This window comes from Camellia sinensis, chromosome 2 (genome assembly GCF_055761805.1).
Source record: "Camellia sinensis isolate YWXY chromosome 2, ASM5576180v1, whole genome shotgun sequence".
Taxonomy (NCBI): Eukaryota; Viridiplantae; Streptophyta; class Magnoliopsida; order Ericales; family Theaceae; genus Camellia; species Camellia sinensis.
Genome location: NC_138962.1, coordinates 174,581,409 through 174,653,497, shown reverse-complemented (window position 1 = coordinate 174,653,497; position 72,089 = coordinate 174,581,409). Strand labels below are relative to the sequence as shown.

Sequence of the window (72,089 nt, the reverse complement as noted above, 5' to 3'; positions counted from 1 at the left end):
ACCTGTTTCCCAAAACAATTTGCCAGATTTGGACTCTTTGGTTCAGATTAAGAACCGCGACGATTCGAGAGTCCGAGCTGTAGTAACCCCAAATGAACAGAACGGGACTAACCCTCCCGGGGCGTTCGGGGGATGTCTACAGTGTTGTTTTGGAAAAATCTTTTCAAAAATGGAACAAAAACCTTGTTTTGTTAAAAACCCTGTAACTTGGGAATTTTGGGAAAAATTTGTGATATTATGAAATTGATACTTGATAATTTTCCATATGAGTAAATAATAAAGGAAATTCAATAGTTGTATCAAATGAAGAGATTTCATGAGAAAATGAGAAGTTGTAGAATTGTAAAGCTTGAGCAATAGTTTATTGGTTTTATTGTGGAAAGACCAAATGCTGAAAATGATGTTAACCATTTGGAGATTCCATGAATGTTGATATTTTTATATTGTCTCTTGGAATAATATACTATGATGTTATATTGATAAGAGATGTGGAATTTGATCTCAATAGAGGATTGTGTGGACAAATTGAGAAATTGAGAAATTTCAAGGTATTGATATAGAAATATATTGCATCGGCACTTGATTTTATTATCATCACCTTTTGAATTGGCATTGTTGAGATATCAAAATGGAATCTTATTATTGTATTGGACATTTGCATTGTCATACCATTTTGTCATTGATGGAATTGTTTTGAATATTGCTTTGGAAAAATGTATTGTTTTGAGAAAGAAAATTGCTTTGTGAAACAAAATCATATTGATTTGTTTAGGAATAAATATGTTGGTAAGTCCGGATAGAGGGGTGTAGATGGCATTGTTAAGTTGGCCTAAGTGTCCAGGGTGAAAACTAAAAACATGCGCGGAGGAGGTACTACGTGCCTTCTGGTTAGCTACCGGTAAAGTAGAGATTGGTAGTGCTTGTTGTGCCTATTTGCAGACACCAACCTAGGGATTACCTAAGTCGTAGTTACCGTCCCTTTGAGCTACATTGAAATTGTTGAATTGTTAAATTCTCAAGATTGTATTGTGCACAAAGGTTTCAAAAGATAAAGATATATGTTTTTGAACATAGCATGGCATATGCATTCATCCCATGAGATTGTATAAATGTATATACTTTGTTTAGATTTTCCTACTGGGTTTTGTGCTCACCCTATGGGATTTTGGTGCAGGAAAGGATGTGATGATTCAGCTAAGTTAGAGGCATGGAATATGTTTTGAGAGCACAAGCTCTTTTTTTTGTTGTAATTATTTTTGACAAGCCAAGGGCTATATATATTTGGGTTCGAAACCATTTTTGTGTAATAGGGCTTAAGTCCTGGAATTTGTAGCCCTTAAGGGCATTTCTTTGCATTGGACTTATTATGCCACATGCTATAGATTCATATACTAGGGATGTTGAATGCATAATTGCATGTGGAATATTCTTTTGTAAATCTCTTGATGGTTATGAATACAAATGTTGGAGATTTGAGGTTAATGTCAATATTGAGACTTACTTGTGTTTACATTAAATAATAGATGTTGGAGAATCTTTATTGTGTTAATTTTCGGTGGTATTAGAGCTACCGGATTTGAATACTTGGGGCTCATGGGAAGTGGTTGTTTATCCACAATGGGTTCACTCAATTAGGAGATGTTCCATATTTTAAGTGTTATGTGATAACATGTTTATATGACTAGATGGGTATGGGATTGAACTTTTAGGATGAGGTTTGCGCCTATTAAATTCCTTGAGGTCTTATTAGAAGGGTACTTGATCAATACTCGTTCTAATAAGAATTCTTGGTATTTCATAGGACAAATTTCATCATAAAGAAATAATCTATATGTGTTTATGTGAATACGTGCTTATGTGGAATGAAACTAAGTGTTTTGTGATATGGAAATGCAAGGAATTGTTGTAATAAGGCGTGTGAGATAAGTTGCATGCACAAATGAGTTTGTGTACTAAATTGTTTACTTTTATCCTTAATTAGGATGTCAGAGAGAGGTCAAGTCCATGGTGGTAGAGGCGGGAGGCACGGTAGGACTTGCCGAGGTGTGCATGAAATACTGGTTCATGAGGTTCCAGTACAAGAGGAAGGGTTTGGCCAAGCTAATGCAGCCGAGCAAGCAGGCCAAGCTGATGTGGCTGAGCAAATGGGACAAGCGGGAGTCTTGGAACAAATGGGCCAAGCCACAATAGGTATCCTAGCCCAAGAAATTGTGGGGGCTTTGAGAGAGTCTATGAACATTTTAAGGGCGGAGAACCCAGCCCGAGAGAATGTCGTAGAGCCAAGGGCGAGTTTTCTTACTATGGAGTTTTTGCAAGCAAAGCCGGACAAGTTTCATAGTAGCCCTGAGCCCAAGAAGGCGGATGAGTGGCTCAAGCAAATAGTGAAGACATTTGAGATGCTTCACATTGAAGATAATGAGCTAAGGGTGACTCTAGTGAGTTACTACCTCAAAAGGGATGCATGCCAATGGTGAAAGTACGCCAAAGGTAGAGTGGAACAGACATGGGAGGCTTTTGTCATTGCTTTCCAAGACAAGTAGCTACCTCCCACTGCTAGGGAGAGATTGAGGCAAGAATTTCAAAACCTCAAGTAACTTAGCTTGTCCATGGCCAAGTTTGAAGCGACCTTCACTAGCTTGTCCCGATTTGCACTAGAGTTGGTGGCAACGGAGGAGTGCCATTGCATAGAATTTGTGAAGAGATTGAGAATGAAGATTTTGTTCAAGGTTGTCAGGAATATGATTCGAAACTATGACCGTCTCGTGGAGGCGGCGGCACGTGTAGAGATTACTGTGCAAGCCGAGGAGGAAAGATTTCGATGTTCGAGGTCTAGAGGCCAAGAATCGCATGGGGACTTTAGACCTAGCAAAAAGAATAGGGGCACTTCTTTATCCCAACCCCAATCATAGCAGTCTAGATCTAGTTTTCCTTTGCCAAGTGCTGGCTCGGGGAGGAATGCTTAGGGGAGCTTTACTTGTTTCAAGTGTGGCCAACCGGGTTACAAGGCTAATTCCTACCCACAGAAGGGAGGAGGGCAGCAGATGTTACCACCACCACCTCCTAACCAATCTCAGAGTTAGTCCCAGAGTAGGGGACAAAGACCTACTTTCTTTTAGTGCGGTCCGTCGGGGAACGTGAGGAGAGCTTGCCCACAGGTGGAAGGCACATCTGGCGCATTAGGGTCAAGGCAGACTCAAAGCAATTAGCAGGCTTATTCAGTCCAGGCCTTACGAGCAAATCAAGGAGCCGCTTCGGCTCTGTCAGTTCAGTAGGCCTATGCTTCGAGAGATGAGCAGGTTAATCTGAGGCCACAAGGGCATGTGTATGTTATTACAACGCTAGAGCAATTGCTAGGATCCTCTGTTATGAGAGGTATTTTTATTGTGTGCAATTCTTTGGCTAATGTGTTGATAGATACGGGTGCACTGCATTCATTAATATCTTTTGTTTTTGCTTCTGCATTAAGGTTAGAGGTGGCTCAGTTAGCGTCTCCACTCAAGGTAGAATCACCAGTTAGGGGTAAGGTTAACCTGGACGGGGGATGTCATGGTTATACGATAAAGGTTGTTGGGCACCGACTTTCTTTTACATTTGTGTTGCTAGATATGTCGAGTTTTGATGTCATTTTGAGCATGAACTGGTTGTCTTCTTATCGTGCTATTATTGACTGTTACCGTTAGAGGGTTATGGTGTGCACCTCGAGTGGTGACTATTTTTATTTTCTGGGAGACCGAGCTGATAGAGTCTTATCGGAAATTTATGACCCTCGTGGTAGTGGCGAGCTTAGTTGTCTTTTTACAACTCTCTTGGATAGTTAGAGTGATAGGGTCCGAGTAGAATTGTCGAGGGTAGTTTGTGAATACCCAAATATTTTTCCCAACGATCTTACTAGTTTGCCACCCCACTGGGAGATTAAGTTCTCCATTGATTTAGTGCATGGCACGACACTGATTTCCATGGCACCGTATAAATTTGCACCCTTAGAACTGCATAAGTTGAAGATTCAACTCCAAGAACTTTTAGACCAGGGCTTCATTCGCCCTAGTACTTCACTAGTGGTGTACTAGCTCTCTTTGCGAAGAAGAAGGCTGGGTCGTTACAGTTATGTATTGATTATCGCAAGTTGAATCGAGTTACCGTTAAAAACAAGTATCCTCTACCCAGAATAGATGATTTATTTGACCAACTTAGAGGGTCTCGTTGCTTTTCGAGGATAGACTTGAGCTTGGGGTACCATCAATTGAGAGTTTGGGAGGAGGATATCCAAAAAACGGCCTTTCACATGTGTTATGGCCCTATGAATTCCTTGTAATGCCTTTTGGTTTAACCAATGCTCCTCCTTTCTTTATGGACTTGATGAACCGAGTCTTTTGAGAATTCTTAGACCGCTTCATGATCATCTTTGTGGACGACATCTTGATTTATTCAACCTCAGAGGAGGAACACGAGGAACACTTATGGATAGTACTTGACTTGCTTAGGGTGCACCAATCGTATGCTAAATGTGAGAAATGCGAGTTTTAGTTTACTAAAGTGAACTTTTTGGGGCATGTTGTGTCGAGAGAAGGAGTAACTGTAAACTCCTTTAAGACAGATGCCATGCAAGATTGGGAACAACCTAAAAATGTTTTTGAAATCCAGAGTTTCCTGGGATTAGACGGGTATTATCATCGTTTTGTAAAGGACTTCTCTAGACTAGCTGCACCGCTGACTAGGTTGACAAGAAAAGGTGTCAAATTTGTATGGAACGGGACATGTGAGAAGTCATTTCAAAAACACAAGACTAGATTGACCACCGCACCAGTTTTGATAATTCTAGAAAGTGGCTTGGGTTACACCGTTTATTGTAATGCGTTCCGGGATGGACTTGGTTATGTATTGATGCAATCAGGGAAGGTTGTGGCCTATGGTTCACGATAATTAAAAACTCACGAGAAGAACTTTCCCACCCATGATTTAGAATTAGCGGCGGTAATTTTTGCTTTGAAGATTTGGAGGCATTACTTGTATGGTAAAAAGTTTGATGTTTTCTCCAATCATAAGAGTCTAAAATACTTGTTTTCCCAAAAAGACTTGAATTTATGCCAACAAATATGGATGGAATTTATGGAAGATTATGACTTTGAGTTACACTATCATCCAAGGAAGGCCAATGTAGTGGCCGATGCCTTGAGTTAGAAATCTGTGAGTAGTTTGGCAAGTGTGGCCATTCAGAAATCGGATATGCTAGGCAATGTCAGTGAGTTTGATTTGCATTTGGGTAAGTCCAGCGAGGGTGCTACCTTGCTCACTTTGATTGTTCAACCTATCTTGATTAGCAGAGTTATAGAGGCATAACAAGGTGATTGTGAGGTGGAGACAATCTGTGATAGGATCTCCGACGGGAAGGAAAAGAAGGGTTTAAACATACACTCGGATTTGAGGGTGAGGTATCTAGACCGTTTGTTTGTGCCAGAATCTTGTAGAGATGAGGTTCTCCAAGAATTTCATCACTCACACTTTATGGTACATCCGGGAGGCACCAAAATGTATCATGATCTTAGTCGCTAGTTTTGGTGGAGGGGTATGAATCACTTTATTTGTTTCGAAATGCCTTACTTGTCAACAAGTGAAGGTCGAGCACCAAAAGCCAGCAGATTTTCTATAACCCTTACAAATAGCCAAGTGAAAATGGGAGCATGTTACCATAGATGTTGTAGTTGGGATTTCTTAAAAATAACGGGGCAATGATGTCATTTGGGTGATTGTTGGTAGGTTGACTAAGTCTACGCACTTCATTCTGATGCGCACCGGCGACTCGGTTGAGCATTTAGTAGAGTTGTACATTAGAGAGATAATTCGATTTCATGGGGTCCCTGTGACCATTATCTCGGATAAAGTTCCTCGTTTTACAAGCGTTGGGAATTAAGTTGACCTTTAGCACCGCTTGTCATCCTTAAACCGATTGGCTATCAGAGCGCACCATTCAGACTTTGGAGGACATGCTTAGAGCTTGTGTCCTTGATTTCAAGGGGACTTGGAAGATGCACCTACCATTGATTGAGTTTGCCTATAACAATAGTTATCAGGCTAGTATCGAGATGGCACTGTTTGAGGCCTTGTATGGCTAACCTTGTAGATCACTAACTTGTTGGGCCAAGGTGGGTGATGCACCGTTGTTGGGCCCGAAGTCTGTTAGAGAGATGAACGAGAAAATTGCTCTCATTCGAAAGAGGTTTGCTACGGCTCAAAGCTGACAAAAGAGTTATGCTGATAAGGGAAGACAACCTCTATCTTTCGAGGTTGGTGACCATGTGTTTCTTAAGATCTCGCCAAGACGAGATTTGATGAGATTTGGTAAGAGTGGTAAGTTGTCTCCAAGGTTTATTAGGCCTTTTGAGATTTCAGATCGGATTGGAGAAGTGGCATACCGTTTGGCCTTACCGCCGCGGCTTTCTGGGGTTCACAACATGTTCCATGCATCTATGCTTAAGAAGTATGAACCAGACCCTTCACATGTACTTAATTGGGTTGATTTGGAGGTATACAAAGAGCGACTGGTTCAAATTTTAGATGCCCGAGAACAAGTGTTGAACGGTAAGACCAAACCATTAGTGAAGGTGTTGTAGAGGCATCATGGGGTTGAGGAAACAACATAGGAACGGGAGGCGGAAGTCCGCTCCAAGTATCCAGATTTGTTTGAGAATGCTTAGTTTGTTCTCGATTGTAATTTTCTCTCGTGTTTGAGAATAAATCGTTGAAATTGTAAACCACTTGTTGTTATGTTGTTGTTGTCCTTTGAGCATGAGAACTATTGTAGGATTGTTACAATTGTCGTTGAACTTGTGCTTATGACTATCATATTAGTGGTTGTTGGATTGTGGCCTTGGCCCATGGAAAGATTTAGATAATGACAGTAAAATGTCGTTGAGATTGGGATCTCCTTGTTATAATTGATTTGCTGCTATTGTGGAATTATTTCGTCATTAGTGTGGTTATTACCACTTAGAGCCTTGTTGTTGTTTCGTTCTTGTTCTTGGAGGTATTAGTGAGAGATGTAACCAAATTTCGAGGAGGGGAGGGGGAATTTCCTAAGAATGGGAGGTTTTGATGTCTCGAGGGTTTGGGCTTGAATTGTATGCATTTCTTTCGGTGTTTTGTTTACCGTATCTGGTCATTGAGACTCATTTTCTACTCTTACTTAACTTCTCTTAACTTTTCCGGGTTGCAAATTTCGAGTTTTTGGCTTTGGAACTTGTTCGAAATACAAAATCAAACTCTAGTTTCTAGGCAAAACCAATCATGCAGAATTGAGAGCCGCCCGAGCTGATCATTACAGAGTCTCATTCAATGTGTTCGGTTTCATTTTTCTGAATTCAATTTTTTTAAAATTGAGTTTTTTTTTTTTGTTTTTCATGTTTTTTTTTAGTGAATATTTTTTAGATTTTAAAACTTTTTTAAACGTACCTTACTTAGATGTATCTAAATAGTAAATTATTTGTCAAAAAATATTTTAAAAAATTAATAAATACACAATATTATGAAAAATGTATTGAATTTTCATTTTTTTTTTTTTTGTATTTTTGGTATTCAGTGAATTTTTTTAAAGATTTTGTCCACAAATATTATACTTTCGAAGTGTATTTATGTTAGGTGTGTCTAAAAAATAAAATAAAATATTTGCTTAAAATATTTAAAAAATCAGTAAAAACAAAAAATACGGAAAACGAATAAGTAAAATTCTCTGAAAAGTGAATTTTAAAAACTGGAAACAAATAGAATGATTGGTTTTCTGGGTAGAAAACCACTTGAGCGGATTTTGGGTCCCACTCGAGCGAATTTTAGGAGGTTTTTCTGCGCATCTTTCTGGAGTAATCCGCCTGTGAAGGGAAAATTTCACTTGTCCAGATTAGGAATTCCGCTCATGCGGAATGGAAACCGCTCGGCTGAATTTTGACGCCTCTGTCCCAAAATTCGTGCTCTTTTCCTCAAAACTGATGCCAAAAATATTTTTTTGCATAGATTTTCTTCTCTCTCTATATATATTCATCTATTCTCTTCATTCTCTCTAAAAACACACCCAAATCCAACTTCTCTCTAGCATATAGCTCTAATCTTTAAGAGTTTGAGGGGGCTTCTTATACCAAATTGAAGAGGGCAGCAAGGGCTACGTTTATAACCGATTGGATCTTGTTTTCACCAACGTTGATTTCTAGGGTTTTCTTGCTCTTCATCTCCCAAGCTTGAAGTATGGATAATCTTTGAGTTATATATATATATATATTTGCAAGTTTATACATGTTTGAGTATTTCATTATGTTTTGAGTTATGATTTTGGGTTGTTAAATCCTAGATGAAGTTAGAAGTTGATTTTACCTATTTGTCCCAAAATTTTTGAGAATACGGGCATGTTCTAAAGCGTGGATGTTGTTTTGGAAAAATCTTTTCAAAAATGGAACAAAAACCTTGTTTTGGTGGAAAAAAACTAGGGGATTTTAGGAAAAAGTTGTGATATTATGAAATTGATACTTGATAATTTGCCTTCTGAGTAATTGATGAAGGAAATTCAATAGTTGTATCAAATGAAGAGATTTCATGAGAAAATGAGAAATTGTAGAATTGGAAAGCTTGAGCAAGAGTTTGTTGTTGTTATTGTGGAAAAAACAAATGCTAAAATTGATGTTTACCATGTGGAGAATTCATGAATGTTGATATTGTTGTATTGTCTCTTAGAATAATATACTACAATGTTATATTGATAAGAGATGTGGAATTTGATCACAATCAATTGAGAAATTTCAAGACATTGATATAGAAATATATTGTATCGGCACTTGATTTATTATCATCACCTTTCGAATTGGCATTGTTGAGATATCTAAATGGAACCTTATTATTGTATTGGACATTTGCATTGTCATACAATTTTTTCATTTATGCAATTGTTTTGAAATTGCTTTGGAAAAAAGTATTGTTTTGAGAAAGGAAATTGTTTTGTAAAATAAAATCATATTGATTTGTTTTGCGATAAATATGTTGATAAGTCTGAATAAGGGAGTGTAGATGGTATTGTTAAGTTGGCCTGAGTGTCCAGAGTAAAAGACCGAAAACACACGCGGATGAGGTACCATGTGCCTTCCGGTTAGCTACCAGTAAAGTGGGGATTGGTAGTGCTTGTTATGCCTACTTGCAGACACCAACCTAGGGATTACTTGAGTCGTATTTACAGCCCCTTTGAACTACATTGAAATTATTGAATTGTTAAATTCTCAAGATTGCATTGTGCACAAAGGTTTCAAAAGATAAAGATATATTTTTTGAACATTGCATGACATATGCATTCATCTCATAAGATTGTATAAAATGTATATACTTTGATAAGATTTTCCTACTGGGCTTTGTGCTCACCCTATGAGATTTTGGTGCAGGAAAGGATGTGGTGATTCCGTCGAGTTAGAGGCATGGAATATGTTTTGAGAGCACAATGATCTTTTCTTTGTTGTAATTATGTTTGACAAACTAAGGGCTTTATTTGTTTGGTTTGAAACCATTTTTGTGTAACCGGACTTAAACCCTGGAATTTATAGCCCTTGAGGGCATTCATTGGCAGTTGACTTATTATGTCACATGCTATAGATTCATATACTAGGGATATTGAATGTATAATCGCACGTGAAACATTCTTTTGTAAATCTCTTGATGGTTATGAACACAAATGTTGGAGATTTGAGGATGATGCCAATATTGAGACTTCCTTGTGTTTATATTAAAACAATAGATGTTGGTGAATCTTTATGGTGTTAACTTTCAGGGCGTGGCATTGGTAATTACATGAATTGTGAATATGGAATTGTGTCATATGTCACATGTATATGGAGGTTGGTTATTATTTGAGAAATTGAAGAATTTTGAATGTGATATTTCATATTGAAAAATGTTGAGAATTGTGGAAAAATATACAATGAGGTTATATAATTACATTTACATTTTAATCATTTGCATAACTTTTGAATATTGAATATTGATTATTAAGGCTATGTTTTGGAAATTAAGTAATTGTTTTGAGAAAACAATTGAGATCTTGAAATATTTTGGGGTAAATACATTTGGTAAGTCTAGATAGGAGATGTAATTTGGTATTGATTAAGTTGGTCTGTGTGGTCATGGTGAAAGATCGAAAACATACGTGAAGCAGGTACCACGTACTTTCCGGTTAGGAGCCAGTAAAGTTGCGATTGGTAGTGCTTGATATGTCTACTTACAGATATCAGCCTAAGGATTACTCAAGTTGTATTTACCACCCTGTATTTGTATTTCAAATTCATTAAGATAATATGTTTTTGAAAAAAGCATTGCATGTGATTTTCAAAAGGATAAAACTTACGTTTTTTATTATTATTTTTTTTAGCATGACATGGCATTACATCCATATCTAAGATTGCTTAAAACATATATACTTTGTTAAAATCTTCTTGTTGGGCATCATGCTCACCCCTCATGGGTTTGTAAAAGAAAAGATTTGGTGATTCCACCTCAATGAAGGTGAATGGATGTTTTGAGAGCACAAGGCTCTTTAATTTATTTGTTATATTTTTAGCAAGCCAAGGGCTTATGTATACGGGTTTGTAAACCACTTGTAACCGTGCTTAAGCCTTGGAACTTGTGGCCTGAGGGGCTAGATTTTGTATTTTGTTCTTTAGGCTTATTTGTTTCACATGCTATAGATTCATACCTTAGAAAAGATTGAATATGTATTGCATATGGACAGCTTTTGAACATCTCTGGTATATCAAGAAACATAAGTATGGGGAATTATTTAGTATAACAATGTTAGAAGTTTCATGATTATCTAACGGAAAAAATGATAAAACCCCGGATCCTTGTATGTTAATTATTTGGGGGCATTACAAATGCAAAGTTTTAAATGGTCGATTCGACAACGATTATATCCAACCAAAAGCATGGTGAATTGCTAGGTAAATATCTATCAGTAGTCTAAAAAAGAACTACCAAAACCAACCCCATTTTACCGGTTGCTAGCTGCAAGAAAATTGGTACCTATTCCGTGCGGGTTTTTGATTTTTCACCAAAGACCAGACAACTTAATCACATTTTAAAAATATACATCCATTGGATTCACTAATATTTATCCCATGATTTCCAAAAAACAATTCATTTCAAATGCATGTTGGCCATAATGAAATATGAATGCTCAATGCACAATGCCAAAATAGTTTCAATTTTTCCTAAGTCGTCAATTCATCTCTACAAGGATTGCAATCGTCCACCAATTGCCACCGACATAAATTTCTAAGCATTTCAAGCCATGTTTTTAGATAAAATAATTTCCTCAATTCTATTCCAAGGCACAAGGCCCTTATCAACAAAATCCAAAGATTTTCATATTGACAAAGTTAGTTCTATGCAACAGAAGAAAGTTAGGGCTTTCTATGTTTTCATAAAGCACTTCAAACATCATTCAAGAATTGTCTTTAGTAAGAAAATATTGATAGAAAACTAATATTTACACAAGCACTAGTTTCATATGACATATACTGAGCACTATACATTGCCCATAAATTCAAATTGCTTCCCAACAAAACGATCGATCGGTGGTCAAATTGAACTTCCGCTTTCTTTTCCTTGTCGCCTCTTCTACCTATGGTGTCTCCACAACACTTTAACAAGTGAAATTGTCTTTTCCCCTTCCCGAGTGTCTAAGATTTGCATAGGTTATTCCTCGTATGTGACATCCTCATCTACTTCTAGGTTGGTTCAGTCAAGTACATGCAAGGGGTTTGGCTCATATTTGCACAACATAGAATTGCAAAACACGTCATAAACCTTAGAAAGTTGTGGCGGTAAGGCAAGACGATATACTGCTTCTCCAACTCATTCTATAATATCAAAAGGACCAATAAACCGTGGTGCCAGTTTATCACTATGCCCAAATCACATCAAACCCCGGCCTGTTAAAATTTTCAAAAAAACAAGGTCCCTTACCACAAAAGGCAATTCTCATCTCTTTCTATGGGCATAGCTTTTCTTCCAGTTATGTGCGGTAACCAATCATTGTCGAATAAGTGAAATCTTTTTTGTGGTTTCCCTCACTAATTTTAGTCACAACATAGGAGTATCCCCAACCTCGATCCAACATAGAGGTGATCTACAAGGTCTACCATAGAATGCCTTAAATGATGCCATCCCAATGCTAGCTTGAAAGTTATTATTGTAGGCAAACTCTACACATGTGCGTAACACGTCCTTCAAAGTTTGGATAGTACCCTCGTATTGCCTGTTGACTTGAGGGTCATAGGCAGTGCTAAAATTTAATTGCATTCCTAAAGAAGTTTGAAGGCCATAGTCAAACTGTGAAACAAGATTTTTGAAACAATGGTCACAAGAACTTCATGGAGTCCAACAATATCCATATTTAATATACAACTCAACAAGGTCATCTACTGAATCACCAACACTCTAATTATGTTCTTTGAATTTTTATTGTATTGAAAATTTTGTAAAAATGCATTAGTTTGTTAGCAATTTAAACAAAAGTATTTTAGAATTATATTTTCATTGCTTTTGGATGTTCTTGAAAACTTATGATTGATTTAAGACTTCAGGGGTCTTAGCCCTACAAAATTTTTCAATTTCCATCATATAATTCTATTCCTTTCATACCTTCCCTCCCCGATTATCCTATCTATCTTTCTTTTTAGTCAAGTACAACATTGCATACAATAAAATAAGAAGGGCGTTCTTAGTTAGAATTGCCCGTCAATGATACCGCGAGTGCCCTACGTGAATTGGTCACTGTATTGAGGTCTGCTAATAAACAACTATGTTTTGTATATTTCCCTTGAAGATATTTGTAAAAATGTATAATAGAAGCAAACCAATGGTTCAATGAACTTTTGTATTTCCCTAGCATTGAAGCTATGGCTTAATGAAATAATTCATGCATTTTCTATATTTTATGGGTTAATGATTTTTTTTTTTTTTCTTAGCTAATTGTTTAATTTCTAGGTTTATATATGTATATTATTTACATTTTGTAGAGTGTAGCTTGTAAATGTTATATTTTGTTCGGTCAAGTAGCTTAGTTATTTCAATTGGATTGTTTATATTATAAACTATTTTTTGAATTCAGTGATACAGATGACATATTTGCAACAATATCCTGTACAGATGGAAATGTATATGAAAAATGCTTTTGTTATGCTTGTAAGATGTTTGGTTAGTAATTTTTCCATCGCATAAGAATTTGTAGTTACTAAGTTTTTCTTGAACTTTTATTAGCGTTATAGGTTGATGAGCTTTGAAAATTTTTTTGATTAGTAATTGTGTTGCTTGTGTTTGTCGGTAATTGCTTAAATTTTCATTGCCAACACAATTGAATCTATTTTAGTATGATTTAGAAACATGAATGGCTTGGAGTTATACACAATTTTTGTATAATGTTACGAACTTATGATTCTTTATGGTAAAGGTTATGAACCAAAGGTTATCTTTTGTTAACCTTATTTCCTTTCTTGATTCTTGTTTTCCCTTCTTCAAAACTTGCCCTTTCACCGCTGTGAACTTCACTTGGGGTGGGTTAGTTTCTGAAATTAGGAAAACATGATGTGAATAGGTTTTGCTTTTCAAGTTTATTTGATTTGGTGGTTGTTTTGATTCCATATATATATATATATACTTGAAATTGGTTGTTTTTGCAATATCTGATGTATGGATAATTGAATTTTATACTCATATGTAACTGATATGAGATTGCAATATATATATTATATTGAAATCTATTTGTTTCTAATTTATTTTATTTTTTGATTTCATCTGTGGAAATTTTTCCTTCATACCATGTTCCTAGTGATCATCTTCTTGTGCTCCATTGGTTGTGCAAGGTAAAGAGAATTTAACAGGTAGTTGATTTGTCTAGCAAATAAGTCATTTTTCCCCTTTGATTACATTCTGGACTGTCAAAGGGATTGACAATTACAAATTAAAATTACATGGATTACAAACCACGATTGGGTGGTTGTGGATAAGTTAGAAAGGTGGGTTTGGAGAGAGATGTGTTGATTAAAACCACGATGATTTGGGGGTTTATTTTTTGCATTGATTTTGGTTTTTCCCTGATTTTGGGTTTGAGCGTCACACCCAACCCCTCACCCCTTATTTTCTGATTGCAACTGTGTCTTCATTTGGTTAACCACAATCTAGATGTTTTTGATGATCTACCTAATAGGAATCTAGACAGTATAATATATTTGTTGGAAAATTCTATTTCCACGCACATATTTATCTCAGTATACACACTTAGGATTTTTTATCATAATTTAAAAAAGTCAAAAATTCAAAAATTTACTATCTTATTTAAGTAACATCATCTTATTTAAATCAAATCACCTCTCTACCATATCACTTCAAACCCAACTCATATTTTATAAAAAATCAAAAAATACACTTACTTAAAACATTTCAAACAATCTGTTAATGAATTTTTATTTTAATGACAATCCCATCATAAAATAAAATGACTATAATAAACATCAAAAGGTTAGCTACCCCCCTCTCTACCACCACCAACAACAAACGATCACCACATTACTGTGCTATTATTACTTATTTATTTATTTATATTATTTATATAAAGTATAAACAGTGTCCGTATCTCTCAATTTTGCTCTGTTTTGTCTGCATCTCAAAATCAGATATATATATGTAACTCTCTCTCTCTCTCTCTCTCTCTCTCTCTCTCTCTACAACGGAAGCTGAGGAGAGTTCAATTGAAATTTCTTTGATAGGCACAGACGTGTCTCAATTGTCAGAGGACGCTCAACTGGACAAGTACCTACAAAAATTGGAGTTATTTTTTCAATTCTTCAGCTTCTGTCACTACTCTCCACTCAGCTTCACTCTTTCTTGGCTTTCATTTCTTAAATCAAGTTTGATTTTCCGGAAGCTTTGCTTTCCAAGAAAACCCTCTTCGGCAAACTAGCGCTGAAATTTTTTATTTTTGACAGAAATCAACTGTGGAAATTATTATTTCTGTTTGAAAAACAATTTTTGAATCAAAAAAATAGTTACATTTGGAAATCAAGTTTCAAAAGTTTAGGAAATTTTCGGAAGACAACAACCGGAAAAACTAATTCTATTTGGAAAACCAGTACCGGTAAGCTTTGCTTTGCTTTGTTTTTGATGGTCTCTTCTTGTCGTTGTCTTTGTCGTCGGTGGTGGTGAGCAAATAAGCTTGGTCCTTACGCTTCTGGTCTTCTCCTGAGAGGTTCTCTTCCTTCTCTCCAGCAACTCCTCAATGGCTATGGAGCGTCAAATTCAGTGAGCTGAGAGACTCCCTCTACATGTTCAATGTGTGTGTATATGAGAGAGAGAGAGAGAGAGACAGAGACAGAGATCCACGGCTTGGTTCACCGGAAGCTAACTGCCGTTTTCGGTGGGTGTGTTTGGGTGAGAAGTGTGTTTTGGGGGTTATAATTAAAATTGTGGTATGTGGAGCGGGACAAATAATATCTAATCAAATTTACAAGTGTGTGTATTAAAAAATAATGTACATTAAATTAATTAAGTGTGTGAAAATAAAATTTTTCATATTTTGTTGGATTTTTATTCCCCTTTATTGGACAAACTACCAATAGATCTTAATAATTAAATTTAATTATCATCAAATCCTATTTAAAATAAAGTCTTAGTAAAATCGTCATTAAAAATAATTTTTTGTGACAATTTTTCGTATATGTTGCTAAAAATTAATAATTAGTGACTTTTTGTCATGATTTTTATAAATTGTTGCTAAAATTTATAATTAATGACATTTTTCTATGATAAATTTTTTAAATTATAACTAAAAGTTGAAAATTAGTAACTTTTTTTGTGATTTTTTTAAATTGTCGTTAAAACTTATAATTAGTGACATTTTTTGTGACACAATTTTTAAACTATCGTTGAAAATTAACAATTAGTAACATTTTTTAATAAATTTGATAAAAAATATCATTAATTATCATAAGATCTATTGAACAATAAGTCAATCTATTGAACAATAAATTTATCTATTAAGATATATACATAAACCTCCCTTTATTTTATTAGGACCTCAATATTTATAATGCATGTGATCTTATTTTCGCAATTTAGAAACCTTGAATTACATTTTTTTTATGGCTCAATCTTGAGTTATATTGACCAAGTTAATTTATTGAGTTGTCAATATACTTTTTTTTTTTTTTTTTTTTTTTTTTTTTTTTTTTTTTTTTTTTAATGCCTGGGTTTTGATTCTCGTTAAAGGACCTATCATTGTGGATTGACTCTTACTTGATTGGATATGTAAAGAGTTGTATTGACAATGGCAAGTATATATGATTTTAATATCAAGGATTTAGGTCTTGATGAGCTAAGTTACTTTTGTTGGTGTTACAAAAATGTAACTTTTTTTATTGAAAAATTTAGCTAAAATCCTTCTATTAAATTTTTATTTGGTAAAAAGAACAACTTAATTTATTTTACTTCATAAATTCTCTAAGGAAAAAATATATAATTGAATAAGGACAAAGTAAAATGTCTTTTTTTTTTTCCCCCTTAGATAATATTGTTGGAGTAACATGTTACTGTGAACCGGAGTAATATGTTACTGTCAAACAGAACAACTGTCAAACAAATTAATATATTACTGTCAAACTGAGTAATATGTTATTGTTACGATTTATATCACTTTCAATGGTAATAAATTTTTTTTTTTTAAGAATTTCATAGGCAATATGAATCTTATTTGATAAATCTTGATGAGAGGATTCTAAAAATACTAATTTTCTTAAAAACCGACATTTATATCAAAAGTTATATTATTTTAAAGTTTAATATTTTGATAATAGCGATATGTGTTGAAATTTTCAAGAAAAACTTTTTGTACTTATCGTTAATGCATTAAAGTTTTATTATAAGGAAGTTTTAATCAAATCTCCCATTTTTATTCTCATAACCATGCATAATTTTTTGCAAACTTTTGGGAAACATTTGGGTGTGCAAGGTGCATACCATATATATTTACATAAATTATCAAAAATATACATAAATTACCTCACAAAATTATGTAAGTTTTCACAAATATACGTAAATTGTGATTTTTAAAATTTTTATAAATTAACTTGCGTATTTTTATAAAAATTTATATGATTTTGTGAAATAACTTATGTATATTTTTATATACTTATACGCAGTCTACCCATATGTTTGTCATTTGTTGAGATGGGTAAATGATGGAAGTATTCTGCCCTTCATTTTTCTTATCATCATTAAATCTTTATAGTAGAGGTTGATGCTCAATTTGATGTTCAAAAATTGACCCTTTGATTGTATTTTCTAGAAATTGATAATATTTGCTGAATTAAATATTCCCAAGTGTTGTATTTGGTGTTTAGAGGCTAGCAAAGTGTCTTATTTCTGAAATTGAACTTTATAAACTCAAAATCATGTTTAAGAGTTGGAATATGATTAGTTACATATTGCAATCACTGCACTATTGCTGAAACACCGTGTTTAAGTGGAATCTTAGATATTATGATTAGGTGTTATAATCATTTTTAACATGTTGGAATTTTTATTTAGATTAGTTAATATGTTGGAATTTGAATTCAAGTACTCCACGTTAGTACTTGTAGACACCTCATTTTTGACTGCCCGCAAGGCTCGAGCGCTTTGCCCGATACACTCGATGATGAAAGTGGTATTGTACGTAGTTCGAGGTCTCAACGAAAGGGCAATGTTTCAGCTCCGAAACATACCCCAGAAATCCATTTTTACACATTGTACCACCCTGTGTTGAGTCTGAAGCAGGGAAACAGGGGATCCCTTTGAGGCCCGGCCGTGCCTCATTGAGGACCGGCCATGGCTATTGATGGCCGACCGTGCCTTAGTAGCGAGAAACACCGTTCTGGGCGGGAGCCTGCCAGCTATCCATTTTTGAAGGTATTTATGACCCCTCTTACTCAAATTCTATAAAACACAAAGTTGTATCTCTGTTTTGAGGGTTGAAGAATTTCTAAAAAGCCTATACATTTTCTTGAAAGCTCCTTCTTCTTGTGCAAACAACCCTTTGAGCAAGCTTACCACCTTGAACCTATATCCATACACCATATACACCTTCACACCTTAGCCTAAGAACCTTGGTTGAGCCTTGAGCATCACAATTCAAGCTTGAGAGTGTATGTGGACTTAGTTTGATTCACAACAAAAAGCTTACTTTTCTTGAGAGGTATAAGCTTACTATCTCTTCTCTTGCTCTCATTTCTATCATTTACTATCAAGTTCTTGTATTTTTGTATTGTTTTGATCTTCCTTTAAGTGTTTAAGTTTGGGTTTAGAGAGCTACCAAAGGGTAGAGAGAATTAACACTCTTTCTTACACCTTCACCTATAGCTCAAACCCTTGCTTTTACACTCTTTTTCTTTGTTTTCCAAATTGATTTTCAGAGTTTAAAATAGGCTAAAAATCATGCTTTGAGGTTTCAAAAGTGAAGCCCCTCCTTGTTCTTGCTCATTAGCCTTATTTTCCTTCTTTGTTGTTTAGCTTTTTAGGCTCTTTTCATGCATTTTGAGCCACTATTTTTCACCAATTGGAGGCTATTTTAGGGCTGTCCTAGGTTGTTTAATTAATTCATGCTTTGATTAGTTTGCTTGTTGCCTCACAAGTCCTTATACATAACTTGTTACATATTGTTCTTGGCCTTTCTTTGTCTAGTTTCCTTGTTTATGAGCCTCATTTTTATAATCAACTTATCATTCATTTCTTTCATTTGAGAGTTGTTTCAATCGGTTGACGGTTATTCAAAATATGAACTAGAGATCTATGCTTAATGGCTTAATTTCTACAGAAGTTCATTGTCAACGGCATAGTCACTTTTTCATGTTAAGAATCACTTCACGTTTGACATGTTTCTCATTTAGTGGACGTAATCTTTAGTGGACGTAACAATCATCTTGGATAAATGGGTTAAAGAATGGAAAAGACAAATGAATTTGGCTTAAAATGAACCAACCCACATAAAAAAAATGAGTTATACTGCTTGAGCTCGGCCAGACGTTATGCCGAGTCTATTGTGTCAAGAGTCGTCACACGTCAATTCATAGTGTTTTGACAGCCCTTGAAGCCAGACGTTATACCGAGTCTATTGTGTCAAGAGTCGTCACACGTCAATTCATAGTGTTTTGACAACCCTTGAAGCGTCTTTAATTGCCCCCTCCTCCCTTTTGAGCTCATCCTATAATAAAGGGAGGATGGTTATTATTCATTGCATTCATTGAAGTTTGTCCAAATTGTGGCCGAAATCATCAAGCAAACAAATTGCTCATTGATGGTTTTGGAAACGATTCCAACCTTCTCTTGAGGCTTTCCTATGACAGAGAAGTGTGAGAGGGACAAACAGGGTTCAGAATAACTCTGTGTGCACTATTTTTACTTCAGAGCACAAAACAGGATTTGGCATAAAATTAAGACACAATCGACCTTATTTAGGCCCGGTTGGGCTTCATTGGGGGCTGGCCGACCATCAATGTTTGGTTAGCACTGTGTTTTGCAGAAAACAAAGGACAGTGGCTGAAGGTGAAACAGAGCAAACCTAGGCAAACAGAGCAATTCTTAGACATTGTGCATGCAACCCTTGTGTGTCCTCACTTGCATCAATGTTGTAAATTAATGCTCCAAGTATTGTTGTAATTAATTATTATTATAGTTACAATTAGTCTTGTTGTAATTAGTATTGTTTATTTGTAATTGTTATAGTTAGTTAACTTAGATAGCTAGTTTATTTCTCATTATTATCCTTATTGTAATAGAGTAGCTAGCTAGTTAATTCTTTACTTATTTATTCATTCGATTTTGTAATAATTAGTTTAATTCAGACTTTCGGACTTTGATTCGCACCCTCTTGCACGAGGGCCAACATGTAATAAGTTATATGTCTTCCAACCCCACGTCTTTTTCCCCTTTACTTACTTGCTTATGATAGTTAGTATAGAACATCATTTTTCAACTTAGCATTCTTATGCTTTGCATCCATTGTCCTGCATGCATCCAAGGTTCGACTCATCATACTAACCCAATATCAATATTCAAATTCATTGCTTGAATACATGCTTTATCGCGTGTCTTGAATGGAATCATATGCCATGCTCATAGCCGAGCCTATAAATTATATAATGTGTGCGTTGCATTTAGTCATATTGCATTAATTAGGAGCACGCATATTTTTCTAATTATTTTGTTTTGTTTTGACTCGGAGTACTAGGTGAGCAATTTTGAGTTTTAATATCTTGCATCAAATGTTTGTGTTGCCATGCCAAGCATACTTCCATGAGGCTAATTGCTTTTAAATGATATAACTGTTTGAATGCATGTGAATGAAGGCTAGTTACTTGAATTGGGATAGTTTGATTAATGTACATTTTAAGCCTACTTTTTCAAGTGGCATATTCACAAACTCTTTTCAAAAACAAACATGAAATCAAATGTTTCAATTTTTAGCAAAATAGTCTATACTTGTGTGTGCATCACATAGTAAGTTAGCCTAATAAAATCAGAACAAAAGCATATAACATAAGTAAAAATTACATCATGATTAGTAGAGGTCAATCTTTGATCGGGCAAATGGGGTGCTCAATTTATGACATTCCTCTCTCGTACCTAAGTTCCTGAGCCGAGACACTTTGGTGATAACGAATAAGTGGCTTTTGGCACAAGTCTCCGTTAATCGAGACCTGAAATAATTTAGCAACAAGCTATCTTATTTTAATAATTTGAATCGTTTATTTTGTAAATCGCAATGTAAGATCCATGGTACAAAGTTAAAAAGTTCCAAGTCACAACTAAATTTCCCTTGTGGAGATAGATTCAACAATTATGGATTTACTAGGCAATTTGTCAAACACTCGATTGCCAATTCAACCAATTGACAAATCCATTAACCAAATGATCAAAAGCCACAGCTAGCCTGAGCATGTAATCAACTAATTCAAAAACAACTAGAGTGGCGTGTGATTTTAACATGGTAAATTTGAGATGAAAAACTACAAACTCAAAGCCTGAAAATCAATTCACTAATTCAAAATGAGCAATTACAAGATTTTCTTACAATCCTTGGTGAATCCACACATGGAGATAAGTCGCTCTTGTCAAATCCACATTCATTGCTATCCCTGAATCGATCTTCAAGGTGCCAAATCCACGACATGATCACTGCCTTAAGAATCTACCAGGGAACTTCACAAATGCCTTTTGGAATCCACCGGACTTCTCCATAGATGAGAAATGATGAAATGAAATATTGAAGATGATCAATCGATGCTCAAGGACTCATAGATCTCAAAATTCTGCATCAAGAAATGTGTAATTCTCTCACTAGAGTTCTGAAGCAGTTTCACACTCCTAGAGAGAGCAACAATTTGGAAATGATGAAGATTCAGACTTTTTTTAACTAACTTTGCCAACCTAGACTGCTAGAGCTATCACTTCACTGCTCGAGCGGAGAATGGACATTCTCTATACTCAGTAGGGTCCGAAACCTAGAAACAGTGATTTCACCACTAGACCACTGCTCGAGTGGTGAACTCTGGATTTTTGTCTATTTAAACTAAGTGGGCCTGTCAACTATAGTTCGGATGCTCTGACTTACTTTCAACTTATAAGCATGAGAAGGATTCACACAAATATACAATTACATGAACTGTGCCAAAAACACTTCAAACTAAAATAGGATTACAACTGAAAAAATGGGTCAAACGAGATTGCCAAATGACTTTTAATGAACTCTATGACCTAAGAAGAAGCAATAACCTCGAAAAATAAGAAAGAAAGAAAAACCTACAAGTAGAACAATAGAAGTTAAAAGAATGGAAGACCATAGCATTACAATTTTATTTATTTATTTATTTTAAACGCTTCAAAGTATACCTCTGGTGATTAAGAAGGCTATGTTGAGTCAGATCTGAATCTCTGATTTATAACATCAACTCAGAGCCATCAAAGAACCAACCACAAAGAATTGGAGCTACCTTCCAAGCAACATTGACGCATAATGGTGGTTCTAAGCACTGATGATTGCAGAACCCAACAATTCCAGCTTCTAAACCTGTAGGAAGGGGAAAAAATACAGCTTTGTTTCACTTGCAGGATAATGTAAGACAGACTTATGCTGTGTTTAGTTAGGGAATTTGGGAAAGGTTTGGAAAAGGAAAGGGAAAAAGTGTGTGAAATTAGGTGAAATGTAGATATATTTTACTTACATTTCACTTTTCCCTTTCCAAATCCCCTAACCAAACACAATGTTAAGATTTCTTACCACATTTATATAACTTCAAGGGATAGGTGATTACCTGGGCAGATTGTGGATTAACTTGCAAACATCCAAAGCTCTTCCAAATGTGCAAACAAACATCCCACATTCTGAGCCCAATCAACCCCATGTGTATGGTGGTCAATGGTGTCTTCATTTTTACTGCTATCTCCTCCAACCAAAGCATAAACAAGTTATTTCTTTTCACCTATTGATATTTTTTAACGTTGTTTTTTTTTTTTCCCCAAGGGGTTAACTGTAGACAAGATTCATGAAAGTTTCATAAATGAATCACGAATCTGCACAACTTTACACTCACCATGTGACATCTTTAGGTTGTGTTTGGTTGGAGAATTTGGAAAGGAATTTGTATGCATAAAGATGGAACCTTGAGATTTGGAGAGAGGTTGTGTGTGCCTAATGATTTAGAGCTCAAGAGAGAAATCCTGAGAGAAGTTCACAGTTCAGGGTATACTGTACATCCAGGGAGCACTAAAATGTATAAAGATTTGAAGAAGAACTTTTGGTGGAATAATATGAAGAGGGAAATTGCTCAGTATGTTGCTCAATGTATGGTATGTCAACAAGTGAAAGTTGAACATCAGAGACCTACAGGTAAGTTACAACCTTTTTCTATTTCCAAGTGGAAGTGGGAACATATTACTATGGATTTTGTGACAGGGTTACCTAGGACCCAAGATGGTAACAATGCTATTTGGTTTATTATTGATCGATTGACTAAATCTGCTCACTTAAATGAGTGTGCGGCATTAGGGTTCTCCTTAGAGAGGTTTGCAAAATTGTATATCAAGGAGATTGTGAAGTTGCATGGTATTGCGATGACCATAGTGTCTGATAGAGATAGCAAATTTGTATCTATGTTTTGGAGGAGTTTGCATACAGCTTTGGGCACTAGTTTGAATTTTAGCACGGCCTTTCATCCTCAAACTGATGGATAGTCAAAGAGAACTATTCAGACTGTTGAAGACATGTTGAAGGCCTGTATTATTGATCTTGGAGGTTCTTGGGATGAGCATTTGGCCGTAGTGGAATTCTCTTATAATAATAGTTATCATGCGAGCACTCAGATGGCACCATATGAGGCTTTATATGGACGAAAGTGTAGATCACCTGTTTGTTGGGATGATGTGGGTGAAAGAAAGTTATTAGGGCCTGAGATTGTGCAACAAATAGTGGACAAGATCAATCTTATTAGAGAGCGACTTTGCACGAGACAGAGTAGAAAGAAAAGTTATGCAGATAACAAGAGACACAATTTGGTGTTTGGGTTTGGAGACCATGTGTTCCTTAAGGTGTCTCCTATGAAAGGAGTAATAAGGTTTGGTGTTCGTGGTAAATTGAGTCGTAGATTTGTTGGGTCATTTGAGGTTTCAGATCGAATTGGTGAAGTAGCTTACAGACTTGCCCTACCACCTTCACTAGTTGTAGTTCATAATGTCTTCCATGTTTCGATGTTGAGGAAGTATATACCGAATCCTAATCATGTGATTGATCATGCACCGTTACAGTTTAAGGAGGATTTGACCTATGAGGAACACCCTGTAAGAATTGTTGATAAGGAGCAGATTTTGAGGCGTCGAGTCATCCACTACGTTAAGGTTCAATGGAGCAACCACTCGGAGAAAGAAGCTACTTGGGAACTTGAGGATGAAATGAGACAAAAGTATCCACAACTTTTTGAGACTACAGGTATGTCAAATTTCGAGGACGAAATTTCTTTTAAAAGGGGAAGAATGTAAAACCCAAGTTGTGTGTAGGATTATTTTATTGGATAGATTAGTAATTAAATTAATTTATATGGGTCATTTATTAATATCAAAGAATTAGTTATGAGATGGCATTATATTTTCTATTACTTAGATAGGTAATTTTGTAACTTTGAGAAATTAGGTTAATAGGCCCACCTATTGTGGCTTTAAGTCTTGGGAAACAAACAAAATAGAGGCTGTGAATTGCTCCATAGGCGGCTAGGGTTTGAGAAGGTAAAAGAAAAATTAAAGAAAACAAAACAAAACCAAAGTGAAGAAGGAGGATTCATAGAGTGGTGATTTTTCTTTATTCATCACTTAAGGTAAGATTTATTTTATTGTATTCTTATCTATGATTTTGGTGTTAATATATCAATAGATGATTTTATGGGCATATATGATTAAATAGATATATTGATGTAGTCTATGTTGGGGGTCTCAATTTTGCTCAATTTTAGAGTGTATTTTGCATCCCGTTTAGGTGGTTCATATTTTGAGATTGATATGTGATGGGTTAAGTTTAATGGTGGTGTATTTGTGGGATACACGATTGACTACAAGCAATTACAAATTTTTGCATGTATATAAACAACAATAGAATAATATGGGTTGAGAATTTCTGAAGCCGTGATGGCTTTGTTTTGATGCTAAATCGTGGGAGTTCCTAATAGACTATTGGGTTAATTTATTTTATTGTTGTTACAAGAAGAGATGGATGGGTGCACATAATAATTGTTTATGCGGTGTAATATTTTATTAGGTTTATGAGATTGAGGTGGATCTTGGTAATTTGAGATTAGCTTGGGAAATATTATTTTAGCTGTTTGAGGTAAGTAATCCTCTATCACTGTTGGTTCATTTTTTTTTATTCCTATCGAATTGTTTAAAATCATAAATATTTATATATAGCCTTCATGTTCTCTTAAAATAAAATATGGGTCAAGTATAAAACAACATCGAATATTATTATGAAAATTATTTGAATATTTGGTGAAACTATTCTGAAAATTGTACTAAACGTTTATTCTGAAAATATCAAATGTTTTATTTAAAAGTTGTGTATTGTTTGAATTTTGAACATCACTCTAGTCTGACTATGATTTGGACCCTAGCCAATGGGGGTTATTTATTGGCATAGAAACTAGTTTCTTTTGGGGCTTTACCACCGGCCTATGTGTGGTTCTAGGCCTTGTCACGGGCTAAGTGACTGTAGTCATTAAGACTTGGGTTTTGTGAATCAAATCATTGAACCATCTGAATATCGAACCATCGATTTGAACAACGAATTACTTTGAATTATGTTGTTCGCTTTTCATTTAAAATGTATTGTACATTGTTTATTTTTAGCTATGAAACCATCTTACAAATAATTGTTCATTTATTGAACTGTAGAAAAAAAAATTATATTTATTGGTTATCGATTTATTTATTTATTTTTGTATACTTGATCCAGCTAGCAGTGATGGTTGGTTATTTACTGGGCTATCTAGCTTACTCTTATTTTTTTTTCAGATTTTGAAGAGTAGAGTTGCGCGAGATTATTTTTACATGTGGGAGTGCCGAGAGTAGGACTATGATTTAAGTACTTGGATTATTGTTTTGTTAATGGATTTTATTAGTGGACTTGGTGGATAATTTCATTTGATAAGAATAATCAATTTTTATAGATTTTAGCATTATGACATTAAGGATTTAATTGGAGCATTTTATATTGTTGGTTATGTGTTGGACTCTTAGCCTTACATGCTCACTTAAATGAGTGTACGGCGTTGTCACGGAGCTTGGGGCGTGACAATTTTATGGTATCAGAGCCAGGTTATAATTTTAAAGGCTGGTATAAAATAGTGGTGAGATTGGGTAGATGTAGTATTGGGAACGCTTATAATTTGATATAATGTTAATTTTATTTACATGTTATAGGGACTTGAGAATAGAATAAGATGAGGTTTTATTATTGATGCATATAGGTTGCAGTGGAACATGAGGAGACATTGGCAAATCTCGTGTGGTTAGTATAGATAGCAGGAGATTGCTTGTAGACTAGACTGTTTTAGATATGTGGGACTTTGACATAATTCTTGGAATGGATTGGTTGGCAACCAATTATGCTTTTGTTGATTGCCGAGGCAAAAGGGTAGTATTTTAATTTCCTGATCAACCAGAATTTTGTTTTGTGGGTAGTGGAGTTAACACTCCTCCTTTGGTAATCTCAGCTTTGCAAGCTAGACGATTGTTGAGGAATTGTTGCGAGGGTTATTTAGCTTATGTGAGAGATACCCGTGAGACTGAATTGAAGTTAGAGGATATTCTAGTTGTGAAGGAGTTTCACGATGTTTTTCCTGAAGAGTTACTGAGGTTGCCACTAGATAGAGAGATTGAGTTTGTCATCGAATTGATACCCGGCACGGGTCCTATCTCTAGGGCTCCGTATCGAATGGCCCAGCAGTGTTGAAAGAGTTGAAGGAACAATTACAAGAGTTACTAGATAAGGACTTTATTAGGCCTAGCGTTTTTCCTTGGGGTGCGCCTGTTTTATTTGTGAAAAAGAATAATGGTAGTTTTCGCCTTTGCTTTGATTATCGAGAGTTAAACAAGGTGATAATTCGAAATAAACATCCTTTGTCTAGGATAAATGACCTGTTTGATCAGTTGCAATGAGCACAAGTTTTTTCTAAGATTGACCTTCGTTCTGGCTATCACCAGTTGAAGGTTAAGGCAGAAGATATACCTAAGACAGCCTTCTGAACTAGATATGGGCATTATGAATTTTTAGTGATGTCGTTTGGGTTGACCAATGCGCCTGCAGCTTTTATGGATTTAATGAACAAAGTATTTTAACCCTTCTTAGATCAGTTTATGGTAATTTTTATTTATGACATTCTTGTGTACTCGAAGAGTAAAGAGCAGCACGAAGAACATCTGAGAATAGTGTTGCAGATATTAAGGGAGAAGAATTTATTTGCTAAATTGAAGAAGTGTGAATTTTGGTTGGAAAGTGTATCATTTTTGGGTCATGTGATATCTGAAGATGGGGTGTCTGTTGACCCTAAGAAAGTGGAGGCGGTGGTGGAGTGGAATCGGCCTACTAGTGTCACTGAAATTCGTAGCTTCTTGGGTTTAGCAGGATATTATAGAAGGTTTGTTGAGGGATTTTCCCGAATTTCTATGCCTTTGACTCGTTTAACACAAAAAGGAGTTAAATTTGAGTGGTCTGATGATTGTGAGAAGAGTTTCCAAGATCTAAAGAGTCAATTGGTGTGTGCTCCAGTACTTATAGTTTTGTCCGGAGATGAAGGTTTTACCATCTATAGTGATGCATCGAAGATGAGCTTGGGTTGTGTCCTGATGCAGAATGATAAGGTAGTGGCATATGCGTCTAGGCAGTTGAAGCCATATGAGCAGAATTATCCTACGCATGATTTGGAGTTGGCTGCCGTGGTGTTTGCATTGAAAATTTGGAGGCACTACCTGTATGGGATGAAATGTGAGATATTCACTGATCATAAAAGTTTGAAGTATATTTTCACTCAAAAAGAATTGAATATGAGGCAAGGGCGATGGTTGGAGCTATTAAATGACTATGGTTTGACTATTAATTATCATCCAGGAAAAGCCAATGTAGTGGTAGATGCCTTGAGTAGAAAGACCCCGAGTAATTTGGCTACCTTGATCACTGACCAAAAGAATATCTTGGAAGACTTGCAGAGGTTGAATATTGAGATTAGATGGCATAGCCATGGAGTGCAGTTGGCAAACCTTAGAGTTCAACCCACATTGATTGATAGAATTAAAGATGCTCAGGGAAGAGATCCTCAGTTGCAAAAACTTAAGGCTTAAATGGAAATAGGGCTACAGATGGAATTTGTATACATAAAGATGGAACCTTGAGATTTGGAGAGAGGTTGTGTGTGCCTAATGATTTAGAGCTCAAGAGAGAAATCCTGAGAGAAGCTCACAGTTCAGGGTATACTGTACATCCAGGGAGCACTAAAATGTATAAAGATTTGAAGAGAAACTTTTGGTGGAATAATATGAAGAGGGAAATTGCTCAGTATGTTGCTCAATGTATGGTATGTCAACAAGTGAAAGTTGAACATCAGAGACCTACAGGTAAGTTACAACCTTTTTCTATTCCCGAGTGGAAGTGGGAATATATTACTATGGATTTTGTGACAGGGTTACCTAGGACCCAATGTGGTAACAATGCTATTTGGGTTATTATTGATCGATTGACTAAATAGGTCATTATATATGAATTTTATTATGTCTACAATAATCTTAGTGGTCAAAAACAAACAAGTCTTCTATTTTGAAGTTGGAGTAAAACTAGAATTTAGAAGTAATCAAAGTTTCCCTATTATGAGATTGAAGTGGAATTGGAAATCGTAGTCTTAGTTGGTCTAGAATATTAACAATTGCCAAATATTATGTGTTTTCAAATATAAGTCATAGTCCTTGTAGAAGTAGGATAATCTTTGCCTATAAATATATGTATAATCTTAATGATTCAATAGAAGAGTTGATATTATGAGAATTTAATGTTGTGTTTGTGTGTGATTGGCCTAACCCTTGCGAGGATGAAGCACCTCTTTCTCCCTCTTCTTCTTCTACTTCCTCTCTTTCTTCTTCTTTGTGCTCATACTTAAGTTGTTGTTCTTGGGTTATCAATCACATGTCAAAATTGATGTATTATTGATTGATGTATGAATATGTTTACAATGATTCCTATATATAGAAGAGAAGAGTAGGTAGGTAGGTAGGTAGTAGGTGGAGTAGGTGGTAGTAGGTGGTAGTGGTAGGTGTGTAGTAGGTGGTAGTAGGTGGTAGTAGGTGGTAGTGGTAGGTTTTAACAGCCCCCCGCAAACTCAAGGGGGATAGGAACTAACCAACTTGAGTTTGGAGAGAGTAACAAAACAAGAAAATATACTAATACATAAAATAAAAGAGGATAGGAGACACTGTATGGTCGTGTCAGACCGTTGGTGAAGACACTGTATGGTGGTGGCAGACCGTTGTAGGAGCTAACCGGAATCAATGTCGGAACAGTTTAGGGGGTCATGTCGGACCGTTGTAAAAGCTGACCGGAATCAATGTCGGGATAGTTTATGGGGTCATGCCGGACCGTTGTAAAAGCTAACCGGAATCAAATATCGGGACAGTTTAGGGGGTCATGTCGGACCATTGGAAAAGCTGCACCCTCAAAAGGTGTGTCCAATCTTTCAAAAGGCGTGCCATCAAAAGGCGTGCCCAATCCATAAAAAGGTGTGCCGGACATTATGGCGATGCGCGGGACTACCTTGGCTTGCGCGCCCATGTTGTCGTCTAGCGCCGAGCGGCACACGATGCGCGTGTCGGCCTTGGCTATTTAACCAAGACGGAGGCTGAGGCTGAGGCTGAGGCTAAGACAAAAACTTGCGAAAAACCTCTGAAAAACTCTTCGTTTTCTGAGAGAGATACTCTGTAACACTCGGTTGCCCAGAAAATGGCCTCTTCTTCCCGTGGTCTGCTCACTCTCTTTCCAGACCTCAACGAGTCCACAAGAGAAATAACTGGTGCGGTGGCCCTTGAACCGCAACCAAGCGCCTCTGGTTTTGCGCCGTTAAACTTTCATATGCGGTCTGTGGAGCAAAAAATGGCAGTGCAAGCGGATATTGAAGCCAATCAGTATACATTGAAGTCATGTGTGGAAACCATGACTGCGGTCACAAACTTGTCGCACCGGCTGCAGAGTAGGACAAATGAGGTGCAGCAGTTAAACGCCCAACTGGCTCTGCTCCAGCGCATGTATAAGGATGCGCGAGCAGAGATAAGTGTGCTAAAGGCGGAAAATAAGGAGCTGAAGCGGAAGGCCACCGTGATGTTCCGATTTGGAGGTCCGCCATATGCTGCAGTGGAGAAGCAGGGGGGAGTGAACGTGCTCGGTGGCGTGGGAAACACGGAGGCAGCACCGTCAAGGACCGCCCAGGACGGAGGCAAAAAGAAAAGACTAGCGGAATAGGCGAAAGAGTGAGGGCGGTGGGTGGCCGTCTGCAGAAAAGAAAACAAATCTTTTGGTGTTGTATTTTGGTTTGTTGTTTTTTTATTTTTATTTTTTTTTGTTTTTTTTTTTTTTTGTTGTTGTGTGTAAAATTGTGATCGGGGTTGATCCCTGAGATGAATAAAATATGGTTTGGTGTGCAAAGCTATATGGTATGAATGGAATTGGAAAAAGATTAAAAATAATGGGAAAGAAAAATAAAGAAAGAAATAATAAGAATATAGCTGAAATCAAAATGAAAGATGGGGGAAATAAGGAAAGTGGTTCACGTGGTTTCTTGTCCCACGATTTTGTGAAAATCGGCAATGGTGTTCGGTATATATAGATATATATATATATATATTGGTGGAATAATAATAATAATAATAATAATAATAATAATATATTAATGGGGAAAGCATGTGCGCTGGTGGGTTGGAAAGTGAAAAAATGAGAGAGAGAGAGTGGGGTACATGATGATGATGATGATAAAAAAAATTGGTTGTGTGTAATGCGGTGGCTTTATTCAAAAAAGTGAAAACTTTCCATTGAGATAGCATCTGAGTAAGCTAAGATAAACCCATTTGAGTTGAGTACTTGGAGCTTGTGAAAAAAGATCAACTGTGTCAAACCAGACCCAAAATTCCCACCGGCTCCGACCATGCCAGAAATGACTCCGAGAGATCGGCGAGAAATGAAGGGGATGATGCCGAAGGTGGCTCCGCAGGCGGCCTGAGCGCCGGTGGAGAAGAGGATCATCATGGAGATGGCGATGAGGACGGAGTTGGCGTGGCCGAGGAGGAAGCAGAAGAGTCCGCCGAGTGTTTGGAGGATCCAAAGGGTCCATAGGCGGCCTCTCATGCCGAAGAATCTGGCGGAGTAGTCGGAAGCGAATCCGCCGAAGGGGCGGGCGATGAGGTTGGCCATGCCGAAGATGGCTGCGATGGTGCCAGCAGTGTGGAACTTGAGATTGAACCTGTCGTAAAAGTACTCTGCGATGACATTGTCTGTGGATAACTCGACACCCATGGAATAGCCGTAGAGGAGGACAAAGATCCATGTCCTGTGGTTTGTGATAGCATACCATAACACCACCATTTGCACAGCTTCCCATAGAAATGACCCATCTTAATAACCAAAAAAGTGGCAGATGGCATTAAACTTCTTCCCCTTGTAAGTGCCTTTTTTTTTATTTTTATTTTTTATTTATTTTTTTTTATTTTCAATTCCTATGCTTGGAAAACTCTGCAGCCGTTGTTGAGAACCCATTTTCTTCAGCTACTAGAGCATTTCATTCATACAGATGAGTCTACTGAATGACCATGAGGATGGTGTGCGTATTCCAGAGAGAGAACGAGAGATTTGCATTGTGTGTGTGTGTCCAGCCGTTGATCAGATTGAAGGGACTGCAGCGACGGGTTAAGGTCAACAGTGGTGGTAAATGAAGACGACCGAGACGGTGGTGTATGGGAGGACAACAGTGAGAGGAGGGGCAGTGGTGGTGGCTCGGTGCAAAAGTGGTGGTACTGCAAGATAGCTGAGGGAGAGAGATTTCTGCCGTGTGTGTGTATCAGTGTCTTCCTCTCCCTAAACCAATCTGTCAAGAGAGAGCCAGCATAATCAGTCACCCCCCCTTGCCCATGGATGTGTATCTGTGTGATATAGCAGAAAGAGAGCTTGTGTGTCGTCTATGTGTGTGTCTGGGTTGACTGGGTGAGTCAAGGACAGCGACTCGAAGGAGTTGGGCGTGAAGGTGGTGGACTCGAAGAAATTTCAAGGTATGTATAGAAAATTCTAGCGGACTAGGTTGAGGTCCGGCGGGCGGCCAAGGCGACGGCCGCCGGTGAAGCGAAAAATACTAAGTGCTTAACCTCGCTCTGATACCATGTTAAAATTGATGCATTATTGATTGATGTATGAATATGTTTACAATGATTCCTATATATAGAAGAGGAGAGTAGGTAGGTAGGTAGGTAGTAGGTGGAGTAGGTGGTAGTAGTAGGTGGTAGTAGTAGGTGGTAGTAGGTGGTAGTGGTAGGTTTTAACATCACAGCCCATTAAAAATGTACATTTCAGTCCCAAAACCTTATCTTATATTACCCCCAAATCAACCCTAATCCCTTCTCCTTCCTATTAGCCTTCAATTTAAATTACTCACTGTTTGGGCATTTAAATAGCCTCCGTTTAAAAATCCAGCAAGTTTTCCTACATCACCAAGTCTATGGATTCTAAAAGCCAAGCCCAATAGCTAATCTAGCCGATGAAACTTACTATGGTCATGAACTCAACAAAACAAATATCTATTATAGTAGCTTTGACATTTCTCTTATGCCCTCAGTCGAGATAATGAATATGCGCTTCAAAAATAAGGAAATGATATGGGGTTAATTGACTTTTACGCCCAGCCTAAATGCTCCATAATTTCCATATATCTCAATCAAGTCCAAAAGGAGTACAGGGAAATTCTGGTAGAGAAAGAAACCATATAAAAAATCAAATTTCACCTAGTATAGTTAATCTACACCACATTCAATTGATCAAGCATGTAGAAGAATGGATCAATTTTACATTATCTGGATTAATGGAACCAAGGATGCTATCTATGTAAAAATTACTGACACCTTAACACATCAAATTTGATAGACCAAGTAATATGAGATTGAGTATCTGGATTAAAGGAGCCAAGGATACTATCCACATAAAAATTACTGATGCCTTAACACATCAAATCTGATGGACCAAGTAATATGAGATTGAGCCGTTGAGCACTTGAGTTGTTTTGTAAATGTTAGCTTCCTGTAAAGATATTAAGCCTCATTCGATCAATTAATTTAAGTCCAAGACAAGAGCATCTTTTCTTGATGTGTGAATTTATCAAACCGGTATGGTTTGCTTCAGCTTTAGGTCTTCGCATGTCCTTTTCTTCTCACATGAATTTTAGGCATTGGACTTGGCTCTTCATAGGCCCTTTTACTTCTCAACACCACAAAGAGGTTCTCAATCACATAGGATCAATCTCATGGGTAATTATAGCACTGAGAACAAAGTTGTTCCTAAGTCTGTCTCTTCTTCCTTACCACATGATACATGTAAGCACAACCTATGCTATGGGTAGAGTTATTTTGTTATGGCTATGGTTGTTTAAGCTCCTCCAAAGTAGGAATTAATCATATTTCCAAGGATTTCCATCACTATTTTATTTGTCCTTTAATGTATCCACCTCAAAGATGTCACCTAAAATTTCTAAAATATACTGAATATATCCAATTCCTGATAATCCTACACCCCAGCTAAAAGGGTGGGGATATATATATGAATTTGCAACAAATTATCATACTAGAACAGAGCTTAAGAATAACAAATCAAAATTACACAGGAGCAGAAACTATAACAATTCCAAAATCCTATTTTGACCATGCAATTTTGAATATTTATAAAAGAATTTTGCATTTTAACCCCTTCAAGATTTATATAATTTTTACATCAGCCCCTTCAAAATCTAGGTAATTTTACTTTGGCTCACTACAATTTTGAAGTTTTCATTATTTTCATACAATTTTCAGTAATTATAAAATAAAATAGTATTTTAGCTGCCTTAACCTTTGAAAAATCTCATTATTTTCATGCAATTTTGAGTATGCATAAAATAAAGGGATAAGTGGTAAAAACCCCAATTTAAAGAGGATATAGGGAAATTCTTATTTGGTGATAAGAACATTTACTGGTCAAAGATTAAAATTTTTATATATAACCTATCTCTTCAAAAATTCTATCTGTTGAAATTCTTTTCCTATCTGTCCAACTTATTTTAATATTTTTTGAAATTCACCAAACTTATTTTTCTTATCTGTTTAAATTCAGCAAGCATGTTTTTCTTATCAGTTGAAATTCAGTAAGTTTTTATTTTTTATTTATTATTTATTATTATTATCTGTACAACTAACCACTTCACCCCATCTTAGATCTTTCAAATCCAAGCTCAAATTCAACATCAACACCACTAATTGAAACAATTTTTTGAAGTAGAAACTCACAATAAAAGTAAAAATTAAACAACAAATATATGAAGCAAATATGAAATTAGTTAATGATACTTTTAAATAAATTTAATTTCTTAGAGGTTTTGATTTGATTTTCGGTCAGTGGTTTCATGCCAAGAGAAGAGGATTTTGAGGAAGAATACAGAGTTACTATCTCTGGCTAGAGAAAATGCCAGAGTTCATGTTCTCGGAAAATGCAACATTGTCCATCTCTTCGAGGTCTTGGCTACAAAGATGAAGATCTACTTCATGTTGGAGTTCGCTAAGGGATGGTTCAGCGAAGATTTCAAAAGAACATCCAAAGGGTGTCTGAAAAGGAGATTGATTGAAAGAAGGAGAGGGAAAGTATGTACTGTATGTATGTTTATATATGTAAAAGTAAAGAGAAGAATAAAAACAATTGCAGAGACAAGACAATAAATGAGGCTTAAGCAACGGTGAAAGGAACACCGCTTGTTAATATACAAATTGGAAAGAAAAAAAAAATGAAGAGAGAGAACAAAAATGCCGAATTCAAACCCACCAAACAACCATATATCCGAAGCGAACCACAAACAAGTCTGCTTTAAAAAAATTAATCAATCTGCATACCTATATACACATAGTGAGATAACTCAAATCTATTCGTTAAGTATCATAGTATTTAATAGTTAATTTTTTGTATTATTCACCACCTTTTCTTACTTGCCCGTGCATACACCGCGTTAGCGCTAGTAAACTTGTATTTGGATGCAACCAAGAATATCAACCAAGCATGCAATCCTTACATTTTGCCTCCCAAATCAAATCTTTTGACCATTGGTAGTTCTTTCTCAAATCATCATCAATTTGATATTGGATTAACAGCTGAAAGTTTAATATTTTGTGTAACAAAATCGACCATATACATTTGTTTATTTCACTCCAAACACCAAAAGCATAAACATGGAAAGCAAAGTTGATTTTTTACCTTTATCCTTTTGCTGTAAGATCCGTGAATTGAGCTGTTGTGGTTGCTCAAATTCTCACTGTCAATTCCTGCAGATTAAATGATGATGATTGTAAGCATGATATATGATATAAAAATAAAAAAATGATCTATGAAAGAAGTAATTGCTCTTTGTCAATACAGTTTGCATTTTCTATATATGTGTCATACAAGAGAATAATAACTTCAGTAAGTAGAGGAGAACAAAATTTAGAAAATCAAAAATTGTTGATATTTGATACTAAACCAAATCAATGGGAGAGGAAAAATAAAAAGTCGATGCTACTGACAAAGTGAGCACTAACCTTTACAACAAATAAATTGGCGATACCAAGCTGGTGAAGATACTTTTGTTTTGGAATTGGGATGCTCAATCTCTAGATCAGGAATGTCCTTGATGTTTAGCCAATTTGGGCCAACGTCATTTTGACATTCCTTCAATAACAACGGACAACCTTCAATGTGCAAATGTTGGAGAGAGGTTGCAAGCCCCTCCTCTGGCAATGACCGGAGTGCAGGGCAGTCATCAATGTAAAGATCCCTAAGAGAGGTAAGGTTCTTCAGCCCTTCGTTGGGACCTAGGGACATGAGACTGTGGCATGAACCAATACTAAGACACTCGATTGTAGCAGGTAGCCCTTGACTTAGAAGTGTCACAAGTTGGGGACAGTTCCAAATGGATAGAAGTTTGAGAGAAGATAGGCCTTGGAACGATGATTCTTCTTCGAATAGAGATACAAGATCGCTGCAATAATGTATGTATAATGCCTTAAGCCCAGAAAGTTGTGGTAACTTTGGAAGATGGGTTATGCCTGAGATGTTGGAAATGACCAACGAGAATAGAGAATCGGTGTTTGGAATTGCCCTCAATAGTGTTTCACCATGGCAACCATCTAGTGCTAAATGCTGAAGATATAGAGAGAGCTCTGGGAGGGTGTTCAATTGTTGACAGCCACTTATCTCTAATTTCTCTGGTGAAACGGATTTTGGCAGTGGCTCTAACTTGGGGCAATTAACGATTTTTATATCCGTAAGAAGTCTGAAGTAAGATGCCTTTACCTCAACAGTTTCGCCTTGATCATTAACAGAATGAAGCGGCTCCCTTTGGCCTTGATCATTAATGAAAAAAATAGGCTCTAACTTTTCGTTCCAATCCTCCAGAACAAGATTGTCGACAAGTGTAAGAGAACAAAGGAAGGGGGTCAGTGGAAGGGTCTTCAATGAGTCACACTTTTTGATCTTCAAGACTTCCATGTCAGGAAAGAGGCTGGGCAAACAAATTAGCTTGGGGCAGTTGCTAATCTTCAGTGTGTGCAGAGAAATGTAGTCCGCCTCTGGCCATTCCTCCAACTCCAACATTTCTTTAATGTGGAGCTCTTTAAGGTGCTCCAACCTCCCAAGAGATAGCACTTTGATGTTTGAACAATGATTAAAGGATAGATTAACGAGTTTTTGGAGCAACCCATCTCTTATCCAGGATGGAAATCTAGTCCCCTTGTAGCACAAAAGTTGGAGCACTTTGAGATTTGAGTGAGGTTGAAGGTCTTCAAGCACGCTTTCATCAGTTGCTTCATGCTGTGGATCACCATCACTATTGCTCCATTCAAACACCACCTTCTCAAGCTTTTCTTTGTCTTTCAACTTTGCCTCTGCTGCATTTGTTACATTCTCGAGCTTGGAAATATGTAAAGTTCCTTTGAGGCACTTCATATCCTTCAATTCATCAATTCCATAACCAGAATTGTGTTTGATCTGAAAAGCATGCAGATTTTGGAGTCTGGTTAGGCAACCCATTCTTGGAGGTAACGTGGATGACTTGAACCAGAACATATCATCTAGCTCGAGATGCTCCAAGTTGACTAAGTTACTAAGGTGTTTTGGCAGTTCGAAGAGCGAAAAACACCCTAATAGTTTTAGTGTTTGCAAATTGTAAAGGCTGCATATGGAGTTGGGGAGTGCTGTGATTTCGGTTTTAGAAAGATCAAGGTAGTGCAACAACTTCAACTCTTTAATCGAGTTTGGCAATTCCCCAAGTGTGCTTGAACTCAAATCCAACACGCGTATGTATTTCAAATTTCGGAACAGTTTGTCAAGGGCTTGCCCAAAGACTTTATGGTGTTCACTAGGAAATAGTAGTGTGCGCAGCCTCTTAGACTTATCAGTGATTTCTAAAGCAAGGTTCTCGACATTTTCACAAAGCAATGATACATGGCGATGACTTTCAGAGACATGGCACGATTCATTATCCTTGACTTGGTAGTAATGGGTGCTCGAAACTGATTGTGCCAATCCATGGATAAGATCATGCATCCTGTACCTCTGCATGCTGTCAATGTCTAAAAGTTGAAAGAAGGACCTCATTAACAAGTCATCAAAATAATCGCTTCCAATTTCGTCAGAATGAATAAAGGATTCTGCCTTCCACAATTTGACCAACTCGCTCTTATCAAACATATAACCCTTAGGAAATATGGAACAATATAGAAAACACTGCTTTAAGCATGAAGGTAGATTGTCATAACTCAATTTTAAGGCGGGCAAAACAATTGGCTTCCCCGTATTAGTGCTTTTCTCCTCCGCTTCCCAAATGTCATGCTCTAGGATTTTCTGCCATTTGTTCACATCATGGTTACCACGCAAGAGACCTCCCATTGCCTTGACAGCCAAAGGCAGTCCATTACATTTGCGTACAATTTCCTTGCCAATATGCTCCAAATCTTTACTCTCATTGCCCGTTATATTATTTTGTTTAAACACAATTTGTTCAAACAATGACCAACACTGGTCTTCGGGCAAATAGTCTAAGCAATAGGGACGTTGTGTGCCAATGGTGAGGTTCGCAACCCTAGTGTTTCGACTAGTGATTAATACTCTAGATCCCTTTCTCCCTTGTTTTAAGACTTTTTGAAGCTTATCCCAGGCATCATAACTCTCGATCCATACATCATCTAGGACTAGAAAAAAGCTTTTTCTAGCGAAGAATGATAGAAGGCGAGATTCTAATTGTTCATCTGACAATGCATTGATGTTATCATAATTCATCGTGGAATGATATTCTATCATTTCTTTTAGGATTCTTCTGTAGTTGAAATCCACTCCGACACACACCCACATCATAAATTCAAAATGTTTTTTAACTCTATCATCGTTGTAGACCACTTGAGCAAGAGTTGTCTTGCCCAATCCTCCCATCCCAATGACAGGAATTACAGAAATGTCCCCTTCCCTATCAAATTCCTTCGATAGCAACTGATCAACTATTTTATTTTTGTCATCCTCTCTACCAACCACATCAGCTTCAACCACTAAAGAACTAGTGTTCCTACTCTCATCTGTTTGTCCATTGATAACATTCACATTGAGATTAAACTTTTCTTTTTCTCTAGCAATCTCATCAAGTCTTACTAAAATATCCTTAATCTCACGCGCAGCCTCTAATTTGTATGAAATTTTACTGCCACTAAAAGGAGGATGACAGTTTCGTACCTGCTGTTTTCGTTGCCACAGGCAGGCATCGGTTTCAAATGTTTCCAATACGTCTTGTGAGTCATAAGCTGCTGCTTTGAGCTTTCCAAGCCAATCTCTCAACTGCTCGCTGTGAAGTTGCTTGTCCTCAGCATCTTTAAGCACAGATTGGATTGAAGTCAGCGTGCTTGAGAGAGTTTTAACATCTTTCTCCACACCTGTCAGTGACTGGAAATTTTGGTCGATTAGGGAAGTAGCTTTTTCTATGACAATATTAACTAGGGGACCTACTACTAGTGAAATTGGGTCAGCCATAAAATGATTCTTCAGAAGTAGAACTACAATTACTTGAGAAAAGAAAAGAAAAGAAAAGAAAAGAAAAGAAAACAAGATGTTAATGAATGGGAAGAAACTGGAGACTAGCTTTGGCAAACTGTGATGTATTATTATGAAATTACTTGCACTCTGTACCCATCCTAATTTACAAGCACATACATATAGACAACAAAATACAAGCAGGGCACTTTCTTGGTATCCATAGAATATATCATAATGGAAGTTTTTTCTTTGAAGTATCTCTTTTTTCTCTAAAGAAAAAGTCTAACATGGTAGGAGGATTTTGAAGTAGATTACTTGATGATGAATGCGATGGGGGGGATAACAACCGAGTGAGGAATATGTCAAAGTTCCTACAGTCGACAAGTGGATGATTGAGACAGGACTACTGCTTCTTAGGAAATTCTCTCAAAATCTCTGGTGCAATTTAATACTTAAACTACTAACATTCTATTGTGTGGGGAAAAAAAAAAAAAAAATTCCGCATGTTAGACAAAATAATGAGAAAAAGAATCCATCAGTTAATTTCTTGTATGAAAATGATTTCACTGCAATGTTTTCAGGTAGAGAAACTAATATGCTATAGCTATATATCCTTTGAATCCATCAAAAGTGTATGTGTATGACTATTTTTTGAGCAACTTCCACAAAGTATTTTCACCTTTCAAATAGTGTTAAATCACCTTACAAACAAGGGTTGAATGGGTCATATCATCAAGCTAAGAAACATAAGACTGAGTCAGAGACTCCAGAAGCCCTTGAAAGATTAATGCGGCTGTTTGGAAAATTTAAAGATAACCAATTCTTATCATCTTTCATCCTTATCTTACATCAAGGTTGCAAAAGTAAAAATAAGGCGTACAAAGTAAAACCGATTTTTCATCCTTACTTTACTCGGGCTATAACAATAAAAATAATGTTTACAATAGGATAATGCTATGAATCATGAAAAATATATCATGAAATGCATCATGAAAATTTTTCATTCTTTGATTAGTGTGTCGTGTTTTATTGTATGTGTGGAGAATCTTTCATGATCACCTTCATGATATTTTTTTTATGATCCCTAACATTACTCTTTACAATATAAAGCTTGTTGGGAAATTTTCAAAAATAATGTTAAAAGCTTACAGGTATTTTCAAAACCTTCCTTATTGTATTTTGAAAAGCTTGAAATAAGTTTGCGAACTTGTCTCACATTAGAATGAGAAGTATTTTCAATACCTTCCTTATTGTATTTTGAAAAGCTTGAAATAAGTTTGAGAACTTGTCTCACATTAGGATGAGAAAAAAAGATCGAGCTCTTAATAAAAAGCAACATCGAATATTCTCATAAAATGTGAATATATATATTTTTCAAAATATTAATATTGTTTTTTTTTTTAATTGAAGTAATTTGAATTATTTTTGTCAATCTAATCTAAAATGTAAATGTAATTTACAAGTATCACGTGAATGCTAATATTAATAAGTTTTGTAGAATTAAAAATATAAAATAATATATAACATTAATAATGACTTGTTAAATGATCCTACTAGTTGAAATTCCTAATTACGCCACTGATAGCATAGCAGTACATGTGGTGTGGGCCACTGATAGCAGTACATGTGGTGTGGACCCGTTAGTCGGAAAATTAATTTTACTGTAACTTTTACTACTTTCATGATAAACCAACTTAGAAAAAATTATTTTTTATTTTTATTTTCCCCACTTCTAACCATTTTGCTCTTAACCAAATTTTGTCTAAGGACATAAACAATTCAAACTCTGCCTTTTTATTATTGAAATATAAAACTAGGCATCTGACTGATTATTAGGGTGAGGAAAACTATTTGGGTCTTAGGCAAATTTATGAGGTGCCTTAATTTGATTTTTATTACTTAAAACAGTGGGATTTATTACTTTTTGTTTGATTAATTGGATACAGCATGACAAGTATTTTGTGTTGAATAATGTGAAGGGTTAGTACAAGTCCAAATAATTACTCTTCACTTTAGATGGGATGACATATACACCTGGCCTTCTTAGACAATTAGGATACATTGGAAAATGAATTTTTTTGTAATTTTTTTGACTAAAATATGAGATGAAAAAAATCAATATGTTTGGAAAAGATTTTTTAATTTTTTTAAGAGAAAACGAACAAAAAAAGGTATAAATAGCAAAAAATCTTTGACTTTGTAGAGTGAATAAAAAGAAATCTTTAACTTTTTTGTATGAGTAAATTTTTTTAAAATTTAATGACTTTTTTATTTTTTTAACTAAAATATAATACACCTTTTATCACCATCATCCATCTTTAATTACAGACTTTGGATTGCATACTTGAGTTTTTTTTATCCCAAGCAATATTACATATATTAAAACTATTAATAAAACATATTAAAACTATTAATAAAACATACGTGTCTAAACATTATTGGATTTTGAAGTATTAATTATTTTTTTTTGACAACAAATCATATTTGACCACTTGCACTAGTGTTCATAGAATTATTCGAAAAGAAATGGGGTGAGCCGTGCAACGTAGCACCGCTCTATATAAAATAAAGGTAAAATTTTACTTTTATTCTCTAATATGATTTGATCTATGTGTGAATTACGTCCTTATCATTTTAAAATAATCACATAAGGCTCACGTCATTGATGAACAAAAGCATAATATTAATTTTTGTTAACGGAACTTGTGAATTAGACTTTTTACATTCGTCTTCTAATAATCTTTTGAATTAAACCTACATATACATATTTTCTCTCTTCTTCCTCCCATGCTGCCAACTATAGCAAACTCCGGCCTTGTTTGGCGAGTGCTTATCTTAGTTTAAAAATCAAAAAGTTACTAAAAAAAATCAAAAAGTCTATAATCTATATCAAAAAATCAAAGATTTATTTTTCTTTCTACTTTTTACATATCTTTTCGTAAAAAACTAAAAAATCATTCCAAACATACTAATTTTTTTACCTCATATTTTAGCTAAAAAACTAAAAAGTTACTCAAATAATCTATTCCCAAACGAGGCCAACTTAAGCAAAATGTCAAGAAGGAATAGGATTTGGCAAGATGAAATCCCCTTGTATGTGATTTGCATTTTTTGTTTTTATCAGCGAAAAAGATAATTTTATTGATCAGATATAATGTACAAATGGAAACATTAATACATACATCAATAAAGAGAAGATAAGTGTACAGAGAACCATAGTAAAACTTTCTCTTCCGAACTAAGTTGGCGCAAAAAAAAACAAATTGAATCATATACATTGCTATTAAGATCTTTGAAGAGGAAAAATCATTGCCAAGATGCCAGGAAACCTCCCTACTACTGGAGCAGCATTGAGAGCCCTCACAAAGAGCCACTGTTCAAGATTCAATCCAAGAGACAGGAAAGTCACATCTTAATAATCCAAAGTATGATAAAAATAAATAAATAAATAAATACATAATCTAAAGGCAACAACAGACTATAAAATTAGATTTGCAAACTCCACACTCCCTCTTCTCCCCAACAAACATTACAAATGTTTTAGAAATAAAAATTTAAGGGCGAAATCACTCTTTATAGATGAAATATCTTAGTTGTCAAATATGTTGCATTTTCAGTGACGAAATTAAACATAAATAATGATAAATTATTATATTTTTGGAACAAATTTTTCTAATGAAAAAATAATTTGTTTTTGGTACATAAGTGGATTTTTTAGCATTTTTTTTTTTTTTTTTTTTTTTTTTTTTTTTTTTTTCGGTATGGCCTTTTAGTGACGTCTTTCATGACCACATGAATTTGTCTCCTAATATTTTTTGTAGCAAAATTTTTACTTTTAAAGATAAAAAAAAAAGATTTTATTTTTGAAACCCTTATTTGTGTAAAAGTGATAGCTAGAGCCAAAAATAATTTTAAAAAGTAAATAAATAATAATAAGGCAAAATCATGCCAAATTTAATCTCACACAAATTAGGTGGGATTCAAGTCCCCCCCAAAAAACCTAAATCGAGCGACCTTATCAATTAAAACTATTGTGGACTTTTCTAATTATGAAACTATTTTGTAAGATTTTTTTACCAATCCTCTCATTAATTAAATTGACCACACTGGAATAGTTAAAAATAAATAAAAGATGTGAAAAAGAAATCTTTGATGAGAGTCCATTTCTCACTTATTTTTCAACTCTCATTTATTGAATTTTGAAAAGTGTTGTGTGTTTGTTGATTGTATCAAATGGGTGCCTCTGTTTTTTTGATATGGTTGTATAAATTTTAGGCAATATGAAAATTTGATTTTTAGAATGTATGATGTGAAATTTCATTTTGATAAGTTGTACACAACTGAAAATATAATATTGGTGATAACTTATTAAAAATGACCATATAATAAAATTGCTAGCTCTAACCAATGCCGATTCTAGAATTTTTTATTAGTGGGTTGAATGTTTTTTATCAATATTTACCGTTGCAGTTATTAATAGTAACAACAAATATTTAATTTTTTAAGTAACGAGATAGATAAAATATAGGGTAACTTATAAATATACTTTTTGGAATTTAATTAAAATACAGATTGTTCTTTGTGATTTTGGAAATTACAACTATACATTGTCGGAATTTGTCAATTAACAAAGTTTACAGAAAAAATAAAATTCTTAACTATCTTCTTATACAATAATGAAATTACCAGAACTGTAACTTGAAATATATTGTTGACATTATTAAAAAATGTTAATTGACTTACTGGTTGATTAATAATAACAGAAGGTTTTACTATGTAATTAGAAAATTTAAGGGGTATGGTGTAATTTTAGAACTAGAGGGGCAATTAATATTTTAAGTAAATTCTAATAAACGTATTTATAATTTATTCTAAAATATATGACATGTCTTGTTGTCTCTATCAATTTTTTAGTAAAATCAACTACTCCTTTTAGTTCTAAAATCCAAACGCTGGCATATCAACAATGTAATTCTAAAGTTAATTCAAAGATATTAATAATATAATTCCATGTTAGATAGCCAAAAAAACCATCCTTATATTCTTATACATTCAATGAAACTATTCAAATGCTGATTGTAACGATTGCATATCTCTCTCTCTCTCTCAACTTGGGCTTGGAGTGTCCTCTCGATCGATCTTAGGTTCAATATTCACTAATTGTAATAATTTATTAGAGCTAAACCATACAGAGTATTTACTTTAACTTTAAATAGGATCCGCACAAGTGAACAGTCGGATTGGTCTCCTAAGATTAGTTGAAGTGCGCGTAAGCTGGTTTAGACACACGATTATTAAACAAAAAAAAAAAAGAAAAAGAAAAAAGCATGAGCATAGAGTCATCTAAAGCAAAGTTGAAATTTACCTTTATCCTTTTGCATTAAGCGGTATGAATGAAGTTGCTGTGGTTGGTCAAATTCTCATGTCAATTCCTGCAGATTAAACAATGATGATTGTAAGCGTGATACACGATACAAAAAAAAAAAAAAAAATGATGCAAGAAAGACGTAATTGCACTCCTAATACACTGTCCATGGTACCATACAAGAGAACTAACCTTTACAGCAAAGACAATGGTGATATCAAGCTGCTAAAGATGCTTTTTGATTCAAGATGCCCCATCTCCATCAATGGGCTCCAACTCTAGATCAGGAGTGTTCATGATCTTCGGCCAATCTGGGTCTCTATCATTTCGACATTTCTTCAACAATGGACAACCTTCAATATGCAAATGTTGAAGAGAGGCTGGGAGCCCCTCCTCTGGCAACGAATGAAGCACAGGACAGTCACTCAAGTAAAGATCCTTAAGACATGTAAGGTTCCTTAGCACTTCTTTGGGACCTAGGGACTTGAGATTGTGGCACGAACCAATACTAAGACACTCAATTGCAATAGGTAACCCTTGTTCTGGCAGTGTCACAAGCTGGGGACAATTCTGAATAGATAGAAGTTTGAGAGAGAAGATGCCTTGCAGTGATGATTCTTCTCCAGCCAAAGATACAAGATCACTGCAACAATGGATGTATAATGCCTTAAGCCCAGAGAGATGTGGCAATTTTGGAAGAATGTTTAGGCTTGAGATGTTCGAAATGACCAAGGAGAATAGAGAATTGGTGTTTGGAATTGCCCTCACTAGTGTTTCACCATGGCAATCATCTAGTACTAATTGCTCAAGACATTGAGAGATCTCTGGGAGGGTATTGACTTGTTGACACCCACTTATCTCTAATTTCTGCGGACAAACATATTTTGGCAGTTCCTGCAACATGGGGCATTTGATGATTTTTAAATCCGTGACACATCTGAAGTAAGATGCCATTACCTCAATCATTTTGCCTTGATCATTAACGAAACGAACGGGCTCATGTTGGCCTTGATCATTAATACGATAAATAGGCTCTAACTTTTCGTTCCAATCCTCCAGAATTAGATTGTCGACAAGTGTAAGAGAACATAGATAGGGGGTCAATGGAAGAGTCTTCAATGAGTCACACCTTTTGATCTTCAACAGTTCCATGTCAGGAAAAAAGTTAGGCAAACTTCTTAGCATGGGGCAGTTGCTAATCTTCATTATCTTCAGAGAAAGATATTCTGCCTCTGGCCATTCCTCCAACTCTGGCATTCCTTTAATGTGGAGCTCTTTAAGGTGATCTAGTTTCCCAAGAGACAAGACTTTGCATTTTGAACAATGATTTAAGGAAAGATTAACAAGATTCGGGAGCAACCTATCTCTTATCCATGATGGAAATCTGGTACCCTTGTAGCAGACAAGATGGAGCGCTTCGAGATTTGAGTGAGGTTGAAGGTCTTCAAGCATGCTTTCATCAGCTGCTTCATGTTGTGGATCACCATCACTATTGCTCCATTCAAATACCACCTTCTTAAGCTTTTCTTTCTCTTTCAACTTTGCCTCTGCTGCATTTGTTGCATTCTCGAGCTTTGAAATATGTAAAGTTCCTTTAAGACACTTCATATCCTTCAATTCATCAATTCCATAACCACTCTCATGGCTAATCTGAAAGGCATGTAGATTTTGGAGTACAGTTAGGCAACCTATTTTTGGAGGTAAAATGGATGACTTGAACCAGAACATATCATCCAGCTCGAGATGTTGCAAGTTGACCAAGTTACCAAGGTCTTTTGGCAGTTCGTAAAGCCAAAAGCACCCTAATAATTTTAGTGTTTCCAAATTGTAGAGGCTGCATATGGAGTTGGGAAGAGCTCTGATTTCAGTTTTAGAAAGATCAAGGTAACGCAACAACTTCAACTCTTTAACTGAGTTTGGCAATTCCATCAGTGTGCTGGAACTCAAATCCAACACGCGTACATATTTCAAACTACGAAACAATTTACCAAGGGCCTTCCCAAAGGCATTATGGTATTCACTAGTCAATATAAGCGTACGCAACTTCTTAGATTTCTCAACAATTTCTGAAGCATGCTTCTCGACTTCTTTACAAAGCAATGATACATGACGTGATCTTTCAGAGATATGGCACAATTCATTATCCTTGACTTGGTAGCAGTGAGGGCTTGAAATTGATTGTGCCAAGTCATGGATAAGATCATGCATCCTATATCTCAACATGTCGTCAATGTCTAAAAGTTGAAAGAAGGATCTCATCAACAACTCATCAAAATAATCATTTCCAATTTCATCAATCGTTTTCTCTCCTCTAGGATGAATAAAGGATTCTGCCTTCCATAATTTAACCAACTCATTCTTTTCAAACAAATAACCCTTGGGAAATATGTAACAATATGCAAAACAATGCTTTAAATTGGAAGGGAGATGGTCATAACTCAATTTTAGCACAGGCAGAACAATTGGCTTCCCAGTGTTAGTACTTTCTTCCTCTGCTTTCCAAATCTCGTGCTTCGAGATATTCTGCCATTTATTCACATCATTGTTACCGCGTAAAAGACCTCCCATTGCCTTGACAGCCAAAGGCAATCCATTGCACTTGTGTACAATTTCCCTACCAATATCCTCCAAACGTTTACGCACATCATCTGCTAAAACGTTTTGTCGATCAAATGCAATTTTTTCAAACAATGACCAACACTGGTCTTCGGGCAAACAATCTAAGAGGTAGGGAGGTTGTGTGCCAATGGTAACTTCTGAAACCCTAGTGTTTCGGCCAGTGATCAATACTCTAGACCCCTTTTCCCCTTGTTTTAAGAGTTTTTGTAGTTTCTCCCAGTCATCATAACTCTGAATCCACACATCATCTAGGACGAGTAAAAAGCGTTTTTTGGCCAATAATTCTAGAAGGCGAGATTCTAATTGGTTATCTGACAATGAGTTTGTATCATAATTCATCTCAGTCTGATATTCTATCATTTCTTTTAGGATTTTTTTATAGTCAAAATTCAGTGACACATACACCCACATCCTAAACTCAAAATGTTTTTTAACTCTATCATCATTAAAAACCACTTGGGCAAGAGTTGTCTTGCCCAATCCTCCCATCCCAATGACAGGAACCACCGAAATGTCTCCTTCCCTATCAAATTCCCTTGATAGCAACTGATCAACTATTTTGTTTTTGTCATCCTCCCTACCAACAACATCAGATTCAACCACATAAGAAGTAGTGTTCCTGCTCTCATATGTCTCTCTATTAACATTGACATTAAGATGAAACTGTTCTTTTTCTTTAGCAATCTCGTCAAGCCTTTCTAATATTTCCTTAATCTTATTCGCTCCCTCTAACTTGTAGGAAATTTTACTTGTACTCAAAAAAGATGGGAATTTTCGTACCTTGTGTTTTCTTTTCCATAGGGAGGCTTCGGTTGCTAAAGTTTCGAGTACGTCTTCTGCATCATAAGTTGCTTCTTTGAGCTTTCCAAGCCAATCTCTCAACTGCTCGCTTTCGAGTTGCTTACCTTCTGCATCTTTAAGCACAGATTGGATTGAAGTTAGCCTGCTTGATAGTGTTTTAACATCTTTCTCTACACCTTTCAGCAACTGGAACTTTTGGTTGATAAGGGTTGTAGCTTTCCCAATGACAGTCTTGACTATATGGCTTACTACTAGTGGAACTGGATCACCCATGGAATGATTCTTCAGAAGTAGAACAACAATTATCAAAGAAAAAAAGATGATAACAAGTGCAAAAAAATCTCAAGAATATAGGTTTGGCAAACTGTGAAGCTTTGTAGTTGTACCTCTCCTAATTTACATGCGCATATATAATTATTTTAAAATATGCTGTGACGTTTACAATATTAGACTAATTTCAACTATGTTTTATGCTTTGAAAGTGTATGTGAAATTAATATTAATATAAGTGATACTTTAAACTAATATATTTATATGTATGCCAGTATAATAAACTAAAAAAAATACATTATTTCAACAACGCTAGACAAGGATAGGGGTGTGATTTTGTCAAGCCTTATGGGCTCATGCCAAAATTCGGGTCGGGTCGGGTCGGGTAGGTCCAAAAAAGTTTAGGCCCAAGCTCAGGTATATTTGGGCCTTGGGTAGGTCGGTGGGCCTAGGCTTAGGCTCGGGTTTGGGAGTAACTGAACATTTATTTTTACTTTTTTATTTTTTTCTATCAAAATTTTATTATTTTTCATTAAAAAAGATACTAGGTCTTAGACAGGTAAGGTTTTGAGTGAGTTTTAAGTGAGCCGATGAGTCGGGCTAAGCAGGTCGGGCTTCAAAATGATGGCCCAGATCCAAGCCCATGGTCTCGAGTTGGGCTCGGGTCCGGATCTAAATGAGTCCGACCCACCCTGAGCCGTGAGTGAATTTCGGGCCGTCCAGGAATCGCGGAGCATGGTGAGAATAAAGGTGAAAACAAAAGAGAGAGACTGAAACGGTGCCGTTTAAGGCACAATAGGGAGGACTGCTGCGAGGGTCACAGTAGTGATCCCGCACCCCCACATACGATTAGGACACTTTCCAAACATGGATATGACGTGTTTGTGAAGGGTCTGAAATACAAAAATAATAATTAAAAAACTGACATGTTTAAAATGTGAACATGAATACTACGACGTGTCAGCGTCGGCACCCACAGAATATCATACTCAAAAGTTGTCACTGAATTTTCCTAAAGAGAAAAGTCCAACATTAGCTGGCAAATGGGTGATGTAGAAAACTTGATGAGTTCTCGTGGGACAATAGTAGGATTTATTTCTAATTTATTTTAATTTTTAGTTTAATTTAAGTTATTTTGATATGTTTAGTTCAGTTTAATAATACAATTTATAACTTTTTATAAGTTAAAAATCAACTTATTCTTTGAGTGAGGAAGAAAAAACTTAATTTATAAGTCAAAAATCAACTTATATTCACAATTATAAGTTATAAACTGTTAGGTTATAAGTTATAATCAATTTCCCACAGTTCTACTAAACGGGGTCAATCACGTTTTCAATAATTTTAAAATATTCTCTGATATTATTCATATAATTAATTATGCAGTTAAAAATTTTATGATTAAAACATGATAATTTATTTATATAGTTAGAAAATAAATGATAACTTATTATGTTACAATTTGTCATTATTATTATTGTTACTATTATTTTTGGGCTTTGATATCTTTTACAATTTGTCTTTAACTAAGAACACCACTAAGAATCTCATAATATTTTGAGATTATATAATTACTCTCACAACTTTGTACATACTGTGGATATCTTTTTTGTTTTCAGTAGTCATCTTCTTTAATTTGTTTAAGCCACATATATTTCATAAGTCATAAATAAAAATTATACTAAATATTTTAACAAATTTTTTAAAAATAAAATAAAACTCCATAAATTATATTAAGATAAATTACAATCACGTCTCCTAAAATTAAAATATATATATATATATATATATATATATATAATTAGTTCTATATCTTTGACATAATTACATCAACCTTCCTCTAATTTTAATTCATATAACTCCGAGATCCTTTTTTATTAGTAGTTTGTGAGTCTTATAGAAATAAAAAATAATTTTATCATTTTTTTCTATTAAAATATATTTTTATTTTTATTTTTTTTTCAATATCTATCCACTATCTATATTAATTTTGATTGTTTTGATCTTATAAAAAAAAATAATATAAAACAATTACGGCAAACGTATATAGCTGACTGTATTCTTCTAAAATCTCAAACCCATTATACAATAGTCCCAAAATCCCAGTAGAAAAGTCTCAAAATCCCAGTAGAAAAGGTTTTGTCCACATATTGACAAAAAGAAGATAAAGAAAAAGAATCTACATAGGCGTAAATAGAAAAAGGAGCATGAGCATGTCTAAGTTCATAAACAAATACATAATAATCAAGTAAACTAGTGTGAAAAAAAAGAAAAAAAAAAAAGAGTATTACATATCATTTTAACAGAAAAAAAATAAATTATACAAAATTACTTTCATCCAATTACAAAATTACTTGCATGCCTCATATTTTTATAATTTTTTTTTCTCTATTCCACTGTTAAGTACTTTACGAAAAAAAAAGAAAAAAGAAAAAAAAAGTGGTGGATGATTGAGACTAGAGCACTACTTCTTATCAAATTCCACAAAATTTCCATGGTTGTGGAAAAGTTTTGCACCATTGGCAAAAAGGTAATGTTAAGAATTAATAACTCAAAAAATATATATATATATATATATATATATATATATATTACAAAAAAAAATAATGTGTGATTCAAATTTAATTTTGGTATGATAGGATTCATAGTTAAAATAAATTTATACCACATATTATTTTTCTTAATATTTTTTGTGTCTTGAGTAGTACTGTTTGTTTGTGTAAAAAATACAAAAATATATTTTTTGACTAAAACATAAATTTTGACTAAAAGCATGAGGTTTTGGATGATTTGCGAGCATGCCAAAGCAATAGTGCCTAAGTTGTGAAAAATATACTTGAAAAAATTTGACTTTTGAACATAGGAGGTTTCGTTAAAAAAAAAAAAAAAAAAAAAAAAAAAAAAAAAAAAAAAAAACAAACAAACAAACAAACAAACAAACAGAGGAGGTTGTGTGAGACTCAAAGAGATAAAAGACTTCTTGATTTTTGTTTTGCCTCAATTAAAAAGACTTAAAATCTCCATGGAGTTTATTATGTCAAAAAGAGAGATAAATTGAGAGAAATGAATGCCAAAAAATATATTTTCATAAATTCATTGGATTGAACAAATAAAAGTATAAAAACAAATATGAAATCGAGTTACAAAATGGAATTGAAACAAAATTTAAGTCTCCAAACAATGCCTACGAAGGCTAAAAATAATTAATTTGACACAGATGTCATGATCTAAGGCTAAAATCTATTGTAAAGATGCCTTTCAAATCTATTCTTAAGTTGAACTAGGACTAAACTACGGATAAATAGTACTGTGTTATGTATTAAGTTGTGTTGAATATTGGATTGATTGGAGTTAGCTCCATCTTCATTTCTTATATTTATAGATGCCAGAGCCTCTTAAAAATCATGATTGTCTCTAGAAAATGAGCAATAACTTCCTGAAAATCTCAATAAAATCTTGAAAATGAGGTGCTGGACGGCCTCATAAACTGGCACATGTCTCATCTTCTTTCTTTTTCTCAGTAAGTGATTGGTTTGTTCCTTAAGGATTTGACTAACCAAATCATCTTTTAAATCTGAACTGTTTGATAGATGAGAATCTTAGATGGGTGACACCAAGGTTTTCAAACTCGGACCGGCCTGGCCGGTCAAACCGGTAACCAGGCCTTCCTCCGGTTCAAAAAACCCTCAAAACCCGGACTAGGCCAAAACCGGCCTTATTTGTAAAAATCGAAATAACTGGTGCCAGTTTTGGACCAACCCAGTTTTTTTTTTTTTTTTCTCTTTCCTATATATTTATATATATATATATATATATATATATCAAAATTTTGACTAAAAACTCTTATTTCAAGAGTCTCCTCTTATGAGGAGGAGTCTCAATGGAAGCTTGAAGAAATTATGAGAGTCTATTCCTATGTATAGAAAAAAAAATTTGCTCAAAGAGAACTTAAAAATTCAATGTGGGATTTAATCAAATTATTTGATTCATATTTGATTGGAGGGAGAGTTGAAAATTTTATTTTTCTCCAAAATTAAATTTAACATTCAATTAATTTGCTTAGAGGGAATGTTAAAATTTTTTAATTTCTTTAAAATTAGTGACTTTTTTTTTTATTTATCAATTATGATTTTATTGAATATTATTAGTAAATATTATGCAACATTTTCTTTTTATTATTTGAATAATTATATATATTTTTATTTATTTATAATTATAATTATATTTTTAATAATATAATACAAATCATGACGTTACGGTTCGACCTTTGCAACCCAACGGTTGAACCAATGAGCCGTGGATGACACATGTCTTTAATTGATCAAAGATATTCCATAAAAATAGTTACTGTTGAAGTTTAAATTGTGACCATTGGATGATGTAGATAGCGGAGGTACTTGTCATTTGGATATCTGCCACGTGGCCTCCAGCTGCTAACATAATTAAAACACACAAATATCCGCATAATAATATCCTTGAAGATTATGAATCATATATCCAGTAGAAGTTATGAATCATATCCTTGAAGAGTATAATTTGTTTATTTGGAAATTTAATATAGACCTCTTTAAAAAGAAATATATATATTTTACATATATTTATAATTATGTTTTTTTTTATTTAATTATAATCAAATTTTTTTAATTATGATATTATTTTAGTTATGACACATAAATTTTTTAATTATGACATTTTTTTTAATTATGACTTAAAAATTAAATTTATGCTATTTTTTAAGGAAAATTTACCCATAAATCCTACTTTCTAAAAAGTTGAACCATTTGATCCTAAAATTTTTATTATACACCATTTAGTCCCATTTTATTTTGGTAATATTGTTTATTTAATTTTCATTATTTTACAAGTTACAATAATACCCCTTTGTGAATGCTTGTTTCCTAAAAATTTGCAACATTATAAAAACATCACCAACAACATCAATTATCACCAACGGCGGTGGTACTTTCAAAATCCAAAAATAGTTGCTGTGTTCTACTCTGAGAACACAAAAACACCAAAAATTTCAGTCAAACACTCTAAAATTTTCGAAATCCTAAATCCATTAAACTAAATTTTTTTCTTAGACCAACATACAAAAGCAGTTTCAAAGAAGCAATGTTTCTGAAAATGATAAATTCGGGCCTTTAGATATGATGATGCAGTTCGTCCTGGGTGGATGGGTCGATCTGGTCCAAGCTCCTCAAGTTCCGATCCAGGCGGGTGATTCCACCAGATGACCTGCAAGCAAGTCCAAAGGGGAACGGAGTAGTTCCCCAGTGAACCCTCCGGCGAGCAAATCAGTGGAGGAAGAAGGAAATATAGAAAGAGAGAGAGATAGAAAAGCTTAACCTTCCTTTTGTCTTCGATTCTTCCTTATATCCTTTGGTAATCATTTCACTGTCCCTTGCGACGTGCCCCCCTCCGCCGAAAGCCTGTGTCGTAGCTTACCTTGTTCAGGGTGAGGGGGCTCTGTTCCGATAGGGAGGTGTTGTCGTAATAAATGCTGTGATGGGCTGCATTAATGGTGATGTGTTGTGGCAATAACTCTACAGATCTTTGTCTGCTGATGTGGCCTGTGCTTCACTTGCCATGTGCCCGAATGTCATTGGCCCTCCATGCCCAGGTGGCCTCCAGCTGTCTTGGGCTTTGCCAGCCGGGTTATGCTATGGGTCCCAAGCGATGGGTCTGGGGTTGTTTGCTGTGGGCTGTAAGCCTTATGGGCCTATCTATGTCAGTAGTCCCCCATTTCCGAGTGCAGCTTTAGTCCAACGAAGGGAATAGTAATAAGGAAGAGAAGTGCGAACCGAGTGGAGAGGCCGACCGTTAGGCGTGCCGACCGCGAGGCGTGCCGACCGCAAGGGTGGCCGAGCGGGAGGGGTCGACCATGAGGCGTACCAACTGCAAGGGTGGCCGAGCGGGGGGAGATGACCGTGAGGGTGGCCGAGTGGGCGGGGTCGACCGTGAGGTGTGCTGACCGCAAGGGTGACCGAGCGGGAGGGGTCGACCGTGAGGCGTGCCGACCGCAAGGGTGGCCGAGCGAGGGGGCGAGCGTGGGGCGTGCGCGGGGCTCAAAAAAAGGGGGGGCATGCCATGTGATGAAGTGAAATGGAAAGGACAGGGTAAGGGGAGGGGACAGTGCATCGTGGCCATACACGTGGCAAAATCGTGGAGGAAGTGAAGCGTTGGAGCGGAAATGAAACGATAGGTCACGAGGGGGGGTTTTGAAAAGGCGGTTTTGGCGGTTGATTTGAAAGGTTTTGAAACGAGCGAAAGTTAATTTGGATCCATGGAATACGGGTAAACCGTGGGTTTTTGGTATAATTCGTTTCACCTACCTTGTTACAAAAACTCAAAATACCCAAGTGTTAATTCCTTCATTGCGCACGACACACCTTTGCAACATTTGCTCAACTTCCTTGCTCCTGCGTCAGAAGTGAGTCGTAAGCAAACCCTAGAAATGGCACAAGAAGAAGTGGTGAATGTGAGGGTGGACCCCCTGGGAGACGATGATGCAGAGGAGCTAGCAGCGCGATATAGGACGGAGACACGAATGGTGGGGGTGAGGGAACCGATGGGACAATCGCAGGCGTCAGCCCTGATAGTGGTTCCAAGGCCAATAAGCCAGGTAGAGCCGGATCAGTGGCACACTAAGGTTGACAAATCCACAATTACTGCGGTGGATTTGGAGACTATCAGGGAAAAGTACCAGATTCCAGCTGAGGTGGAGTTATTGCTGCCAACATCAAGGGAAAGGTCGTCTGATGCCAGGCCAGGGGAGTTTTCCCTTTACGAGGAGGCGCTTAAAGGTGGGCTGAGGTTGCCACTGCCCCAAGTGGTGGTTGACGTACTGAACCGTCTGGAGGTAGCACCGGGGCAATTGATGCCCAATGTATGGAAGATTCTGCTGGCCTGTGCTAGCGCGTGGCCCAAGGTGAATGGAGGGGAAGCCATGGCGGTAGACGAGTTCTTTTCCTGTTATAAGGCTTCGGAGCAGCAAGAGACGTGGGTCACCCTACAGGTAGTGATAGGGAGGGGGTTGGTGGCGGGGCTGCCGACATCGATCAAGGAGTGGCGGCTACGGTGGTTCTACGTGTCTGTCAATGGGGGACTGGGAGTGCGCACCATCTGGAAGGTGCCCATTAGGTCGATGGAGCCAAGACTGGGGGCAGCGGCGGAAGAGAGGGTGAAGAGGGTGAAAGAGTGGAGGGAGAGAGAGAAGGCCAAATGGGACGAGCTTGTTCAGCCGTCCGCATTGTTTGAGGCAGGGTTGGGACCGCAGCCGAGGGGTGGAGACCTCGGCCGAGCAGAATTGGAGGCGAGAAGAGAAGTTCAAGAAGCAGAGGATCAGGCCATACTGGCCAAAGCCATGAAGTTGAAGGAAGCGCGAGGGAACCGACCGCCTCAGCCGATCATGCGGGAGAGGATCCGACCGCGCCCAAGGCCGCTAGGGGGGAAGGACTTAAGCAGTTTTGAGCCACGACCACCCCCAGTAGATCCTGTAAAAGAACAGGCCAGAAAGGAGGGGAGGCTCTGAAGATGAAAAAGAAAAAGAAGAGGAGTGCCCCAGAGGGAGCTGCAGATGAGTCTGGGGCCAAGAGGGCTAAGGTGGCACCAGCTGAGGTGGAGGCCCCTGTGGCCAAGGATACCCCAGAGGTGGTGGGGGTCACCCCAACACTGGAGGTTGTGGAGACTGCCCCAACAATGCAAGTAGGAGTTGGATTGGCTGAGGCTGAGCCGAGCGGGAGGGAGCAGACCCAAAGGGGCCTTGCATCCTAGGAGGGAGGGGTCCATCTGGCCACGGCAATCTATCACGCTCGTGCGGTAGCTGGAAGGTTGGAGGGAGAAGAAGGCCCAGCCAGGGCGGGGGCAGACCGCTTGGTGAAGATTGTGGAGGAGACAGCCCTGCGCTCGGCATCCGGATTCAATGAGGCTGACCTGCTGAGGGGGTTATGCTCCGCCCAAATGGAGGTAACCACCTTGGCAGGGGCCCTTCTAAGGAAAGCAGGGGCTGCCAAGCTAAAAGCTGAAGAGGCCAAGGCCCAGTTGGCCAAGTTGAAGAAGGAGAGTGCCGACTGGAAGACTGCCCATGCTGAGCTGCAAGCAGTCAAGTTGGAGCTGGAGGACACATGTTGGAAGGTCGTGTCGCTCGAGTTCCAACTGGCTGGCGAACAGAAAAAGGTGGAGGAGTCTGAAAGAGCCTGCGCCGTTGCAGTCGAGCGGCATGAAGAGGCCATGAGCAGCAATGAAAAGCTGGTCAGGCAAAAAGATGAGGCAGATGCCAGAATTGGAGATCTGTTGAAGGAGTTGGAGGATGAGCGCGCTAAAGCAGAGGAGGAGAAGGGGAGGCTTGTGAGGGAGTTGGAAGCAGAGAAGGTGAAGGCGATGGCGGAGATGGAGAGTCTGCGGAAGGGAATGGAAGAGGAAAAGGCAACGGCGGCTGCTGAAAGGGGGGCCCTGCAAAGAGAGCTGGATGAAGAGAGGGCGAAGGCGGCTTCTGAGAGGGCGGCCTACCCCGATCTGTGCATCGCAGCAGTGGAGCAATACAAAGGGTCTCCCGAATTTCAGATGGCAGTAGATGCCGCAGTCGCCAGGAACCTGGCTGGGCAAGAATCTGGGGGGGTGGGCCCATCAAGGACGACTGCTGGAGGTAGGACGGAGGCAGAAGTTATTGAGAGCTTTCAGCAGTCAGACTTTTACAAGCACGAAATGGCTGAGTTCTGGGACAGCGGTTGGAAGATGTTCAAATGCAGAGCTGATGAGCTGTTCCTAGACTTGGACCTGAGTAGTGTAACGATTGGTGAAGATGATGTGGCCCAGACCCCCTGGACGAGGGCATTGAAGAAGAAGAGCTTGTATCCAGCGAGGAGGAATAACCAAGGGAGATGAAGAGCCCCCTCTTTGTGTTTTTTTTTTTTTTTTTTTTTTTTTTTTTTTTTATTGTAATGAACTTGTGTACACATTGTAAATGAATAAAATTTCGTTTATGTTGTCAGTTGACTGTGTTGGCCTGTATTGTCTAAAATGAATGAAGGCTTTGTCATAAAAACTGGTCATAAAAATTGTGCAATAAAGATTCGTGCAAAGTTAAGTTAAAAGTTCCTCCCTGCAGAGTGAGATTGGATTTGTATGAAAATTGAAAGGATGATAGTAGTTTATTGAAAAATTGGATTATGAAATTGTAGAACATAATATTCGAATGGGGTTAGCACTTCCAGTTTAATAAGTACGGATGAAGAATCCATGGATGAGGACAGAAAAGTAGGTTGCAAATCGTAACTAAACGGTTAATTGTAAACTTGTAGAGAACACCTTTGGAATCTAACTAAGTAAAAACGTGGTCCCGGAATTGTGAATAAGTTTCAAAATGTGACTGAGTGTTAAAACCGCGGTCCTGCTTTACGAAATTTCGTGGATAGGATAATCTCAACATGGAGTGCTCAGTTCTGGCTGAGGCTTTGAAGTGCTCAGTCTGGCTGAGGCGTTGAGTGCTCAGTCTGGCCGAGGCCTTGAGTGCTCGGTCTGGCCGAGGCCTTGAGTGCTCAGTCTGGCCGAGGCTTTGAGTGCTCAGTCTGGCCGAGGCCTTGAGTGCTCGGCCTGGTCGAGGCTTTGAGTGCTCCGTCTGGCTGAGGTTTTGAGTGCTCGGTCTGGCCGAGGCTTTGAGTGCTCCGTCTGGCTGAGGTTTTGAGTGCTCGGTCTGGCCGAGGCTTTGAGTGCTCCGTCTGGCTGAGGTTTTGAGTGCTCGGTCTGGCCGAGGCTTTGAGTGCTCCGTCTGGCTGAGGTTTTGAGTGCTCGGTCTGGCCGAGGCTTTGAGTGCTCAGTCTGGCTGAGGCTTTGAGTGCTCGGTCTGGCCGAGGCTTTGAGTGCTCGGTCTGGCTGAGGCTTTGAGTGCTCAGTCTGGCCGAGGCTTTGAGTGCTCGGTCTGGCCGAGGCTTTGAGTGCTCGGTCTGGCTGAGGCTTTGAGTGCTCAGTCTGGCCGAGGCCTTGAGTGCTCAGTCTGGCCGAGGCCTTGAGTGCTCGGTCTGGCCGAGGCTTTGAGTGCTCAGTCTGCCTGAGGCTTTGAGTGCTCGGTCTGGCCGAGGCTTTGAGTGCTCAGTCTGGCCGAGGCTTTGAGTGCTCAGTCTGGCCGAGGCTTTGAGTGCTCAGTCTGGCTGAGGCTTTGGGTGCTCAGTCTGGCTGAGGCTTTGAGTGCTCAGTCTGGCTGAGGCTTTGGGTGCTCAGTCTGGCCGAGGCTTTGAGTGCTCAGTCTGGCTGAGGCTTTGAGTGCTCGGTCTGGCCAAGGCTTTGAGTGCTCGATCTGGCCGAGGCTTTGAGTGCTCAGTCTGGCTGAGGCTTTGAGTGTTGCAAGTGAAAGTGTCATGGGAGCGACATACAGACAGTTGAATTATAAAAGCTGAGAACTTCGGTCGGAATTTGCATTATGTATTAAAGAGGAAAATACAACAATGTTGACAATACAAAAGTATGAACTCATTGATAGTAACGCTTCAAATGTTCCGCATTCCAGGGATGGGGGAGGTCTTGGCCTTCCATGTCTTGTAGTCGGTAAGTGCCTGGTCGTGGTCGGGCTTTCACAACGTAGGGTCCCTCCCATTTAGCTGCCAGTTTGCCCTCGGTTGGATTCTTTGTGGCAAGAGTCGCTTCTCTTAAGACAAGGTCCCCTACAGAGAACTCTCGTGGTTGAACTCTGCAGTTGTAGTGTGTTCTCATTTTCTGCTGGTACGAAGCCAACCTGATAGCAGCCGTCTCTCTGAGCTCTTCGATGAGGTCCAGGTCTGCTCGATGGAGCTCTTCGGTTGAGGCGAGATCCGGATGTAAAACCCTGGGGGTGGGCAGACCGACTTCTACCGGAATAACTGCCTCAGCGCCGTATGTTAAGCGAAAAGGGGTTTCCCCAGTGGGAGTGCGAGCAGTGGTTCGGTAAGCCCAGAGTACATTTGGTAGTTCCTCAGCCCAAAGGCCTTTAGCAGCTTCGAGCTTAGTTTTGATGATTTTCAGAAGAGAACGGTTGGTGACCTCAACTTGGCCATTTGCTTGGGGATGACCGGGGGAAGAGAAGCATGGTTGAATCTGGAGATCTGCACAAAATTTTTTGTACTTCGCATTATCGAATTGTTTGCCGTTGTCAGAGATGATGGCTTGAGGGATGCCAAATCGGCAAACGATCGATTGCCAGATAAACCTGGTGGTGTTCCGCTCGGTGATTGTGGCAAGGGGTTCGGCCTCGACCCACTTGGTGAAATAATCAATGGCGACAATTTCGAACTTGGTCTGGCCTCGTTCGGTGGGAAGTGGACCAACCAAGTCGATCCCCCATTTGGCAAACGGATAAGGGCTGCAGAATGTGATTAACTCTGTAGGAGGAGCATGGGGGATATTGGCGAAACGTTGACATTTATCGCATTTGAGCATGAAATCGGTCGCATCCTGATTAAGAGTTGGCCAAAAATACCCAGTACGGAGTATCTTGTGGGCAAGGGACCTGCCGCCTGAATGATTACCACAAATTCCCTCATGGATCTCCTGCATTACATAAGTTGCTTGAGCTGGATTGAGGCACCGCAGATATGGCCGGGAAAAACCGCGCTTGTACAATATACCATCGATAATGATGTAATTGGATGCTCGGGATCGGACTTTGGCTACTTGCTGCTGGTCATCTGGGAGTGCCCCGGTGGTCAAGAATAGGAGAATGTCGGATGCCCAAGGGATGAGTTCATTTTGGATGTACCGTACAGCTTGCAGGTCGGGTGAAATGGCCGGATGGTGTAGGTATTCGAGACGGACATCATGGCTGAGATTAGGATGGTCAGCAGAGGCCAGCTGAGCCATCTCATCTGCTTTGGAGTTTTCCGCCCGAGGTATATGCCTGATGTGGAAGGTATTGAAGAGGCGAACAAGGGGAAGTGCCATATCCCTGTAAGCTCGCATTGTGTCTTCCTTGGCTTCGAAGTCCCCCGTCATCTGACCGACGACGAGCTGGGAGTCGCTGAATACTCGGAGGTGGCTGACACCAATGTCCTTGGCAAGGCGGAGTCCTGCTATCAATGCCTCATACTCAGCCTCATTGTTGCTTGCTTCAAACAAGAAACGGAGGGCACATTTGAAATAGCCGCCCTCGAGGGAGGTGAGGATGAGGCCGGCCCCACTTCCTTCTCTGCGAGACGAACCGTCGACATTGAGAGTCCAAGAATGAGGATCTTCTGGCTCTGTTGGAGTTAGTGGGAGTGGAGGGGTAGTGGTCGGGGCCGGATTGGTGAACTCTAGGATTAAGTCAGCTACAGCTTGCCCCTTGATTGCTGTCCGAGGGCGGTAGGAGATGTCGAATTGGCTGAGTTCTACTGACCACTGCATTAGTCTGCCTGAGAGTTCTGGTTGCTGCATGACCTTTTTTAGGGGCTGGTCGGTGAGGACCACTATGGAGTGGGCTTAGAAGTATGGGCGGAGTCGTCTGGAGGCAATGACCAAGGCCAGGGATAGTTTTTCCAATAAGGGGTAGTTCTACTCCGCTCCCCTGAGAGCCCGACTGATGTAATAGACCGGCCGTTGGATTGAGCCATCTTCTCTGAAGAGAGCTGCACTAACTGCGGTGCTCGACACTGCTAAGTAAAGGAAGAGGGGCTCGCCCGTGATTGCCTGTGAAAGAAGGAGAGGATTGGCCATGCATTGCTTTAACTGTTGGAAGGCCTCTTCGGATTCAGCTGTCCATTCAAAAGTCTGCCGAAGAACTTTGAAGAATGGTAGGCACTTATCTGTTGCACGGGAAATGAAGCGGTTGAGGGCCGCCACTCGGCCGGTGAGTCTTTGAACTTCTTTGACCGTCTTAGGTGACTACATCTCAACCAAGGCCTTGATCTTCTCAGGGTTAGCTTCAATGCCGCGCTGACTGACCATAAAACCCAAAAACTTTCCAGATCCTACGCTAGAGGCGCACTTCTCTGGGTTGAGCTTCATCTGGTACTTGCGTAAGGTGGCGAAGGTCTCTCGTAAGTCAGTGAGGTGATCGGAGGAATATTTGCTTTTGACTAGCATGTCGTTGACGTAGACTTCCATGTTCCGGTCTATTTGGTGATGGAAAACGGTATTAACCAGCCGTTGATAGGTGGCCCCGGCATTCTTCAACCCGAACGGTATTACACAATAGTGGTAGGTACCTCGGTCGGTAATGAATGATGTGTGTTCCTGATCAGATGTGTGTATCAGGATTTGGTTGTACCCAGAGAAGGCATCCATGAAGCTGAGCATTTGATGACCGGCCGTGGCGTCGACCAGCAGATCTATGCGGGGAAGGGGGTAGCTGTCTTTGGGACAAGCTCGGTTCAGGTCAGAGTAATCGACATAGAGTCTCCATTTGACATTGTGTTTGCGGACGAGGACCATGTTGGACAACCATCTAGGGTAGTCCATATTTTTGATGAATTGGGCCTCGAGGAGCTTGTCAACTTCTGCGGCTATAAGAGTGTTGCGCTCTGGATAGAAAATGCGTTGCTTCTGGCAGTGGTGTCGAAAGTGGGGTTCGATGCTGAGGCGATGGGTTATGAAGGAGGGGTCAATGCCTAGCATGTCTGAATGGGTCCAGGCGAATACATCTCTGTACTCGGTCAGGAGAGCGGTAAGGTCGGCCTTGGCTTGGGAAGGTAGTTGGCTGCCGATTTTGGCAGTTTTGATTGGGTTGGTGGGATCAATGTTAACTTCAACAAATTCCTCCACAGGTTCTCCTCTGACCAGCTCGTCCTCGTCTCGGACGTCAAGCCCTTCGATGATCATGGCCTCTTTCAGCTTGACTTCTTTGAGTGAGGCGACATAACACTCCCTGGCCACGGTCTGTTCTCCTTTGACAGTTCCGACGCCGAGATCGGTAGGAAATTTGATGGCAAGGTGATAGGTGGATGTGATGGCTTGGAGGGCGTTTAGGGCTGTGCGGCCAAGGATGATGTTGTAAGCAGAGAGGCAGTCGACCACAAGAAAGGTGAGCAACTTAGTGGTTTGCCTCGGGTGTTCGCCAATGGTTATAGGTAGATCGATGGAGCCGATGGAGGTCACACGGTCGCCGGTGAAACTGACCAGAGGGGTTTGGAGGGGAGACAAGCTTTCTTCCCCAATCTTGAGCTGGCGGAAGTAATTGAGGAAGATGATGTCTGAAGAGCTGCCGTTGTCTATGAGGACTCGTCTGACCTTGTAGTTGGAGAGGATGGCGGAAATGAGAAGAGGGTCATCATGTGGGTAACGGACTCCTGCACAGTCGGTGTCCGTGAAGGTGATGGGTTCGATCCACTGTTTTGACTGTTTGGAAGGTCGGTCCACCGTCGCCACTGCTTTGTCTGAGCCCTGCCTTATTTTTCTGAGCTCTGCCTTTTGAGCCGAGCGGGATGGTCCCCTGCAAGCAAGGCCGCCTAAAATGACTCTGATTTCTCCGACTGGTGGAGGGGGATTACCTGAAGGTCGAGGCTGTGGCGGTGGGCGGTCATGGCCTTGGTTAGGTGGGGCTTGGTTCTGGGGTGGTGTATGTCGGCGATTGTTCCTGGGAAGGTCGGTTCTTTGCCTCTGCTGAGGGCGGGTGTCTGTGAATCAGCTGAGGCGGCCCTGACGTATGAAGGTCTCGATCTGATCTTTGAGGTTAATACACTCGTCGGTGGTATGGCCATGGTCTTGGTGGAAACGGCAGTATTTGGACTGATCTTTCCGATTGGAAGGGTTTTGTGGAGGCAGGGGCCACTTGAGGGGGTAGTCCCGCTGGATCTGATTGAGGACGTGTTCCATGGGAGAGTTGAGTGGTGTGTACCACTCGAACCGATCGGGCGGTCGGGTCGGAGCCAACCGGTCGGCTCGGTGGGGTCGGTCATTATAGTGGGGTGTTTGGCTATTACACTGGGCGGTCTTGGGTTCTGAGTCTTTTCTCTTGTCTCTGGGGGTCGGATTTTTAGTGATTGGCTCCTACCCAGCGGCCAGGGAATCTTCAGCATTCATGTATTTCTGGGCTTTGGATAGTAGGGCTGCCATGGTGGTTGGAGGGTTTTTGGAGAGGGAGAAAGAAAATCGGACGACTGTAGGCTGGCCATGAAAGCCGTGAGGATGACCTTGTCGTCGTTTTCCGCTACTTGAAGGGCTCCGGTGTTGAAGCGGGTGACGAAGCTGAGGAGCGACTCCCCCTCGGTCTGACGAATGTTAAGGAGTTGGGTGGCTGGGCGTCTCTGATGCTGGGCTCCGATAAAATGGCTCAGGAAAGAGTCACTGAGGTGTTGAAAGGTAGAGATGGAGTCCGCCGGTAACTGGCTAAACCACAACCGAGCTGATGCCTTCAGTGTCACGGGGAAGGCTCGGCACATGATCTCGTCAGGGAAAGCATGGAGGATCATGAGGGTGCGGTAGGTTTCCAGATGGTCGACTAGGTTCGTCGTGCCATCGAAAGAGTCAATGGTGGGCATTTTGAACTTGGCGGGCAATGGTTTGTCTTGGATGGAGGCAACAAAAGGCGAGTTGGTAGTGACTGAGGGCTTGTGCTGAATGTTCTGCATGACCCCTTGTAGTTGGAGCTTTCTAGCTTGGAGTTCAGCGTCCCAGAGGGGAATGTTGTCGCCATGGTCGGTCAATGGAGGCTGGACACTGTTGGCTTCCCCCTCAGGGGCTAGTGCCACGACTGACGGGCATGGGGGTGGAGGTGGTAGGCTCATATGTGGAGGAGGAGGAGGTTGTAAACTTTCTGGGTTGAGCGGAGGGGGTTGTGGAGCAGTGTGGACCGGGGTTCTTTCTTGGTTAGGTGGAATATCTGGAGGTGGAGCGGGGAGGTTTCTTTGGAGTAAAACACTGATCAGGGCCTGGTTTTGCTCGGCCATGCGGTTAATGCTGTTGGTAAGTTCGATGATGTACTGTGGTGGGTTGTTTGGATGGGGAGGGTCTATTTGATGATCGGCGGTATTATGGTGAGAAGCCATGGATCTAGTCGTGACCATACACCTGGACGGGTGAGAGGAAAAGGTAACGGGGAGAAAGGGGGGCTCCGGCGATAGTGAACACAACTAGCGCACGAATAAACCACAACTTCCCACAGACGGCGCCAACTGATGATGCAGTTCGTCCTGGGTGGATGGGTCGGTCTGGTCCAAGCTCCTCAAGTTCCGATCCAGGCGGGTGATTCCACCAGATAACCTGCAAGCAAGTCCAAAGGGGAACGGAGTAGTCCCCCAGTGAACCCTCCGGCGAGCAAATCAGTGGAGGAAGAAGGAAATATATATAGAGAGAGAGATAGAAAAGCTTAACCTTCCTCTTGTCTTCGATTCTTGCTTATATCCTTTGGTAATCATTTCACTGTCCCTTGCGACGCGCCCCCCTCCGCCGAAAGCCTGTGTCGTAGCTTACCTTGTTCAGGGTGAGGGGGCTTTGTTCCGATGGGGAGGTGTTGTCGTAATAAATGCTGCGATGGGCTGCATTAATGGTGATGTGTTGTGGCAATAACTCTGCAGATCTTTGTCTGCTGATGTGGCCTGTGTTTCACCTGCCATGTGCCCGAATGTCATTGGCCCTCCATGCCCAGGTGGCCTCCAGCTGTCCTGGGCTTTGCCAGTCGGGTTATGCTATGGGTCCCAAGCGATGGGTCTGGGGTTGTTTGCTGTGGGCTGTAAGCCTTATGGGCCTATCCATGTCAAGATAGATCTTCGAATGCAATGTGATTTAGAGAGAGAAGATTGAAAACCATCTCTCTTCAAAGACGTTGCAGCAGGATGTATGCCTTTCGCCGGCGCCGTTTCTACTCCGTTCTTCCCTTAGTTCGTCCATGGAGATTTGGGAATCTAGGGTTGGAGTGAAGTGAGAAGAGTAGTAACCAGTAAAATTACATCACAAAAGGAACTAATGTTGATGATGTCGATCATGGCGCTTTCTCTTAGTTTAGTGAAGTAATCGAATTGAAGGTTCGTTTGATCCACACGTCGCAGAGATCAGATCTGTTCCGCGGATCTATTCCGAACGATCAGGATCTTGATGGGCGCAACATCACCTTCAACGGCGCCCAGTCCCGCGGAAGCGGTGGTGGTGGAGGCGGCGGGTTCCATGGTGGTGGTGGTCATCGTGAGGGTGGATACGGTGGTGGTGGATGTCATTGATGTTGATGATGGAACTAATGTTGATGATGTTGATCATGGCCCTGATGTTTGATGATGTCTAGCACTGATGTTGATGATGGATCGCCCTTTTTCCGTAATTTCACATTAATAAATTACCAAAGTTGTCCAGCAGTTATACCACACACGCGTACAATGTATATGTCCTCAATGGTCAATTTCCTTACAATGGGACTGTTCAGTTCATAAGAAAACATTTGGGACTAAATAGTATATAAGTTATTAATTTGGAATTTATTGGTGCATAAGGCGTATTTATTTCAAAACAAACAAAAAAATAATTTTTTTTTTCATCCAAACAAAGAGTTTCGCAAATAGTTGAGTTAAAATAGTTTTTTAATTTGACAATTTTACTTTAGTTATGAATTTTAAAGAGAATTGCGAAATATTTTAATCAAAATTGTCATCTCAAACGTGACAAAAATATTGTCAACATAAAAAATTATGATTTGTACAAATGTTACAATTTGTATAAATTATTTCACAAAAAATTTAATTAATATAAAAATCTTTTCTGTTACATATTTTATTTTTCTAATTATTTTGTTGTTTTAAAAAATAAAGAATGTTTTTGTATTTTGTAAAAAAAAAAAAAAAGAAAGTCTATAAATATGTTTAGTTATGAATTTTAAAAATATATATTTTTTTTTTCAGAACAAAACTTCCGTTTATGGGTTTTGACGAAATGCTTTTTTTTTTTTCCAACAATTTTGATCTCAAAATCAAATAAGACGGTATAAAAAAAAAAAAAACAACAAAAGCCGAAAAAAAACAAGAAAAAAGAAAACAAAAATGTACAACATTGATAAAATTCCGGAGTGCAATTATGCGACAGGAACATCACTACTCGCTGCAGGACAAACGACCACACAAAAAAAAAAGAAAAAAAAAAAAAAAAGTCCCACCAACAAGTTCTTGCAGCTTTGTTTGAAAAAATTAGGGATAAATTAGGAGTTTTGAAAAGATGATAAGAATTTTTTTATTTTTTTTGTTTTCAATCAAATTTTTTAATTTTTTCATAAAGTTATTTAAAAAGTTGATGAAAAATTATTTTTTTACTTTTTTATTAATATTTTTTTATACCTAAATACAAAATGATTAAAATACCTCCACTCCAATGTACAAAAGTGCAAGATTGTCACCCATTACTCATTTCCCATGCGTTGCCTCGAATAAAATGCGTTGCCTCGAATAAAATGTTGTAACTGTAATTTTGGCTTAGTAATAAATGTCATTTTAGTATACCGAAATACCTGTTGTTTTGCCCAAACAATTGTTTCAGTATTGAATTTCTTTTTTACGATTTTTTTTTTCTTTCTCTCATGCATGTGATGTAATTCATATGCAAAAGAAGTCAAGGTAACATTCGTGTACGGGTGTAATTTTGACCCGTGGTTCGCAGGTGGCTCGAACCTCGCCCGTAGCTCGAGGTGGGCCGGTCCGTTTAGACTCGAGCTCAAGCCCAGCCCGAGCCCTTGGGCCAGGGTCTGGGCCATCGTTTTAAAGTCCGGCCCGCTTGGCCCGCTCAAGGCCCGCCCAAAAGCCGGCCTGAGGCCCCGCCCGCTCGGCCCACCCGATGTCCAGTGTTATTTTTAACAGAAAATAATAAAATTTTGGTGAAAAAAATAAAATAAAATTGTTTAGGCCTGCCCAAAGCCTGAGTGCAGACCTAAGTCCAAGGGCCTGGCCCAAGGCCCGCCCAAAGCCTGAATACCTCTGGGCCTGGGCTTGGGCTTAGGCCTAACTTTCTGGCCTATGGCCCGGCCCGATTTTTTGGTGGGAACCCGCAAGGCCCGACATGGGCCCGGCTCAGCCCGAGCCCAGATGGGCCAGCCTGGGGCGGGCCAAAATTACACCCTTACATTCGTGCAATATTGCTACACACTAATACCAATCGTCATACATTGCATACTCCAAATGTGATTACAACCCAAGCTCAAGTTGATTGCGCACCAACACATTTTTAATAAATTTTCTAAATTCGTTCATTTCTATGTCATCATCGCCCTCTGCATTTGGCATGTCATTAAAAATAAAATTCCTTGCGTTGGCCACCCTGTTGAACGCTCCATTTTCATTTGAGTTGCGGTGTATAAAACTATGTAGTGCCATTAATGCCCCCACCAATGGCACCTGTACTTTTCCAAAATCATACTGCAGCATGTTATGTAGAAAACCCCAGCACGCTTTCTATACTCCGAACGTACGTTCTATTGCACTCCTTAAAGATGAGTGGACCGTGTTAAATATTTCGTTTGCATTTTTTGGCTGTCCACCCATGCGGAATTGTTCCTGGTGGTATCGACATTCCTTAAACGAGGCAAGAAAGCCTTTTTAGTTTTTGTACCCAGCATTAACGAGGTAATACTTTCCTGCGTGTCATGAAATTAGTTTGCATTACTACCGTTAGTTAACAAAAATTGTTAGACAAGTAATCAACCAATAGTGCACACCCCCAACTCATTTAACCTTCCTCTGGGTGTGAGAATTGTTTGGTCGGGTCTTGTGTTACTTCATGAAAAACTCTGTTGTTGTGCATACTATCTTCCCAGCCACATGAGATAAACGTAAAACATAAGCCAAAATCACAAACTGCAAGGATGTTCTGCGTGTGCCGCCCTTTTCGTCCAAAATATGGCAGCGCCTCGCGCGGCTTTAGAATTGCCTCAACACGTGTCCAATCAAGCGCGCCAATACAATCCTGCACAAGCACACGATGCAGTTGCATAATGTAGACTCAACTTTCTTCGCGTGCCCCCCTTTCGGAGAGGCTCGAATTGGACTCCTATAGTTCGGACTCCTGTCACGGTTCTGAATCTAGTCTCACAAAGTGCAATGTAAAACTGATAAACACCAAAGAGTCTAATCCGGCAAATCATTTTGAAAAATTAGATTTTGAATCCAATAATGCCAAAACTGGACTACTTTGCCAAATTATAGAGTCGCAACCTAAATATTTTATTTTGAGAAATTTAGGAAACCCTAACTCATGTCAAAGGCTAAGTGTCCGTCATCACCAAAGTTGCCTCGGCTCGGGAACTTGGGTACGAGAGGGGAAGGTCCTGAAATGAGCACCCCTGCTCGCCCGATCAAAGGATCGGCCTCTACTAAGCATGGTATGTTATTTTATAAACCTTATGAGCTCTTATCCAGTTATTAGCTAACTTTATTACATGATGCACATAGCATATAAGTATAGACTAAATCGCGAGAATTGGAACAAAACAACTCATATTTGTTTTCGAAAATGGTTTGAAAGTGCCACCCGCAAGTGGGCTAAAACGCGGATTTGCCACCCTCAAGTGGGCTTAAAACATGATTTTGCCACTTCGCAAAATAGGCTTAAAACTTGCATTTGATGAATTATCCCAATTCAAGCAACAAAGCCTCCATCCACAAGCATTCATGCAGTTTATCAAATAAGCACATAGCCTCATGGCAAGCATGCGAAACATGGCATCACTCACACTCATGCAAGTATGCTAAAACGTAAAACTTACAGTGTACTCCAAGCCAAAACAAAAGCTAATTAGAAACAATGCATGATCCTAACTATGTAAGATGCCTAATGCAACACATGCAATAATGCAACTAAATAGGCTCAGCTATCTAAGATGGCATATGAATGCAATAATTCGATACATGTATTCAAATAAGTGTATTGAAATACAATACAGTTTGAATGATGCGCCGAGCCTGGTGCATGCAAGACAAGTGAATGATGTACGTATGCGAACATAAGGTATACTAATCAAAACCCTAATCTAACCATCGAAAGCGGTTAAGTAAAATGGAGAAAGACGTGGGGTTGGAAGACATGCACACACACACGCACACTTATTACAACATTGTGCCTCTCGAAGGAGGGTCCGAATGAATAAGCTAAGCTAATCTAAGCTAAGCTAGCTAACTAATCTAATTAAACTAATTATTACAAAACAAATTGAATAACTAGCAAACTATTTACTAATTATTGCAACACTTTAACTAATTAATAAATTACAAATTCATGCTAACTAATAAGAAAAGCATTAAACAACTCTGCCTCAGCTCTGTTTGAAGAAGATGCGTGCATGCATTCAGTTGCTCGCCCCGAAGAGCTCTCCGGTTTGCTCTTTAGAGGCTCTGTTTGTAGGGTGTCCAAGAACTTTCTGCTGAAACTTACCAAGACAATGCTGGGGAGTGCACCAGTGGCCTGCCGGCCATGAATGGTGACTGCCGGCCAAGGGTGTGCCTCTGCAGGCCAACAATGAAAGGGTGCCGGCCAACAATGAAGAACTGTCGGCCACTGGTGTGCTGTGACACCAAACAACAATAGAGTACAAAACAGAGAAAAAGGGAGGTTCCTCTTGGGACATGTTTGTACTATGCCACTCCTTATCATCTCAAAACATCAAAGGAGAGGCATCATTGGATCCAAAACCATCAATCAAGCATCTCAATGCATGATGGCTAAAGATCCAACTTGTACAAATTCAATAAATTCAAGACAAACAAGACTCTAGGACCACTATCTTCTCATGGATGATCAAAGGCAATGGAGATAAAGGGAATTGGCTCATTTTCATCACTTTGAGTATGAAATGGGCCAATCCACCTTGTGTTCAATATAACGTCCGATTGAACACAATGCAATGCACATATAACAATGCTTATCTTGGCATGTTTTACTTAGTTCAATTCTTGTTTACACATTTTAAGTTACCAAGCCATTCATTAACCAATTTGTCCAATTGTGAAAGTCCTCTAATGAGAGGAAGGTCAATCAAAAGATGACTTAAGACATGGGAGAGACCATGCCTTTGACTAGGAGGAACCCACAAAAGAGGGTTAAAGCCATTTAAGCATATGCCTCAATCCCATAGCTTAAGCACAACTTAAGACTAACCAACCCTCAAAACAAATCAAAAGTGGAGAAATGAGGGAGGTGACAGATTTTTTGGTGCTAATATAGCATGAAAAACAAGACTCTAACATGCAAATAACCCATGTACAACATGTTAGGAGACTTAAGCATTAAAGCTAGTGAAAAGCTTTACACTAGAACCATGCAACATCAAACTCAAATGGCCAAACCAACTATGGACAGACCTCAAACATGCCAAAATAATGGTCTAAACATGCTGAGATAGAAGCTCAAAAGACTAGGAGAACATGCACACATGTTAGCTCATAAGCAAGGCATAAACCACACCTCTCAAAAGCAATGAAGGAGTGGAATATGTGAGAGTGTGACTACACTATATGCACTGAAATTACATGCAAAATGATGCTATATCATGCAAAGATCACAAGCAAAGCATGCTGGAGGCCCTAAAACTCAAAGCTAGTCAAGGCCATTTACACTACAACCATGCATAGCAAACCTCATATGACCAAGACCACTCAAAACAGAGTTAAAGCATGTTAAAACATGAGCAAAAACATGCTGAGACAGAGCTAAGACAAGCTAAGATGATAGGCTAGAACATGAAGCATGTTAGGCCAACAAGTATGATTGCACTACAAGTACCAAGAGCAAGCAAAAGGTGACCCAACCAGCCAAAATCAGAGTTAAAGTAGGTAAAAAAAGTCACAAAAACATGCTGAGATCAAGCCATGAGATGGCAGAAAAACATGCTCAATTATGAGGCCATCAACACAAGCAAACAAGATACAAGGAGAGGGGATCACCCCCTCCTATTTTGGGCCTCAAGACCAACTTTCTATCACTGAAATTCCTCTAGAATTTAGTGGTTAAAAGGCCAAGAAAAGGGTATTCCAAAAGCTTTGAAAGATGGCTCAAAAGGCTTTACAAGCCAAAGAACAAAGGAGGGGAACCACCCCTTAACTAAACAAGACTCAAACCAATATTTTAAGGCCTTAAAAATAGAACTTTCTAGAGGCTAAAACCAGCTTTAAAGTAGCATGCAAAGATGGCTAGGCAATGAACTAGAACAAAGCTTAAAAGAGAGACATCCTTACCCTTGAAGCACAGCAACAAAACAGCAAGTAATCAGCCAAATTTCTGAGACAAAACCACTCTAAGGAGCTCAAACAAGACCTTCAAGAGACTCAACACTAAGGTGAAGGTGTTTCACTAGGTGTCTTAGTGCAAATATGTGAAAAAAACTCACTTTCAAGCACAAAATGTAGAGAGAGAGGATTCTAGAGAGAGAGAGGGAGAATTTTAGCTCAACTCAAAATTTGTAACCCTTTGCATGCATATAGATGAGTCTTATATATAGAAGATACAAAGCTTCCTTGAAGAGATCCAGCCATCCACGTGGGTATAGATGGGCTCACCTGTAAAAACAACTGTAAAAAATATTTGTTGAATACATTGGTGGCTGGCCGGCCGGCCATCAGTGGTGGCCGGCAGTGGCTCATTGATGGCTGGCAGGCCTAAATGCATGGCCGGCAGTGTCAAAAAGTGACCGGTAGTACATCACAAGAAGCATGTTGAAAGGACCAACACATGGTCCAAATATGACACAAAATGGAAATAGGGTTTGAAAAGAGAAAACCTGGCACGTTCTGTCGCGAAATTTGACTACTCGATAAGTAATCAAACTTGTCACCGGATGTACCTGCAAGAGCATCCAAGTCTTGAGGACGGTAAAAAATGGGGTGTCTACAGTTGCCCCTCTTTAACAGAACTTGAAAGTCATGAAATGATGGGAGTGAATGTCAAAGCCCAGAGGTGACCCATTTTCGACGAGGCCGCAAGACTTAGACAGGCATTCAAGATAACAATATAGATGCGCCTGCAGGCTGGGGCAAAATGCAAATGACATGCACAATGCCGAACATAACTTATGATCATGCAATGAGAGCTGTAATGAAACATCTAGATGCACATATTATGCAAAGAAATGCTACAGCAAACTCGTACATAAGTAAGTTAACACGAACCAAACCACATCTCATGCAGAAAGGATGTAAGAAAATTATGCAATCTTAACTGCGCTTCACACAGAAAAGGCAAAGAAACACAACCGTCGGGCGTACCCAAAGTGGCAAACAAGATCCCAACGCATGGCAGACG

General features: G+C 38.4%; 2 protein-coding genes across 3 annotated transcripts; both read right to left on the bottom strand.

Moving 5' to 3' along the window:
- Window positions 1-21,061: 21,061 nt before the first annotated feature.
- LOC114310526 (putative disease resistance protein RGA3) lies at window positions 21,062-39,182 on the bottom strand. Of its 2 annotated transcripts, none has more exons than XM_082916175.1 (5): window positions 35,416-39,182; window positions 35,093-35,160; window positions 22,359-22,483; window positions 21,937-22,114; window positions 21,062-21,356 (listed from the first exon to the last, which is right to left on the bottom strand). In XM_082916175.1, exons 1-3 carry the CDS (start codon window positions 38,888-38,890, stop codon window positions 22,478-22,480), a joined length of 3,549 nt encoding a protein of 1,182 aa, XP_082772301.1. In that variant the 5' UTR covers window positions 38,891-39,182; the 3' UTR covers window positions 21,062-21,356; window positions 21,937-22,114; window positions 22,359-22,477. The 2 variants fall into 2 exon arrangements, with proteins under 2 accessions (XP_082772301.1, XP_082772302.1); XM_082916176.1 differs by having other exon boundaries at window positions 22,359-22,480.
- A 2,818-nt stretch (window positions 39,183-42,000) lies between these two features.
- Window positions 42,001-48,199, bottom strand: LOC114310524 (putative disease resistance protein RGA3). Its single transcript, XM_028256563.2, has 3 exons — window positions 44,451-48,199; window positions 44,259-44,325; window positions 42,001-42,266 (listed from the first exon to the last, which is right to left on the bottom strand). The coding sequence occupies exon 1, from the start codon at window positions 47,949-47,951 to the stop codon at window positions 44,502-44,504; it is 3,450 nt and encodes a 1,149-aa protein (XP_028112364.2). The 5' UTR covers window positions 47,952-48,199; the 3' UTR covers window positions 42,001-42,266; window positions 44,259-44,325; window positions 44,451-44,501.
- Between the last annotated feature and the right edge of the window lie 23,890 nt (window positions 48,200-72,089).

Excerpts from the sequence above, each read along its gene's own strand:
- LOC114310526 (XM_082916175.1), bottom strand. The coding sequence starts at position 38,890 with ATGGCTGACCCAATTTCACTAGTAGTAGGTCCCCTAGTTAATATTGTC. Across the intron at positions 35,161-35,415 it reads CCAATTTATTTGTTGTAAAG|GAATTGACAGTGAGAATTTG; the intron begins GTTAGTGCTCAC and ends TTTAATCTGCAG.
- LOC114310524 (XM_028256563.2), bottom strand. The coding sequence starts at position 47,951 with ATGGGTGATCCAGTTCCACTAGTAGTAAGCCATATAGTCAAGACTGTC.